At 37.3% G+C, this 72,089-nt stretch overlaps 4 protein-coding genes, 1 long non-coding RNA gene and 2 pseudogenes across 9 annotated transcripts; 4 read left to right on the top strand and 3 right to left on the bottom strand.

The window, feature by feature from the left end:
- Positions 1–1,190: 1,190 nt before the first annotated feature.
- Positions 1,191–15,714, top strand: LOC149004206 (polyadenylate-binding protein interacting protein). Its single transcript, XM_089168257.1, is given in 14 exon segments — positions 1,191–1,619; positions 1,872–1,993; positions 2,110–2,273; positions 4,474–4,645; positions 4,776–4,810; positions 5,114–5,136; positions 5,139–5,188; positions 5,428–5,458; positions 5,933–6,195; positions 7,388–7,642; positions 8,825–8,923; positions 9,099–9,149; positions 11,636–11,723; positions 14,625–15,714. Coding segments are annotated over 14 exon segments (1,707 nt in total). The 5' UTR covers positions 1,191–1,447; the 3' UTR covers positions 14,807–15,714.
- Positions 15,715–18,939: 3,225 nt separating this feature from the next.
- Positions 18,940–23,937, top strand: LOC149004207 (iron-sulfur cluster assembly SufBD family protein ABCI8, chloroplastic-like). Its single transcript, XM_089169432.1, has 2 exons — positions 18,940–20,458; positions 23,481–23,937. The coding sequence occupies exons 1-2, from the start codon at positions 19,028–19,030 to the stop codon at positions 23,697–23,699; spliced, it is 1,650 nt and encodes a 549-aa protein (XP_089025558.1). The 5' UTR covers positions 18,940–19,027; the 3' UTR covers positions 23,700–23,937.
- A 16,452-nt stretch (positions 23,938–40,389) lies between these two features.
- LOC149004208 (1-acyl-sn-glycerol-3-phosphate acyltransferase-like) lies at positions 40,390–45,026 on the top strand (annotated as a pseudogene). Its single transcript, XR_016175647.1, has 5 exons — positions 40,390–41,203; positions 43,486–43,635; positions 44,114–44,212; positions 44,298–44,390; positions 44,751–45,026. The product of XR_016175647.1 is annotated as a 1-acyl-sn-glycerol-3-phosphate acyltransferase-like (transcript).
- A 2,227-nt stretch (positions 45,027–47,253) lies between these two features.
- LOC149004209 (F-box protein At1g47056 pseudogene) lies at positions 47,254–48,719 on the bottom strand (annotated as a pseudogene).
- Positions 48,720–52,413: 3,694 nt separating this feature from the next.
- Positions 52,414–53,241, bottom strand: LOC149004210 (F-box protein At1g47056-like). Its single transcript, XM_089168585.1, has one exon. The coding sequence runs from the start codon at positions 53,239–53,241 to the stop codon at positions 52,414–52,416; it is 828 nt and encodes a 275-aa protein (XP_089024711.1).
- Positions 53,242–59,452: 6,211 nt separating this feature from the next.
- On the top strand, positions 59,453–65,193 carry LOC149004211 (uncharacterized). 4 transcript variants are annotated; one of them, XR_016175557.1, is made up of 4 exons: positions 59,453–60,245; positions 63,767–64,282; positions 64,370–64,441; positions 64,809–65,193. It is a non-coding gene; the product is annotated as an uncharacterized LOC149004211 (long non-coding RNA). The 4 variants fall into 4 exon arrangements; XR_016175556.1 differs by having other exon boundaries at positions 63,767–64,441; XR_016175554.1 differs by having other exon boundaries at positions 64,348–65,193.
- Positions 65,194–65,278: 85 nt separating this feature from the next.
- LOC149004212 (F-box protein At1g47056-like) lies at positions 65,279–67,397 on the bottom strand. The gene is made up of 2 exons (XM_089168460.1): positions 66,298–67,397; positions 65,279–66,196 (listed from the first exon to the last, which is right to left on the bottom strand). Exons 1-2 carry the CDS (start codon positions 67,049–67,051, stop codon positions 65,679–65,681), a joined length of 1,272 nt encoding a protein of 423 aa, XP_089024586.1. The 5' UTR covers positions 67,052–67,397; the 3' UTR covers positions 65,279–65,678.
- Between the last annotated feature and the right edge of the window lie 4,692 nt (positions 67,398–72,089).

The following is a 72,089-nucleotide window of genomic DNA, read 5'->3' on the forward strand; positions in this document are numbered from 1 at the left end:
AGATATGCCAAAGTGATGGTTGTTTACCGGAGGGGTAGATCGTGCATTTATAGTGTGGGTGTTACCTTTTATGTATTTGGAAGCTGATGCCCTGGATCATGCTTCCTTGTCGTTGGTCCCATTCAATCACGAGTTGATCTTCTATAACAAGAATGATTGCTATATCTGGGGCGTATGTTACGCTTTTGGTCATGGATGATTGGCATCTTTCCAGGTTAACTGGCATGTGGAGCCCCATCCGGGTCAGACCCGGTCGGGTAGAAATCTTCCGTATCACACTCCAACATTGATGATCTGATGGCCAGCGCTTTGCCTACACTCGCTTCCCCAAAGGGCATGGGCTCCGAAGTTGCTTGGATTATGTGACCCATTTGATCGCTAATAGAAAAACCGACACCACCTTGGATTCCATCAAGGGGAAGGGCCGCATCACAGTAAATAGTATAAGCCTGCTGAAGTGGGGTGAGGGCTTCAAAGGGTGGTTATGGCAAGTGTAAGACTGGGGAATCGAAGTACCTACGCCCATAACTCAGCCCATACTTTCTTAGCCCGTTCAATCACCTCTTCAAAATTCCAAGTGTGTCTTCCAAATGCACAATCGTTCCTAGGGGTATCCGAATCTGTCCGATTATTAATAGGATGCGAATATGGTATTACCCCTTTCTTACCGATTATTATCCGTCTGATAAAATTATCCGATTAAGTTACTTATTTAGATTTATTATTCTTATTTTTATAAATTTTACCTATGATATGTGACTATTTTTCTAGATTTTCTACTAAAAGAACTATCAAAGTTGTTAAATTCTTAAATGTCAAACCTAGCCTTTACAAATAAAAAGGTAAAGATGTAAACGGGTAGTCGAAAACTTGTTTTCAATCTATATTCATGCCCATTTAGAAGAATCTACTTAAGAAAATAACTATCCGATTATCATCCGAATCCGTCCGAAAACCAATAGGATATTATCCGAATCCGTCCGAATATAATAGGATGCGGATATGGATATACCACTATCCGATTTGAATCCGGTCCGTTTACACCCCTAATGCTAACATGTAAGGATAAAGTAGATCCGGAACGATGGGCCCAAAATGCTGACATCGATGAATATGGGCCGCCTAGGGGCGGCCATGGTCGTGAATGAACGTGAGACCTTTAGATGGAGTAGAAACCCATGTGAATGTCTCGGATGCATTCGCGTACGTATGGTAAGAGGAATCCCTATGCGTCATGATGTTATAGCCTTAATGGGCAGGCAATTAAGAATTTCTTCTTCATTCAAATCGACGCATTTGCAGGCTTGCAGCTTAGATCGCCATTAAAGTTCTCTCTTCGATCTCTTTTAACTGAAGAGTGTTGGATTTAGAGAGAGAAAAAAATTATACATTGATTGTAAAGAATCAGAAACACAGTCGCTGTTGGATCGGCAGGAAGAAGGCAGACATGGGTTGTAAAGCTGTAGATAATTCAGACGATAGGGCTGCGTCGCCTTCACTTAGTGATGATTTGCTATTTGCTACCATTTGCATTATAGGAGTTCCCGTCGAAGTTCAGGTCAAGGATGGTTCAATCTATTCAGGCATCTTCCATACGGCCTGTGTCGAAAAGGAATATGGTGCGTTCACCGATCTCAAGTTTCGATTTTCGCTAGTATTTGAATGTTTAGCTTGTTTTCTTGTTTCGTAATTGTTTTTTCCTTTATATAAATCCAAATCTATGTTCATCAATCTGTTGATCGTGATTTCTGTAGTATAATCTGTATGGCATTCTATTTATCCTCTTCTTTAGGTCACTTTTATATTGAAGTTAATCCTTGTCGGATAGCCATATGTCTTGGAGTTTCTAAAGTTGATTCTGCATTGTTCAGGCGTTGTTTTGAAAAGAGCAAAGATGACAAAGAAGGGGAAAAATGACTCAAACTTAGAAATAGGTGCTATTGTTGATACACTTGTTATACTCTCTGGTGATCTGGTTCAAGTAGTTGCTAAGGTATGCTTATTTATCGTTTCTAAGCATAAATAAACGGAGTTGGCCTATATTCCATTTTATATATCACGGACTTTGTGTTGAACACCTTGCCTATATTTTAATGAATTCATACATAGGGAGTTATACTTCAGACAGATGGAGCTGTTGGCAGTGCAGCTGAGGATGACATTGGAGCTGTCACAGGATGTACTAGTCCTGTTGGGTGTGTGGAAAGCGAAAGCTGCAACATGGTTGATTTGAAAAGGTTGGCAGTGGATTCTACTCAAAAAAGTGAAATTAGGTTTTTCTATTGGTTCTCACATGTTTCTTTATTTTATGTGTAATGATGCAATGCATGTAAGTAACACCAGCTGTAGTGTTTTATCATGTCAAGCATCTGTAATGTTTCTTTGATGGAAATGGTAGATCTGTGAGGCAAGTATGCATAAAAAACAGCGTGAAAATGCCAGGCAGAAAATAGAAGAAGCAAATGTTTATAGAGTCATCGAGAGATTACAAGTTCAATTCGGAAAATTCACATTATTTTGAAAAGTCCGAAAGTTCAAGGTTAGATTTACACTAATGTAACCCTTAGATTTGTCCTAGATTTTAGGTACATCATCCCACCAAGTGACCTTAAATCCCATTTTGACCCCATTATGACCTCCCTATTTGAAGATGTAGATTTTTCTTGAATTTTCGTACTCCTTAGAACCTCCAAAATGGGAGCCCTTATATCTTCTAGTTTAGTCATCCAAACACAACTAAACTTGGGGGGATCATATTCCTATACCATTGCCTACCTTCCCTCCAAGTTTTGCCCCATTCCCATAACTTTTCATCCCGTGTCTCAAGAAGTTGCCCCATCCTACCAGATATTCCATCATTTTAAAGTTTTCCAAAGCTAACACTCTTTATACTTGATGTTCCTTCATACTAATTGATCCAACCATAGTTTAAATCCAATTGAGGTCATACCCATAAACCACCCCATATCTCATGACCAAATTTTAAGAAACCATTTCTTGGTCCCATATGAGTTGGTTCTCTTAAAAAAAATCTTGGAAGAATTGGTCCTCATTTACTTGAGGCTACATCGAAATGCAAGATTAACCAGTCAATTAACCAACCTTGCATCTTAATGGTGATGCAGGAAGAATTAACTCACTGGATTCTTTTGCAGAACCTTGTCCATATGTTGGTCCAAGACAAGCACCATTTCCAAGTCCAAGTTTGTTCCTCCAGCCAAGTTGTGGGCTTCTAGATGCTTTCATGTTATGGCCTCAAAAGTTCCAACAGTCTTCTTCTTCTTTTTTGCTCCAAGCATAGTTTTTAGGGCATTTCCTAGGTGGCCCCTTGGCATCCAGGCTCTTTGGTCACCCCTGAGTGCGTTGGTTGCCTAGGCATGTGTCTTGGATGCCTTGGTCACCTAATCAGTGTCACTTTGTGTTTTAGCCCTCTCCAGTGCCTTGGTTTACTTGGGCACCATTTTAATTATGGCTCTGGCACAGCATTAAGTTACTCCCATAATTGGTTTCAGTGTTCTGTTTGTAGTTCCTATGTATTGTGGAGAATTTTCTAGGTCATGGAGGTAGTTTGCCCATCTAGGACTTGTCATTTGTGTATGCAGAATTTGAAAAGGTTTTATAAGTTAAGAGTCTCTTTTATGCTAATTTGCTTTGATCAAGATTTCCATCTTTATATAATAATGCAAGTTCTGGCTGCTGTCAAAGTCGATCATAGATTAAAAGAACATCTCCTGTTTTTGAGAATTTTGCTTTTGGATCTCAGCAAACACAATCAATAATGGATCTCTTTTGGTACTTATCTAGACTTTTAAGGTGGTCTAATGGATTTCCAATAGCATCTTTTATTTTCTGTTTCTGTTCTTCCTCTTTAAATTTAACTTCATATATCATGATCATCTTCAAGTTTCCATCACATTACCTCAAACTCAAGCTGTGGCAAGGTCTTCATTCTTATCAAATCACCTCAAACTCTTCTATCCTCTTCTAGTCCTACACAACCTGATTTTAATCTGGTTGCCTTACAAAAACAGTCCTAAAAAATTCCGTCCTAGATTCTACATTGAATGATGTAGCAGGAATAGAAATCATCAATTAGCCACTTAAGTAATCATGATTCTGGAAATTTTCTTTGCTCCCATAGATCATGAAAATGTGGAAGGATCCTACTCATTAACTTTGAACTTTTTGGCATTTCAAAGGTCCACCTTTCATTGGGAAGTACGAAGTCTTACCATTTTAATCAATAGTTAAAATTTACTTTTTATTCACTTCATTTTGCTTAGAAACCACTAGTAGTTTCTCTTTTTGCAGGTATTTACTGTGAGGATTGTTATGTGCTTGCAAAGAAGCAAAATAGTTTCTATTTTTCTGTGATTCCATTTGTATATACTGAATACCCAGTTAGCTTAACATTTGGTTGATTAAAACTTTAACTGTTGATAAAGAAGTAAAAAGTTTCCTGGTTTAATGCAGGTTTTCACATGAGAATGAGAATGAGTATGCTAATGATTTCATAAGTGTGAGTTCTGGGGATGATTTGTCTGGAAAAGCTGAAGAGATGCTTGATGTGAACAAAGAGGCATTACTGTTAGAAAGGATATTGAATATTCATAATGGAAAAGTTGATGGCATGCATCAAGAGAAGGTGACTATTTTATGACTTTATAAGAGATTGTTGTACGAAAGCAAATTGTACATCTGTTGTCATTTTTTAATATTTTCTTTGTCAAGGAACACTCTTTTCAGTATTTTCTGGTTCTTTTACTTGATTACAGATTGAAGAAGCTTCAACTGTTTCAGATTATGTGGGGTAAGTACTTGCAGACGTGTGAACCATCACAAGCCACAGTTATACAAATGTCCTGTTTTACTTAATGAGATTTTGGTGAAGCACTTTAAATTATGGGTCTGGAATGCTGTGCTGGTTGCATTGCTTCTTCTAGTGGGCAGACATTGGATGGACTGAGTTTCACCATCCATGTCTCCTTATAGGTGCAGTACTTGCAATTCAGAGACAAATGTTGAAGCTGTTATGAAAGTTGTACCATTTCTTTATTTCTGTCTTCTTTTGTCTGTTAATTGTCTTGAACTCAGATTTCATTGCTTGCTACAGGCAGATTGGGAAGGAAGAGTCACACACAAAAAAGAACATTATTACCGACAGCATGAGGTTCATGAAGAAGATGCTGTATGTTAAAGCAACTATATCTTTTCTCTATTTATGCATGGTCAAGTATAATTGAAAGCCATCTACTTTGACGTTTCTTCTAAGCAGTCCCCCCCCCCCCCTCCTCTTTGTACATTTTTTCCTCTGGGTTTTTAATATTAGTGTATTCGCCCAAAAAAAAGTATAATTGAATTTAAGAATTTGTGCAGTAATGCATGCTTCAATGTGAACTTTAATTACTTCTTAAATGTCTCCTGCAGATTAATGAAGTTCAGAGGTCAAGTTCAAACAGTGAGTCTTACATCCTTTTTAACTTAATGGGTTCCAAATTTTCATATGTTTTTTGAAGATTGCTTATCCCTACCTTCCTCTTTGATGTTCCTCCTGTATTCCTTCATATTAGAGGAACAGCCTTGAGTAATCCAATCTGGCACAAACTATATGGATGGTTGTCAATGGCTTATTGTAAAATCTGCCCATTACACATTTTGGTCTCACACTATTACCAGTCCAGCTTCAAGATCTTGAATGTTAATTGCCGCTTGGCTTGCAATTTTCTTTTCTTGACCAATGCAATATACATGATTTTGTTGTGTTGGTGGGTTGGGGTGGGGGTGTTGGTGGGGAGGGGAGGGGAGGACAGATGCATTAAATGCTGGCCTTGTACCAAATCGGCAATTTACTCTGACTGAGTTATCTAGACTTATTTTTCTGTTGGAAGATTTTTCTGTTTGACCCATTCTGTTTATTTTCATTCTCATGCAGTGGATGCTTTCCTTACCAAACTAAAATCCATTGATGGAAAGAACATGGGGATGCCACTTAATAATTTCCCAAATGGAGACCCTTCATTTGTCAAACCGGACACTCAGGACTGTCAGAGGCCTGCTTCAACAGACTTCTTTTTAGACGTTCCAACTTCTTCCACTTCAGGTGTAGATGTTCCCCCACAATCTTGTTCCACGTCTTTTACTTCATCAACCAACGCGGTGCATCCAAGAAGCTCGGCTTTTAATATGAATTCAAAGGTGAGGTAGATCATTCTAGGTGTTTCTTTTTTAATGAACTTTTTGGGATTTGAAAAGAAAAATGTAGTCGAGGATAACCACCTCTTCTAAAGGATACATCACCAAGTAAGAGTGATAAAACTGAAAATTGTAAGTTACAGTGTTATGCTTTTCCCAGCTATAGATGTGTTCTGGTCACTGCTTTCTCAGACAGTTTTCCTGCCTCTTGATTCATTGCTTGGCATCCAGGAGAATGAGTGACTCAGTTGAGAATTGTAATTTTGGTTTCTGAATCGTTGTCTCATCCAACCACTAATGTTTGCTGAAGCTGAAACTCCTCCAGCAAGCACTTGATTTTAGCCTATTGATAAAGCTGTCGCCAGATCTACCCTAAGAGACCACAACTCCGCCCTAGTGAAATTACTTTTATAATGGAACTGAATTTACTCTTAACTACTGACTGATTCCAAGTCTTAATCTCGTCTATGCCCCCTATGCTCAATGGACCTCACCCAACGAAAACCCATCCAAGTTTGACTTTACTATTGAATAATGTCAAAGTCCAACCTGCCAGAAAGAGAGTTACCTCTTCCTTCACTACTCTTGAGTGGAGGAACTTCGGTTCTTGAGCAAAGTTTCTGGTATGCCACCAAAGATTGTTTGCTTTTGGCCAATTCAAGCCTGTAGGTGTGAGCTTATCAATGACAATTCATAGATCTGAAAAAGTTCTGAAACAACCTGACTTCTCTTTCCTCTCATAGATGCCAAAAAGATGCAAATTATTCATGGAACCTCCCCCTACCAAAAGGAGCTAGATGCCAATAACTGTTATAGTTCCTTGACATCCTTTGGGACTTGAACAAATATTTGAAAAACCCTCAAGAATGGAGCCAAACTTTGATGCACAAAGAGAGCAGATCAATTTGACTTTCTTGTTTTTTTGCACAGAGTGGTTCCATTGCCACAGCTGATACACCATCTAAATAGGGAATTATGAGATTGTTCATTACTGGTGACTTTTGCTTGTAGAGGTGACTATTACTATAAGTTCAGAGTACAGACTTTGGACAGATAATACTATTCTAGAATGATTAATAGTAACTCTACTATTTTCTGAAGTACGTAACCTATTGCAATCATTCAGTTCTTTTGATTTTCGGTGATTATTAAATTTTTTTGGGGTTAAAACCGTGTCTTTCAATAATTTATGCAGGAATTTAGGCTCAATCCAGGAGCAAAAACCTTCTCTCCATCATTTGCAATACCTAGAGCAACAACTCCTCCAGTGCCTACAGTTGCAAGCATGGCTTACATTCCAAACAACTCGCCTTTGGTCCCGGTTGCTGGTGTGCAGCCGGAAATCGGAGTCAGCCCATTTGCACCCCGTTCATCTGTGCCAGTGAAGTTCGTCCAATACAGTAATTCAGTAGTTGGAAATGGGGGCAGTGGTTCTCAATATACCTTACCTGTATGTATTCTGTATGGTAACTTTTTTTATATTGTATCTGTTATTATTTTGTTGTGGTAGTTGCATTTTAGAAATTATTTTCCATGGTATGTCTAAATAAAGTCTGAAATAAGTTTGCTTTTGAACTTGAATTCCATACTCCTATTTATTATTCTTATCCATTTTTCTGAGTCTTAGCTTTTAAACATCCAGTTTTCATGAATCCAATGTTTGTTTTGCCTGGAGTCTTATTTCATCATACCATACTTGTGAAGTAGATGGTTCAACAACAAATGCAGAGCAGGGGGTGAGTAGATTAAAGGGGGATGAAGAAGGGAGAAGAGAGAGACGGGAGAGAAATTGCAAGGGAAAAATCATGAGCAAGACTGTACACTGTATACCTGCACTTAGTAAGCGATTTCTGTAACATGATGGTGTTCTTCACTACACATTTCCTGGCACACAGTCGACAAGTTGCTCTATACATTTGACAGGCCTAGTGAAGAACGCCATCATGTTACGGAAATCGCTTACTAAGTGCAGGTGTACAGTGTGCAGTCTTGCCCATGATATTCTCCTTACAATTTATCTCCCGTCTCTCTCTTCTCCCTTCTTCATCCCCCTTTAATCTACTCATTTCCTGGCACACAGTCGACAAGTTGCTCTTTACATTTGACAGGCCAGCCCTCTGCTCCACTTTACCACTGTTCTAGGTTTGCAAAAGGACTGCATCTTGAGCCAGATGTTGCTTGTTTATGGCAGATTTAAATTGAGTATAGCTGGCCTCATTGAAGGTCCAGCCTTATCAAGTCAGCTCCATTCATTGACTGCACAATGGTGAATTCAGCTGGTTGAGATAGATAATACATGCACCTAAAGATGGGTACTTTTGGCCTTTTGGGTATAACTTATATCAGAAAGAATTTCTGAAGCATATTTAGTTATCCTGTTTATAATTTGCAAATATTTCAAGTTTTCTAGATCCCTTTGATGAGTAGTTCGATTTCAGATAGTCTGATTAGTAACTTAGTATAGTGTACATGGATCCCCATATTATAGGACATTCTGACTCCATTCAGCAGATGGTGGTTGAATATTTTCCATGTTAACTGTTGAATTACTCCTAAAAGCTCAGCTATTATTTTACTCAGTAATCTATGTAATTTTTTTCCCCTTATCTTTGTAATTCTTTTCTTTCGATAGATTGTTGGACATGTGGGAAGCAGGCAGCAGCCAGTTAGATATGCCAGTCAATATCCCATCCAAGCAGGACCTGCATATGTGCATCCAAATTCTCAACCTGTAAGTGGCTGGGAGGTCACATTTACTTTGGTACCTGGTTTGTCTTCCATGTGGTTGTTTTATCTTCAGTTGTATAAAAAAGAAGGATTTGGTGGCTTCTTATATATGTGAATGCATGATCTGTTCTGTAACTTGCTGTTGTTTTTGTTTTTCATTTGCCAAATTTTTTTCTCAGGTTATGGTTGGACGACTGGGACAGCTGCTCTATGTGCATCCAGTTTCACATGTAAGACCTGATATATACCTTGTTCTTATTCAAATAATAGAATTCCTTGATGTACTCATGGTTGTCATTAGAATGAGGCAGAGAAGTAATTTGTTCCTTGAACTAAACCAAATAATAAGGTGGACAGGACTTTTTTGCTCCACACTACTACCACCTATGCTAGGCGGTTCTCAAGTATTTACAAATTCAAAGGCAACAACCAAGTATATTACTCTATATTTTGTAAAATTTAAATGTTGGATTTATACCTTCAACTCTTGAGTGTTGCAAAGAATCGCTACAAATACAGCAATGCACTGGTTTCAATGCATTCCACTACTGCACAACAATAATGTTGCACGATTTTTTGGGAGTGATCTAGCAAAAAGTCAAAAAAGAATGTCAAGTTTTGGCAAACTTTAGCCTTGAAACTAATAAATCTCATGCAACTCTTGTATTATTTTGTATTGTTTTGGTCAAAGTGATGCAAAAACCACATGTTTCATTGAAATTCACCAAAACAATAAATATCAATTGCAAGTTGCTTTTTGTTGATATATCTCGCGGTTGTGTTCTGATAAGTGCTAAAAAACTAAGATAATTTGCAAAATTTTGGCAAAATCTTGAAAATTTATGCTTTAATGAACATATATAAGAAAAAAGGGTGAACTTGGTGTGGAAGGCTTCCACACAAGCAGACTAGCAGAGTGGGGGGGGGGGGGGCAATATCCTTGCTCATCCTTACCCAACAATTTTTGCTGAGAGGCTGTTTCGAACTTCAGGTACCATAACCTCAGGCTCCAACTGTGGTCGTTACTTGACAAATGAAGTTTAAATAATTAGTTTTGAGAGGTTTGCAGAAGCTGGAAACTTAGGTATTGTGCTAGTAAATCTAACATATGACAGTGTTGTGGGACTTTGGTGAGTGCCAGTGCAACATTGTTAATCTAATGACATTTGTCGATGCTTCAAGAGTGGAATCTCCAGTAAGCAGCCTTCCTGAAATGGATGAGTATGTATGCTGCACAAAAATTGGTCTATGCCACTAGCATTTTGATGATGGTCCTCAGTATAAATCTCTTCCAAGTTCCAACTTCAAGTTGACACTCTCCATTGAACATGTGATAGGAAAAAAATGGGTATCATACACATGCATTTGATTCTTCATTTCGTTCTACTAATTTGAGTCTGAAGAGCTCCTATATGTGACCATGTAAGGATTTAAGTATCGTTATTGAGTATCATATAAGAGGAGTGATTTTAAGAGATATATGGTGTTGTATTGTATTGGAGAGAGACATTATATACGCTAAGCTAATTTATTGATGATTTTATTACTCATAAGATATAATTTTGAAGCCAAAAATATCTTATTATGCAGAATATAAACCATGCACGGTACATAAGTATCTGCTTTTACTGGACCTGAAGTTTGTGACCCTCATAGTGGACTCACTTGTGGCTGGCCTCCATTAGATCCTCTGAATTTAAGCTAGCACCATCCATTTCTAACTGGAGTCTTCTTTCCTTGTGCTCTTTATTGAGCTAACTTTCTTCTTTCTTTGGGATTCCTCGAATGTACTTTGGTTATCCATGTTGTTGAAAGATGCCCCTCCACTGCTAAAGATTGATATCCAGCCAGATGTTGACTAGTGATGTTACACATAAATATATACATAATTGGTTGGGACCATTGATGTCTTTATCTTGAAATCCATTACTTGGCCTTTCTAAAATTAGCTAATTCCAGGATGAGTGTTTTGTATTTGTTTATCAAGGTAGACTCATATGGAGAGCTTCTTGTTTTAAGGCAAATTTTGATGGAGGAATAATGAAGAATTTTCTGGAGGCACTTTTTATTTGAAATCGTTGAAGACAATACAAGTCTCCCAATGGGTTTTCAATTTTAAGGAACTCACAATGGAGTGGATGTAGGCCTTTAGTTTTGACTGTTCTTCTGTTTTCAGTCCAGCACCCTATTATCTGACGGAACTAAGAAGATTATGAAGAGAGAGTATCATTCATTATTTGCCTTGACATGGTCAATAGGGTTGCAACTTTAGGGTGACTTAGGAATAGATGACTTCATCTCTTAGCCATGTAGCAGATTAAATGATAGACCACTGCTGGAACTAATTGCCAAAGTAGCTGGTTAGACTTCCAAGTCCAATGGTCTCTGTATCCATAATGGTCAATTTTCATCCAGGCAGCCAGTGTCTGCCATGGTTGGCCTTTGGTACCTGCATATTTGACGCTTCTTTAGATCTGTAACTTGGAGGCAGAATGGAAAATACTTGATCATTGTTTCCTGTGAGCCTTGTCTTGGATGCAAATTTACCTTCCTAAACCAGAGTTTGTTAATCAGTGATAAGTATACTTCAGTTCATCATGATGTGGGGTGTCAACGTGTTCAATTTTTCTCCTTTTAAAGCTTTCTTCTTTCTTTCTGTTCTTTAATAGGCTAAGAACATGATTTCCATACTGAAGTATCTTTTTTATTTTGGAAGGATGCGGTTCAAAGTGCTGCTGCAGTTGCTCAAGTACCCACACGCTCTCTGTTAACTTCACACCAGGCTCCTTATCCAAAGCATCAAGGTATGAACTAAATTGTAAGGTACAATGTGAAACCTGTGCCAAATTCAGGCTTAGATGTTTTTCTTTTTCCTTGGAGAAAGACAATCAAATAAATATTAAACCATGATCTTTGCAGATCTGTTCATCTGCATTGGATATAGAATGAATTTCCTGGTGCAGGGAGGTAGAATTCCAGAGAGTTATCATACCATTAGGATAAGTTGACTAGCATGATTTGATATCAAGGGCATAATCTTGTTACCTGCTCAAGGACAATGCAGCCAAGCAGATTGATAAACCAAGTCAAGGTTTCGGTTTTAACTGGAGCTTTTGAGCTTGGTTGAAATTGGAATGACCAGTGAAATGGCCAAAATGGAGTAAAACACACAACCAGACTGGCCAAGATGGCTCTGCACTGTATTTTGTTTTGGTGAAACATCTGAAACATTGAAGATCCCACAATCTTGCATGCCATATCATTTGGCTCAATGTTGAAACCGAAATCAAGTCACCAAATTTGGGCAGAATGTCGTCTCGAATCATGCCATGAAAGCAAAAATACTTACAGCATACATCATAGAACAGGCCTAGTGAATCAACTTCAATCCTCCATTTTCCAAGTAATGTACTTCTAGAGTCTCATGATGTTGTTAAATTAAACAGTTGCTGGAGTAGCTGATATTCAACATCTGTAGATAGAATTGTTTTAGGTCCATCTTCTTCGGGAAGTCACCCTTTTGAAGAGTGATGTGACCCAAAAATCTCCCCTTAGCCAAAACCCTAAGTTCAACCAAAATCCTTACAAAGGGGGAAGCTTTCGAAGGTTGGCCAAACCATGGGGTGGGGCAATTTTGTCATATTCCCCCCTAGATCAATTAATCCTCTAATTTCAGCATGTGTCTTTAGTTAATTAGGTTTAAATTTCAGCATGTGAGTCTTTAGTTTTTCTAATTCCAGCATATGTCAATTAGAGTCTTTAGTTGAATAGAATTCAGCATGTGTTTATTGGAGTCTTCAGTTAATTAGGATTTTAGTTTCAGCATGTGTCAATTGGAGTCCTTATTTAATGGCTGAGATTCATCTTGTCAGGAGATCCTAGTAAAGTCTGGGACTCTGGATGAATAAAATTGATCGAGGATTGCAGCCAAGAAGATGCAGCAGGGTTCTATTTAGATAGGACCTTGTGGTTTTCTAGCTGTCTCCTAATACCCTGCGATCAAACAAGCAACCCAGCAACACTACAGCAGCTTCCCTCTTCAAATTAGGTATGCACAGCGCCTTCCACTCCCCTAGCTCCATCACAACCCCTTCCCCTCCCTCTCCCCTGCAGTTTAGTAACCCCAGCCCTCCCCCAACCCTGTGCAAGCCTCCCTTCCCCTCCTATTCTGCACAACCCTAAATCCCACCCCTTGCTGCTGCACCATTCGGAGCACCCTCCCCCACCCCTGTGCCCCTAGTATCTCCTTAAACCCCTCCCCAATTCCCTGCAACCTCTCCCAACCCCTCCCCCTACCCTACAGTACCCTCCCCCTTCTACCCCTTTCGGTCCTCTCTCTCTGACCCTACTGACTTGCAACAAGTCTGAAAACAGAAAGAAAAAGAAAAAGGAAGAAAAGAGGAGAAGAAAAAGAAAAGAAAGAAAAGAAAGGAAAGAAAGAACGAAGAAAGAAAGAGACAGAAAAGAAAATCCAAGAAAGATTGCCCAAGATCCATTCTCGAATCCAATTATATTTTGAAACCCCAAAATTTTCTCTTTCCCATTAAATTCAACCCATCTAGGTCTGGTTAATTGAGATTTCCCATATAATCTTAGATTGATTCTTTTCGTTCCATATCTTAGATACCCATAAATAACCCATAATATTTTTTAAGAGTTTTTTACATGTGGGTCCCCTTAGTGGACCACAAACTAATGTTGGGTCTTCTTAATGCAATATATTACATGTGGGTCCTAACCAGACTAACACCATTAGTTGTTGTTAAGTATATTCAAATTTTAAACGTTGAGAGACCAAAATGCTTTTCAAGTTATTTAATACATTGTGTTATATATATATATATAACGCTTTAATAACCAATTATCTCTTTTTAAAACTATATATTAACACAATGTATTAAATAATCTGAGGAACACTTTTGCCCCTTCACGTTTGAAATTTGAATATACTTAATGGCAACTAACGGTGTTAATTTGCTTGGGATCCACATGTAATATATTATATTAAGGAGACCCAACATTAGTTTATGGTCTACTAAAGGGATCCACACGTAAAAAACTCTATTTTTAATTTATTTGTTAGAAGATTCTAGGCAACCCTTAATTTATAGAGAAATCATCCTAGAAATCCTGACCCTAGAATAGGCTTCACCTCAGAGAGTCTTGATTAAAAAAAAAAAAAGAAAAGAGAAAAAGTATAAGAACAAATAAATAGAAGAAAGTAAAGATTGCTTTGTTGTGTAATAGCTGCAACTAACTCCCCATTATTCAGTTTGTTAAACTGTAAAATGGTGTCTGACAGTATAAACAAAGTCCAAAGTATCTGAGGCATGAACCCTGGTTACTCCTTTGGTTATCAAGGTCCTCTGGCTGTATTTGTCATATGAAGTCCATTGTCACTTTGTCAGCTGCAATTCCTTCTTAGGCTTATACATTTTTTATCTATTATGTTGCATGTTTCCAACACATACATTCTGGACACCTGTTAAACAGTTCAGACAATCCTGATCCCAATGGTCTGCCAAACGAGGAGCACCCCCCAAACCCCAACCCCAACCCCAACCCCAACCCCAACCCCCCCCCCCCCCCCAAAAAAAAAAAAAAAAAAAAAAAAGGGACAGAAAATACAGATTCAGATTTTTCAATCAAATATCTCTCTGTTATTCTGTCCTACCTATTTTAACTGATATTTTTTACTTTTTCAGTGATAGGAAATGGAACGGCTCCGGCAGTGCACCTCTGTTTAGCTCCTCCAACTTTTGTGGCGGGTGGACAGCATCCCTTAGGCATTCCTACCCCCATTCAGCTGGCACAGTCTGCTTTCCCTACCATTCAACCTATCCCAGTTCCTGGTGCCAATGGTCTCTTTGGCAGTAAGTTCCAATGAGTCTGTATCTCTACATAGTGTTCTCAAATTCCTCCCCCCCCCCCTTCTCCTCCTCTGCCCCTCCTCTCTCTGTCTTGCTGAAGTTATGGTTTATTCTCCTTTATAAGAGAAGTACTAGGTGCAAGCATTAGTTTTTGATTATTCCAAGTGTAGATATATTCTCTGTTGGGCGAAATTTCTGCTGACGAGATATTAATGCTTGATAGTAAAAGAATGGTCTTAAAAGCCATGCCTTCTCAGATTGCAATGCATTAAAAGACTATAGCTCAGTTTATTTTGGTGCGGAGGTATTGACAATACTTGTATTAGAATTAGCTCAGTGGAAAGAGCTGTATAGTTCTTATTAGTTATCTGAACCCTGAAGCACCATGGACTGAGATGAATCTTTGGATCATATGAGCTATTTGCATAAGAGACTGATACATGACATATGCCATCTTTGTAAAATTAGTGAGAAAACTGTCAGCTGAGTGGTTCTATCTTATGCCCAAGGCCAGGGTTTGATTGTCTAGGTGTGTACGACACTATTTTCCTCAAGAACATCTTCGATATTGACACTAGAACAAACGCAATGACTTTGTTCAATCAGGTGCGTTTCTGCTGAGCTGAAACCTTGGACGTTTGTCGAAGTTTCAGGTTCAAGATTTCAGTAGCAATTTGGTTGAGGCGAACTCATGACTAAATCTGCTTGGAAGTTTCAAGTAGATGACACTTGAGTATTTTCCTTCTGATGCCCAGTTTCCTTTCCATTCTGGCCCTTGTTTGATTACCAGAAAATAAAAGGGAAGAGTTATTTGTGAAGTGGAAGACAAAGCATGGTTTTAGACTTTAGTGAACGTACCTGATTCTGAAGGGTAATCTACAACACAATAATCTTCGGATGGTTTTCCTTTGGGAAAATTACATGATTAGCCATTTTTAGGTTTTCTTTTATAAAAATAACCTCTCAATGTTTCACTTAACATAATTGGCTGAAACGGTAAGTTCGCGTTTACCGAACTCGCCAAGATAGGTTCCTTTGACATTTTGAACCCCTAAGATTTTTCGCATTAAAAAGAAAAAACTATTTTGTGTCCAAGGAAAAAACCACGAATCTCTCATCCCTTTGGACTTTTTACCCTATATTGGTTGATTATTTTAGGGGTAAAAATATTCAAATGGATGAAAATCACTATTTTGGCTAGTTTTGTAAATCCAAACTCAGTTTTAGATAGTTTTGTTAGGTGAAACTTTGAATGATTACTTTTGTAAATGAAAACTTAAAACTAGATAATCAAGTAATTTTCCCTTTTCCTTTTGATTTTTCTTTGAAAATGGATTTTTTTGTGTCAAATGTGTTCCATAATCTCTCATCCATGCTACACAAGAGATACGATACAACAAGAGAAACTGAAACATATCATTTGGCATATAGTATTGGCTTCCTGGGAATGGCAGAGCATGACCGTAGTATGACGAGTTTGGAGAAAATATTTCAACTCACATAGGTGTTCAATCTCAAAGCAAAATTTTCTTTTTTTCCTGAATTAACTATAATAGTATTTAACAATACTTTGAAAAAAAAAAGAAAAAGAAAAAAATAAGAAACTTAACTTGCTTTCAATTGGACACATGTCAAGAATCCTACTATGTAGATTGTAAGTGTTTCCTCTCCATATAAGTAGAGGATTCGCACTTGTTGAATGGCACATCTGATGAGTTAGTAATAAGGATGTGAATTTATTATTCATTTGTTGCATTTTGGTATTTATATGGATTTGAGCTCTTGGTTCAATACCTAAGAGTAAATATGTCAATTTATACCATGTAATGCTTACTGAAACTGAATCTTATATATATTTTTTTCTTTTTTGGGTGATACTTATATCGTATCATAACATGTCAAAGAAGTATGGTATTTATTGGCATGACATAGTAATATCGTTAGGTATATGATATGTTAATATATGGACAAACATGTGCAATTAAACTATGTCATATTAAGGGCCTTTCTGGTGATAATTCTTATTCTCTATTTTGTCTAGTTAAAGAAATGAGTATAAGAATTCATATTTTTGTTAAAAAATAAAAAAATAGTATAGTAACTTTTGTCCAAAATAAATAATGGAAATAGAAAATTAATAAAAAAACGATAATAAAATTTAAGAATGTAATTTGACCCAATCTGTCCTCTATGTAAAATGGAAAGTGAATCCGATGATTACCTCTTTTTTAAATGTTTATACTCTTCTACAATTCGGCAACAGATATTGGATTTTCATGGCTATCATAGAATAGTAACCTTTGGGTGGACAGATGAAATTCAATGGTTATGTGATCATTTCACTGGTGACGATGTGTTAGCCAATATACGCAGGTTTAGAAAAATCACAACTATTTATTATCTCTGGGCTGAACAAAATAGAAGATAATATTAACAGAAGAATCGATCATGGGTTGTTGTTTTTCAAATAATTACCAATGTGATTTGATCTCGATTCTCTAATATCAGAACATCTGTGGTTGATTCACCTCATCACCAAAGTATCTTGGTTCCTGGAATATTCAAGTTAATTTCACACTCAGTTGGGAGATCGTTCACTTTTGGCTACCCCACAATCTGGAGTTGTTCTTATTAATTGTGACGGATCCCTGCAAAGAGATTTTGGTGGTTTTGGTACAATAGGGAGAGACTCTAATGGTGATGTTGTATTTTCTGCTGCTGGTGGAATGAAGATCATATATATTCTTTAGGGGCTGAGATGATTGCCATTAAGACTGGTTTGCTTTTTACTTCTCAAAGGGGATTACCCAATGTCATCATTTAGTTAGATTCGTTGGTGGCTGTTAACTCTATTTTGGGAACCAACCAGACTCATTGGTCCACCCTTGACATCCTTGAAGACATTTTTGATTTGAAAGGTTCTTTACGTGTGCTGATTTACTTGCAGGGCTTCTTAATGTTGAGTAAATAATTGGCATACTTCCTGACCGCCTTGCTCTCTTCGTTCATGAAGAGAGACAAGGGCAACATTTCTATAGAATGTAGCACCCTTTATATTCAATATAAGTCTCCCTTTTCTCAAAAAATAAAAAAAAAAAAAATTTAAGAATGTATCACTAGGGTTTGGGATTAAAAAAAAGAGAAATAATAGGTTTTGACTAAAAAATGAAAAAGAAAATTGTATCACTATTATATCCTCAATTTCCATTTGGACCCAAAATGATAGAATAATGAATTTTGGACTCAAAATCCATAATAGATAAAACATTTTGGGAGCTACTCTGTATATTATTTTGGACCCAAAATCCACAATAGATAAAAAATTTATTATATTTTGGGAGCTACTCTATATATTATTTTAAATAAAAATAAAATTTAAAATAGATACCAAACAAACTAAAATAAGAATAAGAATTGAATTGAAAAGACTCTAAATATCAAATCATTTTATATCAAATAAATATGATATAATAAAATGGGCACCATATCATATTGATACCCTTAGTACGGTGTAAATATGTCAACTAGACATCTCTTCCTCTTTCTAATAGGAATCAGGGCATGGAGTTAATGTTTTTGGGTTATTTTACCAAATAAAAAAAAATTTGGGTAAAGAGTATAGAATTGAATCGATTTGAGTAGAATTGACCATACATTTGTTTGAGAGAGAAGAAGAGATCAAGCATCAAAGACAAAATTAGTGCTAGGATTAGGGTCAGAATCATGGCCAAAATCAAAGTCAGAATCGGGGCAAAAATTCAGGGACAAGTCGAGATAGGCCTAGTGGGCCAAACAGTAATCCCAGGCTCACCTTAGCTCTAGTTAGGACCAGAATATTTTGGCCCTAACCCGTCCTTAGGGCCAAAATCTTGAGCCCAACCCCTATTCGGGCTTAGGACTTAGGACTTAGGGCCGTCAGGGCCAAACTTGCATCCTTTGTCCTTAAAATGCTTTTTGGTTTGAAAAAGAAACCGGCATAAATAGACCGGGTTCATGGGAACCATACAAGCAAATGGCACGTGCGAATGTGACGATTCGATTCCTAGGCCGCTTGGCGACTTTTTGAACTTTTTTGTGTTTCATTTTTATATGCTTGGTGCAAAAGCGTTTATTCTTTTTTTGAGAACTTCAAGATGATTTTTCGTTGTATTGAAAAAAAATTAGGCATAAGTATTAAAAATAATTTTTTCTTGTAAATAAATTCCACAAATTTCCCTTCGTCTGGAGACGATTCAGCGATGGCTTCCATTCTGGTTAACGGTATTTCGCGCTTATCTCCAGAGTCACCTCTCCAAACAACGATACCTCTGAAATCGTCTTTTCATAAGCTGCAAAAATTTGAAACACTAACTCGAAAATTCATCAGTTCTTCAAGGCGTTGGAAGGTCCGAGCAGATCTCGAACCCATATCTATCACTTCTGATCGAGCTTCGTCAACGGGTAAGACCGTAACTGATGATCCAATACAAAAGTTTCTTAAAAGGGATTACAAATGGGGGTTTGTATCGGATATCGAATCGTTTTCGATTCCGAAAGGGCTTACGGAGGAAACAATTCGATTGATTTCTTCGAGGAAGGGTGAACCAGATTGGATGCTTCAGTATAGGTTGGATGCATATCAGAAATTCCTTAAAATGAAGGAACCCAAGTGGTCAGACAACCAATACTCTTCTGTTAATTTCCAGGATCTTTGTTATTACTCGGAACCGAAGAACAAACCTACGTTGAACAGCCTTGAAGAAGCTGACCCAGAGCTTCTTAGGTATTTCGAGAAGTTGGGAATCCCTTTGAATGAACAGAATCGACTAGCTAATGTTGCTGTTGATGCCGTCTTAGACAGCGTCTCCATCGCTACTACCCACCGGAAGACGTTAGAAGAGGCTGGTGTGATTTTCTGTTCCATATCAGAAGCAATTCGGGAGCACCCAGATTTGATCAGGAAATTTTTAAGCAAGGTGGTTCCTCCAGACGATAATTACTACGCGGCATTGAATTCTGCGGTATTCAGTGATGGATCATTCTGTTACATTCCCAAGAATACCAAGTGCCCGATGCCTGTGTCTACTTATTTTCGGATTAATGCATTGGAGACTGGGCAGTTCGAGAGAACATTGATAGTTGCTGATGAAGGAAGCTTTGTTGAGTACTTGGAGGGTTGTACTGCTCCATCTTACGACACGAATCAGCTTCATGCTGCTGTGGTGGAGCTTTATTGCATGGAGGGTGCAGAGATTAAGTATTCTACTGTGCAGAACTGGTATGCTGGGAATGAGGAGGGGCGTGGTGGGATTTATAACTTTGTCACTAAAAGGGGTGTCTGTGCTGGAGCTCGCTCAAAGATCTCATGGACACAAGTGGAGACAGGATCCGCCATTACTTGGAAGTACCCAAGTGTTGTTTTAGAAGGTGATGATACAGTGGGAGAGTTCTATTCGGTAGCATTGACAAACAACCACCAGCAGGCTGATACAGGAACAAAGATGATACACAAGGGGAAGAACACGAGAAGCAGGATAGTCTCAAAGGGTATTTCTGCTGGTCAATCAAGAAATTGTTATAGAGGGCTTGTTCAGGTGCAGTCAAGGGCAGAAAATGCTCGGAACTCCTCACAATGTGATTCAATGCTTATTGGTGATAACGCAGCTGCGAACACCTATCCCTACATCCAGGTACGTCTCAGTCGCTCTTTGTTTATTAATCTGGATATTTACGTTCAGTGGTTCACCAATTTTTATGTTAATGAATCCTCCTTACCCTTCATGTTCAATACACCTTCATGTTCAATACTCCTTTTTCTAATAATAATAATAATAATAATAATAATAATAATAATATTCCAGCTTGGATTAAGTGCTGAAGGAGTCGGGATGATTTTCTTCCAAGTATTGTATTATTGTGGATGGAGGAATTTGGGACCTTGTATGTGCGCCTTCCTAATATTGATTGACATGACTATAGAATGTGGAATGAAAGTCATCCAGTTGAAAAGATAAAAACATTGAAGCTTCTTATTATGGTTGTTTAGAAACCAAAATATCTTTCTTTTGAGAGAAATAAAAAGGGTGTTTTGGAATGACCGTACTGCAGGAATGCTCTACTTGCATAGGTTGTGCCTAAAGTCGCATGCTCATGTTATGGGCTTTGCTTAACTTATTGGTTGGTTTAGTACCTCTGCTTGGAAGGGAATGAGATTGTAACATTAGGTTACAATGTAAATTTGAGGTATATGGTCATACAATATCATCACTTGGGATTGTTTTATACTTTAGTATCACATCATAGCTTGTTGGGGAGTGCTTAAAGAAGGATAAAACATAGCCAATACATCAAAGATGCTTCAACCTTGAAAACCCTCTAGCGTAGGTTTGTCGAACCATAGGACTTTGGCAATCCAATAGCCTCTAAACTCATTGTTGACCCACATAGGTACTGTTGCGGGCTGATCTCTACCACAGCGTCGCTGGTAGACTTGAAACTGTCGTCTAAGACTGACGTCGTCATCAGTCTGGAATTGTAAGTTACATATCTTGGAGTGTACCCACTCATACTGGATTTGTTGCACAAAACTGAGACCCCCTTTAGGGAGGAAGGTGACAGACTGAGGGAGCTCCACAAATGCTTTAATCTCCACAAACAAGAGCATAGGGAAAATGGTCTTTTCGCAGGACTTATACTATCAGAAATTAATGGAACTCTAGTAACACTACCGTAAACTCAGCCAAGGAGTCCAAAAGTGAACTGAAGTGGACGGCAATGCATCAGATGGGTAAAGAATTTCCCTTCCTTTTCTTCAACAGCAAGTCTGGATTCCATGGCCTCGTTATCAGTGGCCTCTTGTTGAGATTCCGTGGCCCCTCCCCCAACATCTTAAATTTGTCCTCATTTTTTTTTTTTGGGGTGATTACTTGTCCTCCTTATTACTGAACAGTAAAATGAGATTGCTGCTCTCCAGAGTTTTTATGCCACAGTCTGAGATAATCTCCACAGATTTGGAAGCAAAGTTTGACTGTATTCACCAGAGGGTCTTCGACCAACGAAAGTTTTGTCCCACAGTTATAGTTCCTTACCAAGCAATGGATTATAGGCTTACCTTCTTCCATGAATGGATCCTCCAAGTGAGGGGGAATACCTTCCATAGCCTTAGCCACTGAACCCAAGAGAGAAGATCAAGCTTGTACAGCTCCCTGAGAAAAGGCAGTGCCTGTCAATTTTCTTTGCAAACCCAAAACTAAACCGTAGTATATGGTTTCTCTGTCGACCTGGCCACCTCTAATAGTCTCTGTACAGGAGTAAAATCCCACTGCTGACACACCATCATGTAGATTACCATCATTGGACAGAACTCCTCCCCTAGCCTTCAAGGGAGGAGGCTGAGAGGTCCAGCATAGTTTCCGTTGAAAAGCCTTCTGAGAAGAAGTTCCTACACTATCAAAATCAGTTTTCTGGGTTCTTAGGTTCTCATGAGGCTCAGAAAACCAATTCCTAAATTGGTGAGCATTGTTATAGACAAAAGTTTTTTGGTGTTATGATCTAAAGTCGAGAGGAAAACAGCCCAGATCATACACTAAGGTCCCTAAGCAATCACTTGATGGAGTTGGCACATGCATCAAAGCTTCAGCCCTAGAGTGAACACTCTTGAGATCTTGATACTGTACCAGCAACTTTCCCACCACCTCCTCACTCAAATTCTATTCTGGAGCCAGATGAAGAGCCACTGCGGTGATTAGTGAACCAGAGTAGAGCCAGTTGGAGAGACATTACTAGCCTTTATTTTTCCACATCAGTGGTCATGCCACTGCCAGAAGCAAAGGTAGCTAGCCAAGTTGACTAAGAATCAGTTGTTTGGTTTCACTTTGAACCATTAAATATTCTTGTTCACAAGGTACACTTTAGTGTTAATTTTATTGTTCTTTTTTTACGGAAAAGTAACATTAATATTTTTCATTAGTGAAATCGAATGGTATGTCCTGTTAAAATTTTGAACTAATATCTGTCTTTTCCAGTATTCATTGTTTTTTCGCTTGGTTCTTCTCCATCAAGATTGACTCCACTCCCGGCCAGTTTAACTTCTTCTGTGTACATTCATCATTATCTCTATTCCCTGCTTATGTTGTTGAGAAGTTCGGCCATGTTAAACCAGGGTCATCCCTTATGGCTGAAGGCCAGTTATTTTGATGTGAAGTTATGAACCACCTTGGTCCTCTTCTTGTGGAATTTTTTAATAACCAGGGAAGATAGCTCCTCAAGTTTCCACCTTAAAAGCTTCACTTGTTCATGCTTTTGGATCTTCACAAGCTCAATGCTGACCAACTACTCCTTCCACACTAAATGAAGATGGTTATATGACCAGTTATTGGATTCATTGAAGAGGGACATTCTGTTCAACCATTGGACTGATATTTAGGGACTAGCTTGTTCTAGACTGGTATTTATATATTTTTATAATGTCCTATAATGGTTGGGATAACCTAACCTGTCAAATCTTGTTGCTGGGGTGCTTTGTTCATTTGATGGAATCTAAGGCAGCTTATAAGATGTGGTTTTCCATTTTCTGGTTTTTCTTTATTTTCCCCCAGTTATATCGTCAGAGTTCTGAATGGACCAAGGCAAACTGAATTGTAGAAGTATGAACTTTTGTTGTAACCCTCTGTGCTTGTGCATGGTTGTTGATTAATCTCATGGTTTAAACAGGTGAAGAACCCCAAAGCTCGTGTTGAACATGAAGCTAGCACCTCCAAAATTGGTGAAGATCAGCTATTCTACTTTCAGCAAAGGGGCATTGACCATGAAAGAGCCATGAGAGCCATGATTTCTGGGTTCTGTAGGGATGTCTTTGACATGCTTCCTGATGAGTTTGGTGCTGAAGTGAACCAGCTCATGAGCTTGAAGCTTGAGGGATCAGTTGGTTAAAGATTGACTATGGTGGACGGCCAAACAGTGTTAATGTACTCAATAAATTTTCACTTTGAAGGAAAAGAAATCGCTTTGTAGGTGTTCATTAAATATGTAAAGAATAGAATGAAGGTGATTGTAGGTATGGTGTTTATAAGTTGAGCTCTTTAAGATTGGTGTAACATCCCGCTGTAAACTGGCGTTAACCAATTACTGTAAACTATTTGCATTACATGACATCGGAAAACTTGGCAACTGTTTGATCTTCTTCGTATTGTTTTTTTTATTGGGTACAAGAAGGTTTGCTATTTTTGCCAGGTTGTTGCCGTAAACCCGGTAAGAGAAGTGGTAAGAGGCTGGATCTTCCACCCATCGAGGTAGAGGTATGTGTTCTCTTTACACCTCTTGACCACACAACAGAGGTGAGGTGCCAACAAAATATGTTAAGAGGAAAAAGTTCAATGGATTTCATGTAGGCTTCCCTCATGTTATATGGTGAAGAAGTGTAAAGGGAGCACAAATCTGATCTTTACCTTGATGGGTAGAGAATCTTAACTCTTCTTAATTATGTGGAATTGATTTACAGGTGCAGCTCTAGCTCCATTTGTTTGTGAAAGGGGGCTTAAATCATGGGGAGATTGATGCAACAGACATTGGTATGGATCCAACCCATTTCTTAGTTGGGGTACTCCAGCTAAGTGAAGGAGAATGGGTGAAGGAGAGTTCAAACATAACCTTGATTCAGTTTAACATGCAAAATCAAAAAATGAATGGGAATGAACTAAGGACGGTCGGGTTTCTCTGCTCATGGGTTGGTGTTGCTCAACTTATGGGAGAGAACTCTTCCTAGGTTCCGTACAAAAACAGACAAGAACAATCGGCCATTTATTGGCAAGATTTTTGTGCATGCTACCTGTTCTAGTCTATTATTCAACCGTTAAATAGTTTAAATTTAAATTTGAATCTGACACCGTTAAATAGTTTAAATTTAAATTTGAATCTGGCACTTTTTTTTAGTGACAAACGGAATTATTAACTGAGAAGCAGATTACTTGTTGAGCAGCCTTCTATCTTCTTCCTCTTTGAGAGGGTTATGACTTCGTCATGTTTTCTTCTTTTCTCTTTTACAGAGAAATATAGGCATTATATGGTCAAGTGGTCCAAAATCTTCCTACTTCTCACAAGAATCCTAAGATAATATTGCTTCATAGTAACTTAGATTTTACTGCTGAAATATCCTCTAATGAAATATCTTTACATTTTTTTTCTTTCCTTGAATTATGATTAGACAAGATCCATTGAGTGATCTGTAAAAGTATTCAGAAAAATCTATCAGAGAAGAAACTTAACAAGATTTTTTAGCGAATTTTTACGATAAACAGAAAATCTAGAAGAAAAAAAAAAAGAAATCTCATTTTTTACAGAAATATGCACAGGGGCTTGCCAGGAAAGAAATTCAAATAAAAAAGAGAAATTAAAACACAATACAGGTCATAAGGGAGAAAAAAACAACACTTGCAGCCTCCATTTACTCGTTAGTTTCCTTGAAAAACTCAAATAAAATGGCATCAAACCATTAGGTTCTCATGATTTCACTCATTCAGGAAGCTATTTTATATACTTCTCCCAGTAAAAATGTAAGAAAGAAAAGCTGAACTTTAAAAGTCTTTTATATCAAATTTTTTTTCTCTCTCTTTCTATTCATAGTGTGGTGGAAATTGATAAAGAAAAGAAGAAATTTTTCTGCAAAAATAAGAATAAAATCGGATTCTCTGCGCAACACAAAAAGAACATCTACTTAGCAAAAACAAACACAGTGGCTGAGAAAATGGAAAAAATCAAACAGAAGTTAGCTTAAAGATTTGCGAACCACCTACCCAGAAGAAAAAAAACTCATTCTCACCATCCCTTTTGCATGGTGGTGGTATCTTACTATCAGAGCCAGAGAAAATCTGTAGAGGAAAAGAATAGAAAATTGAGTTAGAGGAAGAGAGATAAAGAGTTAAATTAGGTTGGGAATTTGTGATAGTTGGATTTAAATTGACCATCTGTTCATATTTAAGATGGTAAAAATTCAACAAATAAAGGTAAAATTGGTATTTTAGATTTTTAATCTTAATCTTTAATAATCAGAGACATTTGTAATTGACTTTTTTAGGGGTCTATACCTAGTTTGACCTTAAAAAACTATTTTAGTATTGTTCAACCCTCACCTAAAGACAATGGTCTTGTATTGCAGCTAGTAAAGAATCATCTATCATGTTTGTCAATTTCCTCCACCATCTCATTGTGATATTTTCATTTCTTTTCATATAGTGTTTGCTAATATGAAAATAATCTTAAAAATTATTTAAGTTTGAAAACCACTTTTATCACTGCAGCTAGCAAATTTTGGTTTCATTTAAGTTCTTTAATGATTGGAACTCATCCTAACTTTGCTTCCTAAGCATGATAATAACATTTATATGTGCATATTGAAAGAATGCGATGAAAATCACAAGAAGGAGAAACATACATATTCATGCTAGATAAGTGACCAAGTTTAGGAATTTGGATCCTTTCCACTTAAGCCTCTTATTCGTTCCGGTCTTCCAACCATTAGATGGATGATGCATAGATAGAGAAGATGGCAACTGTTGGATGCAAAGGTTAAAACGGAATCAATCGGTTTAGAAGTAGAGTCACATCCTTTGAAAATGGATTTGATTATTATGAGAAAAAGAAAAAGGGATTCATTCCGTTTAATAATTTCTAAAGAAATTGATTTTGTTTTAGCCTCTGCATCCAATGGTTGCCTTCCTCTCCATCCAAGTGTTGCCTATCAGACAACCAAACGGATCTAACAAAGAAGAGATTTAGATGGAGATGATCTAAATCCAGAGGCCCAAGTGATATTACTGCCTCTACATAGGAAGATGCCACCACTATACTAGACTAGACACACATTCACATTAAATAGGCACGAGTTAATTGCTCTAAATGTTTTAATGCATTACATTTGAAAATGACTTATTGTCATTGTTTTTTCCCCTCTTCTACCCATGTATTGTTAATCCCCCATCTTTTGGGCCTTTGACTCTTTGATCAAATCTGACTCCGTTTTTTCCTCTTTTCGGATGGTAAATATTTCTCAGAACATAGAGTGTGAATCAAACCCATGTTTGAATTGAAATTGAGATATTAATGCAAGTTCTTCCCTTCTGAATCAGATAGATTCATATCTGAAAGAGGTTGACAATAAGTTCTTTCGAAATTGACTATTTGCCCCTCTGTTAGGGGTGTTTCAGAAATGTCTACGATCGAGTAAATAGCTCTACAAACGAATGGATTGGATCGAATTGGGAAATGGAAAGATTTGTACAAGTTATACGTTTCGCCACCACTTTGTGGAAAATCGTTAGGTATGAATATGTTAGATACCTGTGACTCGATTAGTGAAATAGTATCTCTCTCTCCAAAAAAACATGTTTTTTTTTACCGTCGCACAAAGAAAATATTTTGTTGTGAATGAACATTATATTGAGGAATTGTCCATACGTAAGATCATAATTATTGATACGGGCCTTTTCCACATAAAAAGAATCTTTACCACTCAACCAACCTTGCATTGGGAAAAAAAAAAATCTTTATTTTTAATATTAAATTTTTTGTAGCAAGTGGGAACTATCTATTAGGAGTTACAGCGGAGAAAAAAAATCCCCAAAGGTGCACATTAATGCCTTTTTATTTACTTTTTTTGATGGTGATTGCTTTTTTTAATTTTTAATTTTTTTTTTCTTATGTTGTAATTGCATGCCACCATATCTAGTGACTAGTTTGTAATGCTATGATTGCATAGTTGAATTATCTGTTTTATTATATTCATAATGTACTATACATTTTAATCCATTTATATTAAATTTATTTTTTTTAAAAATTTTATGCATCTTGAGTTTCTTCGATTCATTGGGTTTTTTTGTTGTTCTTGTTTTTAGGTTAATTGTTTCATTGGTATTAACCAATAATAATTTAGAATGCATTTTCAAGTCCAACCATGTCGTATAACAAACAAAATTTTTTATACATTAACTTTTTGTTGATAAAAAAGATTACTAAATATTAATTAGTATTAGTAGTTTCAAAAACTAATAAAATAAATATTAGGTATAAAAAAATTAGTGACTAGCTTTTTCTGGACTTGGGTTTATATTTTTTTATAATGTCCAATAACGGTTGGAATAACCTAACCTGTCAAATCTTGTTGCTGGAGTGCTCTGTTCATTTGATTGAATCTAAGGCAGCTTATAAGATGGATTTTTATTTGAGGCAGTTGCTGCCGACGGCTCAGATCTTTCCATATTAATAAATTCTGATCAAATGGTTGAAAATCAATAGACAGGATTTATTTGTAAATGCTTATTTTTTATTTTTACATTTTACAGGTTTAGAGATTATTAATATACAAAATGAATCCCTCGTATACCCACTCCCAAATCTCATATATCCTTCCTTCGTTCTTTTCACTGATGCGGTATCGCCATTGACAGTATAAAGAAAAGCTTCTCACTATTTCCAGCTCTAGCAATTTTGTGTTCTTCAAATTTCGATCAATCCACCATTGCTACTGCTCTGTTTCAGTTCCCTATGATCGCCTGTGGCATTTGTCAAAGGAATGAAGTCTCGATGGTGGGCATCTCCACAACCGCAAATTTATGCTCAGCTTCTAAATTTCAAAAGAAGAGCTTTCAGATCAGGTTTTTTTTTTTTTTTTTCATTTTTTCAATTGAGATTTTATAGTAAAGTTAAGGACCTAAAGACCAGATCGACCGTAGTCTCCGAAGGAGATGGGAACTTCGAATTGGGTTTATCCGCTATAAGTCTCAGAACTACCGATTCAATTGGCGGATCAGGTGATCAAATTCGCCGACGAGCCCACCATACCGGAATGAAGCTCCGACTTATACGAGCGCCCAACTTGCCGGATCATCGATGACACAGAGCAGGTACTCGACAAGGCCATCGCTCTTGTCTTCAAGTGTCGTGCCCATGGCCTCATGAAGCTTGTCTACACCATCAACCCCGCCGCTGCTTTCAAGAAGATGGGTTCTCAACTTGAAAACTCCATCGGTGACGTCTCCTGGCTCCTCTGTGTTTCCACCTCAGACGACGACCGCAATGATGAGTACCTTGGTTACTGCTCACTCTTCCTCCCATCGCAGCCAACAAACCCATTCTCTGAATCATCTGGAACAGATCGCTACCCTCTACGATGGATCCATTGACTACAGATCCGATGCCGCTTCTTTTGTAACTCTCGCCCGCGACAACGACCGTTACGGAAAGCTCATCATCGAAGAAGAAGGTACCGGCGAAATCTGCAGGTGGAAGTGGTGGTGGAACTATGAACTATGAAGAGGCGGGGCGCACAAAGGGGTTTGGGAAGTTGGGAATTGGGTCGGTTTCGAGGGATTAATTTTGTAAATTTCAAGACTTTTAAACTTTTAGATAAAATAATAATTATTTATATTTACATACTACTCCTGCTTTCTCTTTTACAACCGTTTGATGTAAATTTGATTACGTGGCTCAATCTGAGCCGTCGGCAGCTGCTGCCGCAAATAAAAATCTTTATAAGATGTGATTCTCCATTTTCTGGTTTTTCTTTATTTTGCCCAGTTATATCGTTGGAGTTCTGAATGGACCAAGGCAAACTGAATTGTAGAAGTATGAACTTTTGTTGTAACCCTCTGTGCTTGTGTATAGTTGTTGATTGATCTCATGGTTTAAACAGGTGAAGAACCCAACAGCTCGTGTTGAACATGAAGCTAGCACCTCCAAAAATGGTGATCAAGATCAGCTATTCTACTTTCAGCAAAGGGGCATTGACCATGAAAGAGCCATGAGAGCCATGATTTCTGGGTTCTGTAGGGATGTCTTTGACATGCTTCCTGACGAGTTTGGTGCTGAAGTGAACCAGCTCATGAGCTTGAAGCTTGAGGGATCAGTTGGTTAAAGATTTGACTATGGCGGATGGCCAGACAGTGTTAATGTACTCGATAGATTTTCACTTTGAAGGAAAAGAAATCACTATGTAGGTGTTCATTAAATATGTAAAGAATAGAATGAAGGTGATTGTAGGTATGGTGTTTAGAAGTTGAGCTCTTTAAGATTGGTGTAACATACCCCTGTAAACTGGCAGTAACCAGTTACTGTAAACCATTTGCGTCGGATGACATGGGAAAGCTTGGCAACTGTTTGATCTTCTTCGTATTGTTGTTTTATTGTGTGCAGGAAGGTTTGCTACTTTCCCATGGATGGTTGTTGCCTTAAACCTTGTAAGAGGAGTGGCAAGGCCTCTTAAATGAGATTTTATCTTCCACTTGTCGAGGTAGAGGTCTGTGCTTCCGTTACATCTCTTTACTATATAATAGAGGTGGAGTCTACCTTTGAATGCCAATAAAATATATTAGAGGCGGAATCCAAATGGATTTCACATAGGTCTTATTCATATTGTATGAAGAAGTGTAACGGGAGCACAGATCTCTACCCTGATGGATAGAGAATCTTAACTCATCTTAAATTATGTAAAAATTGATTTACAGGTGCAGCTCTAGCTTCTTTGTGAAAGGTGGTTTAAATCATGGGGAGACTGGATCCTCTCCATTTCTAAGTTGGGGTACTCCAGCTAAGCTAACAAAAGGAGAGTGCCAACATAACCTTTATTCAGTTTCAATTGTCAACGACTCCTATCAAAAATAGGATTTACTTCAGATTCGAGCCATAGCACATGGTTTCATAAAATCCTTACGATTTTCCCTATCTAAATCGAGCAGGTTTTACATGAAGAAGATTTCGTTAACACGTAAAATCACAAAAACAGTTTTTTTTTGTAAAAAGAAAGCCTACAAACAGAAAACAGTGAATTCAGTAAAACAAAAAGCAACTGAAAACTTCCCTTGCTCCATTCTAGCAACCTCTCTATTTGATCTGTGGGTTCTTGATGATATTGAACCAAATGCTTGCTACCATGAATGGGGATGAACTAAGGACGGTTGGGTTTCTCTGCTCATGGGTTGGTGTTGCTCAATTCATGGGAGAGAGCTATTCCTAGGTTCCATAAAAAAACAGACAAGAACAATAGGCCATTTATTGGCAAGATTTTTGTGCATGCTACCTGTTCTAGTCTATTATTCAACGTTCACTGTTTTTAGTGACAAACGAAATTATTAACCCAGACCAATTATCCCACTGTTAAACAAAACCCTAAAATGATATGTGTATTTAGGAATTATTTCAACAGTACAAAAGCCGATTACTTGTTGAGCAGCCTCCTATATTCTTCCTCTTTAAGAGGGTTTTGACTTTGTCATATCCCAGGGCTTGGCATTATATGGTCAAGTGCCCCCAAAGTCTTGTTGTTTCTCGCAAGAAGTACCCTAGGAAAATATGCTTCATTGCAATCTTAGATTTTATTGATAAAAACAAACCAAAAGAAGACAAGACGAAAAGAAAAGGGGGACAGAAAAGGAAGAAAAAAAGCAAAAGAAAAGAAAAAAAAAAAAAAAAAACAAAAAACGGGAGGAGGGAACACAACACAAACCCAAACCCAAAACCAAAACAGACCAAAAAAAAAAAAAAACCAAACCCACCCACCAAACCACCAAAAAAAAACCCACCACAACAACGAAACCGAGAACCCACCCGAACCCAAACGCCCCCCCCCCAACCAGGCAAAGGAGGGGGCACGCAGGGGGGAGAAGCCGGGGCACGGAAGGCCCACGGAGGAACCCAGGGAAAAAGGCCCAGGAAAGGGCCACGGGGAACGGGGACCGAGGGAGCAAGAAAAAGCAACAAGAGGCCGAAAAGAAACAGAAGCGGGGAAAGACGGAAGGAAGCAGAAGAGAGGAGGGGGAGGAGGGGCGGCCCACCAACAGAAAGGACACAGAGGGAAAACCCCAGAACAGGGAAACGGGAGAAGGCAAGGCCGGGGGCCGCCCCCCCCGGGGGAGCCAGCGCAAAGGGAACGGGCGGGCGGGGGCCCCGGGGGGGAGGGGGGGCGGGGGGGGGGCCCCGCGCCGGGGGGGCGGGGGGGTAAATGGCGCGGGGCGGCCTAAATAATGCAATTCCCTAGAATGAAATACCATCATTTTTTTTTAGATTTCCAGTAAGCAAATTGGTATCTATAATTAGCAGGAAGCTTAAGGCTACAAGTTGAAGGCAAAATCAGTGGGCCTAGCCTTCGTAAGCTCGCATCTGAGAAGTAGAAATTTCCATTCGAGAAAGAGATGTACGAATGAAGGAGCGAAGCTAATGACTCGAAGGGACGGGAGAGGTTGTTCAAGAATCGAGATATGCACTGTGAAAGAAATCAAAGTGTTCGACGGCCGTTTTTTGTTTGGTTTTTTTTTTTTTTTTGGTAATACCACTATCTTTACAGAATATTAAAGTGATTGGCATTGCCTTTTTCCATCTTTGGTCTATTTGAGCAGAATAAGTTTACTAATGTTCCCGCTCTGTTTTATTGCTATTGTTTGATGTAGTCATTAAAGAATAAGGTCAAATTGTTCAAGTAAAAGGAGTTATTAGAGATCATGGTGAAGCTTTTCGAGGTGAATTCACAAAAAAAGTACAATAAAGTCAAATTGCGTGACCTCATTTTTTCTATCAAGAAAACAAAGAATAAGCAAATTACATATAAACCCCCTGAGTTTGCAATTAATTACATTTATTATTCTTGAAAGAAAAAAAAAAATCAATTACAAAAACAATACGTTTTACCATCTCAATTTTATTGTCTTCCCTTAGTCTTCCCTCACCACTTTAAAATCAAAATTGATGCCAACGAGCAAAGAATTTTCAGAAGAATCTATTAGAGAATATAACGGCTTGCCATGAAAGAAAATAAAGAAATCGAATAAAATAGAGAAATTAAAGCATAATCAAATTTTGGGCAAACACAGGTCAACAGAAGAGAGAATAAAACAACCCTTGCAGTTTCCATTTACTCGCTAGCTTCCTTGAAAAACTCAAATAAAATTGCATCAGACACCATTAGGTTCTCATGATTTCTCTCATTCTGGAAGCTGTTTTGCATACTTTTCCCAGTCGAAGTATGAAGAAAGAAACACTGAACTTTCAAAGCCTATTATATCAATTTTGTTTCTCTCTTTCTATTCATAATGTGCAAAAATAGATAAAGAAGAGAAAAGAATTTCCTGCAAAAATAAGAACTAAATCAGATTCCCACATAAAAGGACACCTAGTTTGCAAAAATAAAGACGATGGCTGAGAAAATCAAGCGGAGCCAGGATTCAATATTGGGGGCCGAATAATGGAAGTCCAGATTGAGATGCATTAATGCTTTTTTTCACACATATTGTGTGGGTCCTTATAAGACCCATTAGAGGTCCCACTTATGAATTATTTTATTATATTAAGGATTAGACCCACACATATTTGACAAAAATAGGTAAATTAATGATAATAATATTTTATTTCAACCTGATATAGATAAATTAAAGCATCAGTATAAAAATAAATACACATGACTTCAATCCTAAAAAGTCAGATGCAAACCAATTTTTTTTAAAATAAGAGATGCAAACCAATGGTAGTTAGACCTTACTAATTATAGTCATTTTATTTATAATATAAAATCAAATAACAAAAATTACAGAAGAAATAAAAAAAAAACAAAAAAAAAAATCAAATAAAGAATAACAAACAAATAAGAAAAAAAAAAAAAAAAGAGACAATAAATAAATTGAGAAACAGAAAGAGTACCTAATTGTAGAGAAGATTTTTCTCCAAATTTTTCTTAATCCACGCTTATAAAAAAGGAATAATAAATAGGAAGAAATAATTCTACCCAAAAAAATAGAAAAAAATAAACGGAAGAAAATAAATAAGAATAAAAGAGGAGAGGTGAGAGAATAAATAGAGATTGAAGAGTTAGTTTCTAATTATAATTACATTTTGAATATCTAATAAAAAATTTTTTTAAAAAAATTTCCTTTAACCCACGTTTATAGAAAGAGAAGAGAAAAAATAGGAAAAAAAGATGTGAGAGAAAAGAGAGGGGAGAATAAATAAGGATTGATGAGTTAGTTTTTCATTAGGAATGACATTCACACCCATTATTTTACCTTTAAAATTTGTTTTCAATATTAAGGGAGCTAAAGAGTGATATTTCAAATGTGAGAAGAAAAAAAAGTGAAAAATCAAAGAAATTAACATGAAAAATAAAAATATTAAAGGAATTAATATAAAATTTGAAAAAATCTGGTGGACCATGGTCCCCTGGCCATTGAGAAAATGGAAAAAATCAAACAGACACTGGTTAAATATTTGCAAACCACCAAACTAAGTTGGTAATTTGTGATGGTTGGATTTGAATTGACCATATGTTCATATCTAAGATGATAAAAATCAACAAACAAAATAATTGAATGCAAACCTAGGGGTTTATACATAGTTTGTTCTTTAAAGAACATCTTAGTATTGTTCAAAGCCTCACCTAAAGACAATGATCTTGCATTGCTGCTAGTAAAGAAACATCTGTCATGTTTGTCAATTTCCTCCACCATCTTATTTCGATATTTTCATTTCTTTTCATATAGTTTTTGCTAATAAAATAATCTTAAAAGTTATTTAAGTTTGAAAGCCATTTTTATCACTGCATCTGGCAAAGTTTGGGTTTCATTTAGTTCTTTAATGGTTGGAACTCATCCTAACTTTGCTTCCTAAGCATGATAATAACATTTATATGAGCATATTGAAAGAATGAGATGAAAATCAAGGAGAAGGAGAAATATACATATTCTTGCTAGCTGCTTCAATTTTTTTTTTTTTTTTTTTAAATAATAATTCATGCTAGTTATGTGAATAGGTTTAAGAATTTGGATCCATATAGGTTTGAGTCCCCTGAACCATTTGGATTAAGTGAGAAAAATCGGTTTAGTCTCACTTAAGCTGGTGTTTAAAGCACATGTTCATAATGAAGAGTGGAGATTTAATCTAAGCATTAAAATTAAAATCTAACCGTTGGGTGCTGGCACTGCTCCCAAGCAAAATCCTTTCTACTATTTGTTAATGGACAGAGACAAAGAACAACGACCAAGTGCTCAACAGCCAGTGCTTTCCGTGAACAGAACTCTCTTGAGACCAGAATTCCTATTAAGAAATTTTCGTCCAGAAAGAAATCCAGCGGCTCACACCTTCGTCCTTGAATGTTCATTGACCGACTTCGCAGTCTTATCTGTAACTTCGCGTCTTCTTCTCTGAGCTTCTTGTTTGAATTTCAAATTTCTTGCTATATTTTATAGGATTGTTGCTAAGGTTGGGTCTACAAAGCCCATCTGCTTGTAAGATCTTGAAGGATCGATTCACAGTGGAGTTGATTTGAATGTGAACTAGAAGGGTTTCTAATGATTTCTTGGTGTGAAGACTACGGTGAGCATTGGCCGGTGTACTTACACTATCATCCATCTAAGCTTGCGAAGTTGATATCGTTCAGTCACTTCGAATCGTTTTGGAGCAGAAGAACGAGAATTTCGACTCCAGAATCCTCTTTGGAAGTATAAAATTTCATTACTGCCACGATTTCTGGGTTCTGTAGGAATGTCTTTGACATGCTTTCTGACGAGTTTGGTGCTGAAGTGAACCAGCTCTTCAGCTTGAAGCTTGAGGGATCAGTTGGTTAAGGATTGACTGGCATTAACCAATTATTGTAAACTATTTCTGTTGAATGACATGGGAAAACTTGACAGTTCTTTTTTATCGTATTGTTGGTTTATTGTGTACGTGAAGGTTTGCTATTTCTGGTTAGATGATTGTTTCCTTAACTTAAATCACCTGCGCAGCTTTACCTTCTCTATGTTTGTGAAAGAGGTTTAGGGCATGTTTGGTTACATGAATCCAAAGATTTCAAATCTCTGAATTTATGAATGTTTGATTTAAACCCGTTTGGTTGTAAAAATCTCTAGATTCATGAAATCTAGAGATTCCTCTTTTTACACTAAAAATGTGAATATGTAGATATATGGGTATGAGGTGGGATTTCATCCCTATTATAAAAATGCTAAACATTTGCGCATTTACAAAAATCATAAATGAATCCACAGATTTCATTCCACATATTTGGTTAACCAAACTGTTAATTTTATAAATTATGACTCCATAAATTTGAAATCTACAGACTTGTGTAACCAAACAAGTCCTTAAATCATGGGGATATTGATGCAATAGACAGGTCTGGATCCTCCCCATTTCTAAGTAAGGTTACTTCAGGAGAGTGTAACACATAACCGTGATTCAATTTAACATGTGTAATAAAAAAATTGTTCTGAAGAAGCAACAGCTGAAAAACGTCCATTCTCCATTCGAGTAACCTTCCTACTTGACGTGCATGTTTTTGATGCTATTGAACCAAGTGCATGCTACTGTGAATGGGGATGAAGGAAGGCTAGGGTTCTCAACCCACTCTTAAATAAAAGTAACATCTCTCCTCTCACTCGTCTCTCCTATTCCTCTCAATGTTGTCGTCCAAAAAATCAATAGGCTGTTGCGATGGATAATGAAAACTTGGCTTCTCAGATTGGAAATGAAAGTGAGGATATTTGTTTTTTCCCCATAAAAATCCAAATGATAATCTGCACGTTTCATATTCGGAACTCCATTAGAGACGATCTGCACTACACTTTAAATGGTAAAATCCTCTTGGTACTTGCTTTTTTCTTTCATTCTTGAAGATCAGTTATAGGATTTCATTAATTTTTTTATGTTTCTTTCCATCTTTGATCTTTCTGACTAGGGAGCAGGATGAGCTACATTTAGACGAAATCCACGGTCTCTTGCTACCAGTGACATGGAATCATTAAAGAATTTCTTAGCATTGTTCAAGACTCACCTAAGGTCAATACTCTTGTATGGTTATTAAAGAAACATCTGTTACATTTGTCAACTTCCTCCATCATCTCATTGCAAGAATTTGATTTCTTTTCATATAATTTTTGATAACATGAAAATAATCTTCAAAATTAGTAAAGTTCGAAAACCACTTTTATCACTGCAACTGGCAAGTTTGGGTTTCATTTAAGTTCTTTAATGATTGAAACTCATCCTAACTTTGTTTTCCAATCATAATAATAGCATTTACATGTTCATGTCCAAAGAATGAGATGAAAATCAAGAGAGGGAGAAACATACATATCCATGCTAGTTATGTGATTAAGGTTGTAATCCTAAGTGTTGAGGCGTATGGGCTTAGGAATTTGGATCCTCTCCATTTAAGTCTGTCGTCCACTTGGCTTGCCTAACCATCGGATGAGTGATGCATATATGGGGAGGATGCAAACCATTGGATGGAAAGACTAAAATGGAATCAGTCCGTTTAGAAGTACAATCACACCCTTTGAAACAAATCGATTATTACCCCCAAAAAAAAGAAAAATGATTCATTCCATTTCAATTATTTATGAAGAGATTGATTCCGTTTAGCCTTTGCATCCAACGGTTGCCATCCTCTTGATCCAAACGTCGGCTATGAGATAGTCAGACCGACCAGATAGATGAGAGGCTTAAACAGAGAAGATTTACATCTCATCTATAGGTCCAAGAGATGTTACTACCTCTACATGGGAAGATGCCATCACTATACTAGAGGGACAACACATTAAATAGGTATGAGTTAATTGCTCTATGTTTTATTGCAAAATACATTTGAAACTGAGTTATTCTCATTGTTTTCTCTTCTATCTATGCATTATTAATCCTCAGATTTTTTTTTTTGGTTACCAACCCTGGTTAGGGGTTTGACCCGCGTCGCACACCTAGCTGTGGTGGGTGAGTCTCCCAGAGGGGATTTTTTGCATCCACAAGGATTTGATACCAGAACCTTGCTTAAGCAGACCAAGCTGCTTATCACTTGGACCAACCCCCGTTGGTTCAGATTTTTATTTTTAATATCAAACTTTTGTACCAAGTGGAAATTATTGATTACGAGTAACGGTGGAGGAAAATTCCCAAAGGTACATATTAATGCCCTTCTATTTCTTGTTTATTTATTTACTCCCCCCCCCCCTTTTTTTTCTTTTTTTCTTATGTTGTAATTGCATGCTACCATATCTAATGACCAGTTTGTAATGCTATGATTGCATATATAGTTCCATTACGGATCCACATCCTCTGTAATATCTTTCTCTACAATTCCCTCCTAGGATTGTGCCATGCATGTGGCATGAAGTAATCCAACAGTCACCTAATTCAAACTAGAGTTTAAATAAAATTCAAATATGATTTAAATTAGGTAACTGTTGAATTACCTAATGCCACATGGCACAATCCTATGAAAGAATTGTAGGGAAATGAATTACAAAAGATGTGAAGAAGATGTGAATCCTTCAAGTTACCCGTTCTATTATATTCATAATGTACCATACATTTTAATCCATTTATATTAAATAAATATATTCATTTTATGCATCTTGAGGTTTCTAGATTCATTGTTTTATCCCCCTTTGTTTTAGGTTAATTGTTTTCATTAATTTTAAAAATATTAATTTTTTGTTGATAGAAAAGATCAGTAAGTATTGATTAGTAGTTATTAGTTTCAGCATTTTGGAACTAATCAAATAAATATTAGGTATAGGAAAATTGGTTTCGCCAATAATGTATTTTTTTGTAAAAAAATGAAACTTCGAATGTGTTTATTAAATGGTTTAGCGGTACAGAACCGAGATTTCACGGCGAAATAACCCGTTGGTTGTAATAGCAGTCTCCCGAGGAGGGGGTCCGGTCAAAATACGACGCGAAGGATGAAACTTTCATTCCACAACCAAACACAAAGAAAAGGAAAAAAAGAACACTTTGGTGTCCTGGTGGTAGAACCGTAGAAATCTCTCGATAGCATACTACTCTCGCCCTTGCTCGAAAAGCCGGTTTTCCTCCCAAAAGGAATAACTTCTCTCCTCCCAATAAAAAGGAAAACCAATAATAGATGCATGAAAATATTGACACATATCTACGTTCTTGGATATGTATAATTTCTCGGTTTTCTTTGAAATAAAAATATCTTGCATTACTATCAAAAGTTGTTCACTCGCTGGGTTATAATGATCAATGCATTTAATAGAGAGCTCATGGATTTAAATCTCCTTAATGATGTATTCAAAGTATACCTAAGCTGGATGAAATGAACATCAAATAAGGGGAAACAATCCCCATTAATAGTGTAGTAAAATTTTCCTACACCTTCACAATTCCTAACTTTTTTTTTTTTATTTTTATAAATCTACATTTGAAGCACGATCGACATGTCAACCTGTGTCGCCGTGTTGGTGCCTGGGGACACAGCCGACATGGCGATATAGTTCGACATGTTGGACGACTTTTTGTCACCACTACCCTTTAAAACCCCCTTTCTTGCTGTGCAACTTCTTCAATTTCCGTCTCTCTCTGTTATTCCCTGCTTCCATTTTTGTTGTGCATCAACAGAATCCTTGCTTCTCTGAAGACTGTTTCTCCTCGATCAACGTTTCTCGAATCACAACGGTTACTCTGGAGATGGATTCGTGTTTCTCCTCAGATTCTCTTGCTAATCACGCCGATCCACCTACGGCTAAGGTCATCTCTGAAACACTGCTGCTGCAATCTTCCGTAGCCACAATAGCACGATGAAGGTGGTCTTGCACAAACATCGTACCAGACCGGTTTTCTATAACCCAGTTCGCATGGTCCCCCTCCATATCCCTCATAAGTCATAACACGGTCCACAACATACCCCTCCAGGGACCGGTGGGCGGTAGGGTTCTAGTTCGAGTGGAGGTGGTTTTGGCTTGGGTGCTGGAGGTGGGGGTGGAGGTGGTTTTGGCTTGGGTGCTGGAGGTGGGGGTGGAGGTGGTTCTAGCTTGGGTGCCGAAGGTGAGGGTGGAGGTGGCTCTGGCTTGGATGTTGGAGGTGGGGGTGGAGGTGGTTCTAGCTTGGCTTCCAGAGTTGGGGGTGGAGGCACCCATAATAGTATCGAAAGTCCTCGAAAAAGTCAATCGTCGGCAATATATTGCCAATAAAAAGAATAAGTCGTGTCGTTCCCCAGCACCACGGCTATATATTGCCAACACACTGCACTATGATTTGAAGTATGCCCTCCTCCCCAAAATTTTGAATCCCTTTCTAAACGTTACTTTCTTCTGGAATATGATTTGACGTGGAATATCCTCTCATATAGCAGCATGGGGAAATGCGTGCTCAAACACGTGTTGTAGAATTTACCAATAAAACACGTACCGTTGAATCTATATGAAAAAACAAAAAGACATGAAATTACAAAAGAGCGTTTGTTATTTGCTCTCCTTGGAACCGTCTTGTTCGGTTTCTTATATTTCTAGATGGGTCAATTCTGTGGCTGACAATCTAGCTAGGAAGGCCCAGTCCGTGGTAAGTAGGACTGTCTGGTTTAATTCCAATCCTTGGCTTCTTGAAACTTGCAATCAGGATGTCTTAGTTTCTTCTTGCCCTTCTTTTAATTAAATATTATTTTACCAAAGAAAAATGAAAATCCAAAAGACCCATGTATCATGGCACCATAGGTAAAGCAAAATAAAGCGGGCAGCATCGATGTTAATGGATCAAGAGAAGGGTAAAACAGGAAAAATATGCTTTCTATCACTGGCTACTAGACAAAGACATAGAACAAGTGAACAACCATGGCGTTCCGTGACAGAACTCTCTGAGACCAGAGTTCCTATTAAGAAATTCTCGTCCAGAAAGAAATCAAGCGGCTCACACCTTCGTCCTACATCTTCATTGACCGACTTTGCAACCGCATTTGTACCTTCGCCTCTTCTTCTCTGAGCTTATTCTTGTTTGGATTTCAAATTTCTTAGCTATATTTTCAAGGATTGTTTGTGAGGTTGGGTCTACATACCCATTTTCTTGTAAGATCTTGAAGGATTGATTCACATTGGACTTGACTTGAATGTGAACTGGAAGGGTTTCCAGTGATTTCTTAGTGTTGAAGACTATGGTGAGCATTGGTGTACAGCTTTAGATTAAACTTACATTATCATCCATGTAAGCTTGCGAAGTTGATACTGTTCGGTCACTTCCAATCGTTTTGGAGTAGAAGAACGAGGATTTCGACTTCAGAATCCTCTTCGGAAGAAAAAAATTTCATCACTGGAGCTTTGTTATTCCTGCTCCAAACTATCTAGAGTTAGTTTACTGAATGGAGAGTTCTGGAAGTAGTTCAGTTCTACGGAGTCGAAGGTTCGAGAGTTCATTCAATGCAGTCTCCCTTTCTCGAGAATCGTCGAAAGTTAGGTGGAGAGAAGCAGAGCCACCGAAACCAAAGACCGATACCGATGTCTTTGTGGATGATAACTGTTGGATTGCCTATTTTGGGATCCTGTATGAAGATCATTGCCTGTTTTCTGACGATGATGTTCACGACCTTGGTGTGGGCATTGATCATGCTTGTGCTGCTACCTTGGCCTTATGCGAGGATTAGGCAGGGAAATGTTTATGGTCATGTGACTGGAAGGTTATTGGTAAGTTGCCTCTTTGCCGAAATCTCCCATTTCAATCCATGGAATTTCGAAATTTTGCAGCCCTTGTTTCCTTTCCCCTGCTTTTTACGTGCCTCTGTGATCTGACTCAGACTTTATTCGCAAGTGTTGTTTCAGTAAAAGTTATTGTTTCTCTTATTTCAGTTGATGTTTCTGCTTGGAATTAGGCTCTTGTTGGGTAGCTGAAATTGTGAGATTCTGATCTTTAAGTCAAATTATGTTTTTCCTTTCCTTTTTGTTACTGTTTTGACAGAACGGTGGGAATACAATATCTCCTTATAAATGTGAATTTCTTAGAATGTTAAAGCTTCAAGTTTTAAGGCCATCACCCAGAATGCACTATCTACTCTATACAGGACGAAATCATGCACTATCCAAGGAGGACATGGGTTCCCTTTCATCCCTCAAAATTCATCCAGTATTGCTTCCTACTGTGACCAGGTTAGAAAGTGGTCAATATAAAATTGCAACCGCCAGATTTCCTGAAACCACTGAAGTATATCCTGAGCCTATGGCTGCGGCCCTGCAATGGAAAATCTGTCTACCCATGGATGGGATGCAGGCTTACAACGTTTGATAGAAAATAAAGGTTAGTGTATGCGAATCTCTGCATTGCTGGCAATTGTGCCTTCATCAAAGAACTGCTGATTCCTAAGTAGTATTTGTGGATGTATAGTTAACATTTTTCATACCAATGAAGATTTAATCCATATCATATTTGGGGTTTAGTAGCAAAGAATATCTGTAGGCTACATGGGATTCCCATGTCTAAAGTACCCATCTTGTACATGAAACTTAACCTGCTCGAGACTTAACACCCAATTGAATATTGAAGGATAGTTGTATCTTGACATGTGGGAAGATGGTGCAGCTTATTCTGACTCAGAATCAGCAAGTGATCTGAGTACATTACGACAGTTCTTACCTGCTAATAATGCAGAGTCAGGGGGATACGAATGGTTGGGGATAAAACACACATGTAAGGTTGTATATGTCTGTTCTTCCCAAATCCTTCAGTAGGTAGGAGTCCCATGCACTGTGACACTCTTTTAGTGAATGTAGAATAAATCTTAATATCAAACAAAACCATTCTTAGAAACTTTGAGGAACTCTGCCAACCAATTCTATGTTTAACACTAAAAACACCAAATATATTTAGGGGGTGATGGGGTTTGGATTAGATAAAAAATTGAAATCAAATCATTGGAAAATTTTGGATTTACATAGGTTAATGGGGTGAGAAGCAAGAAGTGATAGCATCCATGCATGTGGGTAAGTAAATTATCATCTGAAGGTCAGAATGCTTGCATATGGTCCAGTACAATCAGTAACACTGCAAGAGAACTGACAAAAATCTAGAGTATCACATTGTTGAAGTACTCGATAGTCCCTATAGATCTATTTGATGATCTTAGCTCCGTGTGTCTAGACTGGGTTCACTGGTATATCCCCTTGTGTCCTCAATAATCCGATGAATATTTGATTACGGTGGTTGCCTGTCATTGTGAGCACGGCTTCTCTGGTTATTGAAGCAATTATGCTTGTGTGAAAGCGGAGCCTTGGGGAAGGGTACTGTTTTAGCAGTACGCCCCTTTGACCTTAGCCCCTAAAGGTTTGGGTTCTAGTGGCGGACTCTTCTTAGGGCCCAGATGTATTTGGGTAATCCATGAAGTTTCAGAGGAAGAAGAAAGCGAGAAGGGGGGGGGGGGGAGAAGATGCATAAGGATCACTAGGATCAGCATAGTGCCACTTCAGAGGTATAAGGTTATAAGATAGGGAAAGAAATCATGCTCATGGTGAGGATAATAATAGTGTCAGGGAATTTATTCTTGCTTATGGTGTACATCAAGAAAATTCATGAATAGATTGAGGGATAGAGGGCACCAATCATACATTGCACCATTAGTGCAAGGAGCAGTCCACAGAATAGCCAAAAGGGGGCTTTAACCAAAGGACTCTGGCAGGCTTATATATAGTAAAGGTAGAGTGCTGAAGATCATGGTCACAGGCCTACATATTCCTTTAATACTCAATTTAAAAAATATGACATATTTCAGTTAAGGACTCTGCAGGGGATCCATTCTGCATTTCCCAGATGTTTGAGCAAAAGATCTTGCATTGGCTTATCAGCTCCAGCCACACCAATGCCTATACTTCTCTTCAAAGTTATTGTCTCACCATAATTTGTATCCTGATTAGCATCTGGGAAATTGTTCTTTCTGCATTTATCAGTCAATGATTATTAACTGAAATGGTAATTGCAGCTGTGGATTTTGGGAAATCCTATAAAGATTGAAGGTGCTGAATTCTCCAAAACAAGGGCTATTTATATCAGTAACCATGCATCTCCTCTAGATGTTTTTCTTATAATGTGGTTGACTCCAACTGGCACCATTGGCATTGCCAAGAAAGAGGTATGTATGCATTTACTGTAGCAATGTCAGGCTTCCTGAAAATTAAATTTCAGATACTATGTAGAGAAATATGTTGGCTTTGAGAATCACTATGGTTAGCAGTTTAATGGGGCCACAGTTTCTTTACACCAATATGCATCAAGTTGAGTTTTCTATTGATGGCTGCTCATCGATGAGCAGTACTACAGTCCGTATACCATATAGTCAAGTTTTTTTGTTTTTTTGTTTTTTTGTTTTTTTGTTTTTTTGGTTTTTTGTTTTTGTTTTTTTTTGTTTTTTTTTAATTCTATGAGACAAATGGGTTTGGACTCTCTTCTAAGAAGCAGCCCATATGATCAAACGACTCAGGTAGTAAGGGCACTTTCTACCCCCAAGTATCTGGTTCAGCTAATATTGGGTACTAGTAGATGTTCATTATGTGGAAAAGTTCAAACTGCCTTTTAATGAGGAAAGTGAAGAGAAATTTTCTCTTTTGCAGATTATATGGTACCCTTTATTTGGACAGTTATATGTGCTAGCGAACCATCTCCATATAGATCGTTCAAATCCAACTTCTGCCATTGAGTCAATGAAACAGGTACTGCTTTCTCTCTCTCTCTCTCTCTCTCTCTCTTTAAAAATCTCTTCAACTCCTATTTTATACTGATTTATGCTAACCTTAGGCTGCTCGTGCAATTGTTGAGAACAATCTGTCATTGATCATTTTTCCCAAAGGAACCCGATCCAAGTGTGGGAGATTGCTTCCATTTAAGAAGGTAATTAGTTCAACATGTCCACCTTGGTCCCCCATGTCAATTATATTTTTCTTCTATTATCCTGTGTATTGCTAATCATTCAGATAATATGAATATTCAGATAATATTTCTTGAAGTTGAAGGACCCAGGTGATGATAATGAAATGGATCTAAATTGGTCTTAACTGGATATCTTAGCCAGGAAGTCATGGTCTTAACCGTAGTAACCATGGCATTGGTTAGTAGAACTATGCGCCCTGTTGAAGTTAAATTACTTGAAGGATCCCTAGTTCTCAGATTCAGATTCACCACTGTCTGGTCTTTATACTTTCCCTTCACTCTGTTCTCAGTTTATTTGAACTTTTCTTTTATTACATGTAGGGCTTTGTTCACATGGCATTGCAATCTCGGCTCCCTATTGTTCCAATGGTTCTGACAGGGACACACCAAGCATGGAGAAAAAATTGTTTACATATTAGGCCAGCACCTCTAACTGTTAAGTTTCTTCCTCCCATAAGAACTGAAGATTGGACAGCCGACAAGATTGATGACTACATCAAAATGGTACATGACATCTATGTCAAACACCTTCCTGAGGCCCAGAGACCTCTGGTATCTGAAGAGGAAGACAGAGATTGAAATCAAACTGGCAATTGAGGTACCTTGAGTCAGTTTTACTTTCCACTGAAGACCCTTATTAAAATGTTGCAACAAGTGCAGTTCAAAACTGATCTCATAACTTAATAGGAAAGATGAAAAAGGGCTAATTGATAGAACAAGAATTCTTGGTATCAGTTTTATGATTTTCTGTGTGGGATCTGCCACCTTGGACCCCTTATTCCATTATTTTGTAAATAAAAAAAGGTTGACTTTATTTTAATTTGGTTTATTTATTATGCAGACTCCAAGGAGTGTAACTCATGAGTCATGACCTCTTAACCATTAGGTGTTTGACCATTGCCAACTGAGCTACTGTGTATAGATTTAGGATGTCTTTGTGTAACTCATGAGTCATCCTCTTAAATCTTAGTTGCAAAGTCTTGGCCTTACCAACTGAGCTTCCCTGTATATATTTAGGAAATCTTGCATTGCCCTTTATGTTTCTCTTGTCTTTTTTGTATTATTAGTGTAAAAAAAAATGTATTAACTGATCTATATACATTTTTTTATATAAACCATGGTCTTATGTTTTTTTTGGCAGTTTTGGTCTGCTTTTCACTGTTGGAAATCTCAATTATTTCATTTTTTTTTTACTTTTAAATTGAGAAGATAATTTTCCCCCCCTTTTTCCCACCTATATGGATTATTTAATTTAAAATTTTGCTTCATTGAAATACTCAAGATATTGATATTAAAATTCTAAAAAAATCTCATTGCAGTCATAAGGATAGATACTTTTTTGGGGGATAGGATTACATTGTTCATTTGAGAGGAATATCTTTTCCAAAAAGGTTATCTGTTGCTGTGTACATTCATTATTTATGCTTAATGGATTGGTTCCATTGGTTGAATAGGTGAAGAAACACAGTCCCCATTGAACGTAAAGCTATCACCTCTAAAATTACCATTTACACAAAGTCATGATAACTGGGTATATGGGGCTTTGCCTTCAAATAGCTTCATTATGAGCTTGTTGCCAAAGTGAACCAGCTAAGGAACTTGGAGCGTGATGGATCATTCATTGATGCGTTTACTGCTGAAGTGTTTCTGTATTTGAAAGATTGAAATTGGGAGAATCACTGATGCTGCTCTTTAGTGTCAATTTGATATGTAAAGCACGGAACAAAAGTAATCCCAGGTATGGCTATTTGTACTTGAGCTGTTTAAGAATGGTAGTACATAATGCTGTTTTCTGGCTTTCACCAGACAATGTAAAATTAGTTGTGCACTCTGGCTGTTACTGGAGAACTGTGTGATATTTTTCCTGTACTGTTAAGGAGAGGATAGCATTTAAACCTTGATTCAATTTTATAAAACCTGTAATGATATTGATAGAATGGCCGTATTTTGGTTCAAATTTCTGTAGTGTTAATAGTCAAACTTTTCTGTTTAATCAAATATTTTGTTAAAGTGATACAGCCTTAGCTTACCATGTTTCAGATTTTAGAGCCACTTGAATAGAATAATGTAAACACCTAAGCTGCACTTTTCAATTTGAGTTGGCCTCAGTTTTGACTCATGCCTATCCTATGAATACCTAATCATGCCAAGAGATGTCCATGGGTTATTCCATTCAAGAAAAAAGGTGTTTTTTTTTTTGGTAAAAAGATATTCAATTAAAGAAAGGCAAGAAAAACCCGAGACATCTGATTACAAACTTTAAGCTTTAAGAAACCAAGGAATGAAATTAGACCATGAAAAATGTGTTTCTAGAGCTATAGTTGTATTTTTCTTTTTGGGTAGGTGAAATGCTACTTTACTAAAATTTTCAGTGGGCTCCAGGTGGGCCCACCCCTAGTGTTTCAAAACCAAGAGCTGATCCCGGACTTCTTTTTTTTTTAAAGCACATCCACATAGCCTTTTTTTTCTTTTTCAAGACCCATATTATGATGTGAGGGAGCATAGGTGCAATGTGACGTTCTCATATCAATTTTCATTTATGGTAACCAAAACTCTAACAACAATGCTTGCTTCAAAAAGTGGACGATGTCAACATTAAAGGTTCAATTTCATGTTTAAAAGTAAGTTTTCCTCTTAAAAACGTAGTAGAATATATTACATCTAGACATAGCATCAACCGATTGATCTAAAACATCATTCATTTAGGGTTTCCAATACAAATAAAACTTTATTGAATTAGGGACAATAGAACAAATTCAATATTACAGAGAAGGGGTGAAAATTTCCATCATATCATCACCAAATCAGTATAATAGGACTGACTGAAATCACCCGAATAAACCCTAACCTAATTTACCCCAAAAAAAAAAACTCTAACCTGATTGAACTAGAACTTGTTTACTCTATCCTTTCTTTCTAAAAATTTGCCACTGTTACATCCCAACATGCACATTGATCGCCCAGTTTGTGTTTTTTGGGCTAGAACTGATCACCCAGTTGACAGTGAATGAATAAATTCCCCCGATCTGCCTTCAATCGATCTATACCATTCTGGGTTACGTTCTTGCAATCGCTTATGTTCAGGTTTACCAGGCTAGGTAAGCCACCAGAAAGCATCTTCAACCCTCGATCAGAAACAGGGCAACACGAGATTTCCAAATCCCTCAATACTATGCATTTAGCAGCAATGCACGAAATCTCAGCATCACCAAACGTTTCACTTCGAATCACTACTAAGCGCTCCAGATTCTGGCAATTGGCAGAGAGGAGATCCATGCTCAGACAAGTAACATTGACATGAAACAAGATTAACTCCTGAAGGTTATGGCAACTTCTGGTAATGGCAGTTAGGCCCTCGTCACCTATCTTGTTTTTCCAACCAGAGATGTAGAATTTCCTCAGCAGCTTGCACCGATCAGCGACGGACACAAGCCCTGCGTTCGTGATAAATCGGCTGTTGAAAAGGTGAAGGATCTCCAAATCCAAGCAATTAGAGATAGAGAACAGGGTGGCATCGCTTACTCTGGCTGATTCCAGATAAATCTCAACTAAACCAGTGACGCTCTTTACTATGGGTACGAAGAGATGATCCGAATTAAAGCAGCTGGTGATTGTCAAGGTTCTGAGATTCTTGGAGGCAGCAATTAACTGTTTGAAGGTGTAGCAGTCGCAGGATGTGATGCAGATGGTCTTGAGAGAATTTGAAGCGAGACCCGGTTGGAGAGGGAAATCAGCAAGACCTTGGACGGAGAGCTTTTCAAGGGAGCAGTGATGGAGGACAGCATTCAAGCCCAAGTAACCAAAGTTGCATTTAAAACAATGAAACTCTTTTAAACCCTTGCAATGCACAGCGAAATCCGCCATGCCTGCATCAGTCAAGTCACTGCAGGTATGAAGGTTGAGGAAAGTAAGGTTCCGGCAATGTAAAGCGATGAGAACAAGAGCTGAATCGTTTATCAGTACAGGTCCACTTTGCGAAGCCGATTTGAGGAAAATCTTGGTGATGGAATGGTAGCGAATGAATAGAGAGGGAAGGACAGTGATGAGATCGGGTTTGAATTTGGAATTAGCATCCAAAGACAAAGACAGACAATTTCTTCTCTGACCCTCAACACTGAGCCAATCTCGGCAAACGAGAGAGCAACTTTTAAGGTCGACGGAACCTAAGAACCTAAATATGTTTGCTAGGCAATCGTGGGGAAGATCGGTCAACTGTAGATCATGGTTGTTCTTCATTGCGTTCTTTTTCTTCTCCTGTTTTTGGTTCTTTATTGCGTTCTTGGTCAATTAGGTACAAGGGATTGGAGTTGGGGTTTAAGAGGGGTTTTGGATCAATCAAGGTTTAAACTTTAAAGTGGAGAAAAAGGGTGGAGGTGGAGATCACAAACCAGGATAAATCAATGCCAAGCTCCATAAACCGTGTGTATATATGAAAAAAATTAACCAAAGGCGAGAGGAAGGAGAACGGGAAGAAGAGGGATCTAGGAGATTCCACATCCTCTATAAAAAAAATCAAAGGTGTTTCTTAAAATTTGTTCCTAATTGTACATCTAATTATGATCGGTAGATACTCATGCTGCAAAAACGTGCTCGACCGGATTGGTCTAGGTACATCTCCGAAGATCGAGTAAGTGGAAGTGTATAATTTGAGGAGAAGAAAATAGCTTGTAGAGTTTTCAATGCTAGAGAGTAACCTAAGAGTGTGTATTTGTTAATAAGGAAGGTATGAGTATTTATAGATATTAGAAGATGTTATCTTAACTGTGCACTAATGAAGTTCGAATAGAACTCTGTAATTGTTGCTAACTAAAAAGATAATTTTATTTGCCAAGAGAGTATTACTTGAATTGTAGTTGTGGAGTCCAATGTGGATTCTAAAAGCAATTCAAACTATCTGACCTGATCGAAATCCTAATCCTTATCTTTAAGGAGCTTGGATACTATTCAAATTGTACATATTACTTAGTGCCTTTGTTTCATATGTTTATTCGTGGTCCGATCAAGATTTGATTGGTCCTGGGATTACTTTTGTTCATTATCATCTTGTGTTATTATCATACTAAGGTATTTTTAGTTGATCTATGCAATCTTGAATAGAAATATTCTATAGTGACAATTAGATACGTAAAGCACGAAACAAAAGTAATCCCAGGTATGGTTATCTGTACTTGAGCTGTTTAAGAATGGTAGTGCATAATACTGTTTTCTGGCTTTCACCAGACGATGTAAAATTAGTTGAGCAGCATCGTTTAAGAATGGTAGTCATAATATGTTTTCGCTTTCACCGACGATGTAAAATTAGTTGAGCAATCGGCTGTTATTGGAGACCTTTCGCTCACCGCGTGTAAAATTAGTTGAGCATTGGCTGTTATTGGAGAACCGTGCGATATTTTTCTTGTACTGTTAAGGAGAGGATAGCATTTAAACCTTGATTCAATTTTATAAACCCTGTAATGGTATTGATAGAATGGCCGTATTTTGGTTCAAATTTCTGTAGTGTAATAATCAAACTTCTGTTAATCAAATATTTTGTTAAAGTGATACAGCCTTAGCTTACCATGTTTCAGATTTTAGAGCCTAATTAATAGAATCATGTAAACACCTAAGCTGCCCTTTTCAATCTGAGTTTGGCCTCAGATTTGACACATGTCTATCCTATGAATACCTAATCATGCCTTCAAATGATTCAATTGAAATTAACATTCAAGAGATGTTCATAGGGTATTTCATTCAGAAAAAAAAGGTTTTTTCTGAGAGCTATATTTGTATTTTTCTTTTTGGGTAGGGGATTTTTATTTGCCACAACAACAGCTCAAAATTAGGCCATATAACCAAAGTTGTGTCCAACAGTGGTGAGAAAATGTGGGAGAACGTGAGGGGATATGTCTGTAAATTATAAATTTAATTTTTACTTTCAAAAGTTTAAAAATATTTAAATTTACAAGTAAAGTCCCTGAGTCTACCGATTTAATTCCCTCATTACCAAACTTTGGTGCTCCTCCGCTTCACTTCCACCTCCACCTCCACCTCCCATCATTCTTTGTTGGAAAGATAAAGCTTGAGGCTGATCTCACCATTGATATGATAAAACAAACTCCTTTTCTCAAGTGTGTAAAGCTGAGCAATCTCCTCACCTTCCCAATGTTAGAACCAGAAATCCTTACCTTACACATAAAATTTCTGCTACTACTGGACCTTCCCTTCGTTAAAAACAAAAACTTTCAAAGCTCTATAAGGAAGATCAGCAACATCGTTGATGTTAAAAACAAGCAGCTTGTTCCAAACAGGGTTTAAATCATTTGGCTTCACTTGGGTTCTTTGTCTTGGTTCTCAACCTCTACGAACACCGACGTTGAGCCTCTCCATCCTTGGGCATTAAGTTATGGGCTGAAACAACCTCAACCACAAGCTTCTCTTTACTACTCATCTTCCCCTCCCCGCCGTATCAGTTAATGAAAATCTGGAAGACACTTTTGAGTTAAGAATCAGAGAAGCAGAGACGAGAGGAAGAGAAAGAAAGAGAGAGAGAGATTTTAATTTGCGGCAGAATAAGAAAATCCCTGAGGAGATTTCGTTGTTTGGAAATGTGGCATCACTCGGTTTCACAATGATGGGAGGTGGAGGTGAAGCGGAGGAGCACTGATGTTTGGTAATCAGATCAGTAGACTCAGGGACTTTACTTGTAAATTTAAATACTTTTAAACCTTTGAAAGTAAAATAAAATTTATAATTTACAGACATATCCCCTCACGTTCTCCCACATTTTCCCACAACCATTGGATACAACTTTGCTTATGTGGCCTAATTTTGACCGTCGGCAGCTGCTGCCGCAAAAAATAATCCGTTTCGTGTTAGCCCAAACCTCTTTAGATCAATGAGATTGTTGTGGGGCCCACCTGTAAAACTACTAAAAAAATTTATACTAAAATTTTCCGAAATTTCGGTCAAGAATTTGATCTTGACTTTTGAATATCAATGTCCGAGACCGAGATTTCGATCTAGCGGTCAGGAATGTTTCGCTTGACAATATTGCGCATTTAATGTGTAGGGAAATAAAACAAGGTCCAAAATTTGTAGGACCCATATTATGATGTGAGAGCATAGGTGCAACGGGATCTATCACATTGTTAATTCTCATATCAATTTGCATATATGGTAACCAAGGCTTCAGCTACTTGGACTCAATCTCGAACTCTAAAAACAATGCTTGCTTCATAAAGTGGGCTAGTCATGGGAGTTTGATTTGGAGCGATGTCAACATTAAAGGTTTAATTTCATGTTTAAAGTTGGTTCTCCTCTTAAAAATGTAATAAACCATTTTATATCTAGACACAGCATCATTGATCTAAAATATCATTTAAAAATTTTCAGTACAAACAAAACCTTGTTGAATTAGAGACCACAGAACAAATTCAATATTACAGGGAAAGGGGAAAAATTTCATCGTATCATCATCAAATCAGTATAATAGAACTGACTGAAATCACCCGAATAGAACCTAATTTACCCCCAAAAAAAGAAAATTTCCTAACCTGATTGAACTGGAACTTCTTTACTTTTATACTTTTTTTCTAAAATTTTCCACTGTTCCATAGCCAACAGTGCACCATGCACACTGATCGCCCAGTTTTTTTTTTGGGGCTAAAACTGATCGCCCAGATGACAGTGAATGAATAAATTCCTCCGATCTGCCTTTAATCGATCTATACCATTCTGGGTTACGTTCTTGCAATGGCTTATGTTCAGGTTTACCAGGCTAGGTAAGCCACCAGAAAGCACCTTCAACCCCCGATCAGAAACAGGGCAACACAACATACCCAAGTACCTCAATGCTATGCATTTAGCAGCAATGCACAAAATCTCAGCATCACCAAACGTTTTACTTCTAACCACTACTAAGCGCTTCAGATTCTGGCAGTTGGCAGCGAGGAGATCCATGCTCAGACAAGTAACATTGACATGAAACAAGCTTAACTCCTGAAGTTTACGGCAACTTCTGGCAATGGCAGTTAGGCACAAGCCCTGCGTTCGTGATAAAGTGGTTGTTGGAAAGGTGAAGGATCTCCAAATCCAAGGAATTGGAGATAGAGAACAGGGTGGCATCCCTTACTCCGGTTGATTCCAGATGGATCTCAACCAAACCAATGACGCTCTTTACTATGGGTACGAAGAGATGATCCGAATTACGGCAGTTGTTGATTTTCAAGGTTCTGAGATTCTTGGAGGCAGCAATTAACTGTTTGAAGGTGTAGCAGTCGCAGGATGTGATGCAGATGGTCTTGAGAGAATTTGAAGCGAGACCCGGTTCGAGAGGGAAACCAACAAGATCTTCGACGGAGAGCTCTTCAAGGGAGCAGTGATGGAGGACAGCATTCAAGCCCTTGTAATCATAGTTGTATTGAGCGAAATCGGCCATGCCTGCAACAATCAAGTCACTGCTGGTACGAAGTTTGAGGCAAGTAAGGTACCGGCAATTTAAAGCTATGAGAACAAGAGCTGAATCGTCTATGGGTAGTACAGCTCCATCTTGCCTAGGCGATTTGAGGGAAATCGTGGTGATGGAATCGAAGCGAATGAATAGAGATGGAAGAACAGTGATGAGATCGACGAGTTTGAATTTGGAGTTAGCATCGATAGACAAGGACAGACAATCTCTGCTCTGACCCTCAACACGGAACCAATCTCGGCAAACTAGAGAGCAACTTTTAAGGTCGACGGAATCGAGGAATCCAAAAATGTTTGCTAGGCAATTGTCGGGAAGATCGGGCAACAACTGTAGATAATGGTTGTTCTTCATTGCTTTCTTTTTCATTCTCCTGTTTTTGGTTCTTCACTGCGTTCTTGATCAATTAGGTACAAGAGATTGGAGTTGGGGTTTAAGAGGTTTTGGATCAATAAAGGTTTTAACTTTAAAAGTAGAGAAAAGGGTGGAGATGGAGATCACCGACAAGGATAAATCAATGCCAGGCTCCATATATATATGGAAAAGATTAACGAAGCAGAGAGGAAGGAGAACGGGAAGAAGAGGGATCTACAAGATTTGCAACGGATTGGGATCCCATCCTCTATAAAGATTCAAAGGTGTTTCATAGAATTTTTTCCTAATTACACATCTAATTATGATCTTTAGATTGATTATTAGATGCCACCTATAATAGGATCTCTTCCATACCGTGGTTGGATCCAGAAAGACTCACGAAGGTTCCTCTAAAGATGTTATAATGCTCATGACGGCTTTACTATTATAAAATCACATCCTCAGAGTGATTCCTCCCTTACAATTCCTCTCCCTGCAATTCCCTACAATTCCCTCATAGGATTGTATCACGTGGCATTTAAGTAATCCAACGGTTACCCAACAACCTAGAGTTTAAATAAAATTCAAATTTTTTGGTGGGTTTAAATAAAATTCAAATTTAGTTTAAATTGAGTAACCGTTGAATTACTTAAATGCTACATAACACAATCCTATGAGGGAATTGTAGGGAATTGCAGGGAAAGGAATTACAGAGGATGTGAATCCCCCAGGAGTTGGGTGATAGGATTTTTTTATTATTATTATTTTTTTACCTGTGGGTCCCACAGGATTTGTAGTGGTAAAGCTGTCATGGAGCATAGCCAATCAATAGTTGGACTCTTTAAGGTTTCTCAGTTTGTCCCACTAATCTTAGTTCGTTATCGAGAGAGTTTAGGATGGGTTTGATAACTCACCAAGTATTTCTGTTTTAAGAAACACAAAAAACTGTTCCGATTGTTTTTGGAAGTAAAAACATTTATTTATAATTTCTTTCGTAATTAAAAATTTGTAATATAATTTATGAAATTTGCTTTTATTAATATAATTTATGAAATTTATGTGAAAGTGTTTCTTGAAACAAAAATTTTAATTTATGTAAACAAAAATTTAATAAATTTTAATTTATGTTGCAAAACTAATGCGAAACTAAACGGTTTTTGGTTAATTTTCTGCTTTTCAAAACGAGAAACATTATAAAATATTTTTTGGTGAATTATGAAAGAGTTCCTTAGTTTTCTAGAGCAATACACAATCCTATGAAATTTTGAATTGTGGATTTGATTTGATTCATTGTTGGTTTAATATTGTTTATTCATTTAAGGAATAGGGTTTAAGGTTGTGGATTGAATTGTTCCGACTGTCGTATTCTAAGACTTAATGTCTACATGATCTTAAAAATTCATAAGAAATTTACTATTAACCTGCTTGCTTTTGTGTCTTGCAAACCGAAAAATAAAAAGTAAAAAATTGAGCATTGGGCCGTTTGGAAGTAATAATGCAAATCTCTATTATTGGCTTTCATGGGTAGTTTAATACATTAGAAGTAATAATGGATTTCTAAGCTACCATCAAGGGGTTCCTCAGTCAATAATGATGCTCTTGGTGAAGAAGTCACTGGTTAAATGTTCAAAACATAGTTTGATTCATCTAGGGAAAAAGAAAAAAGAAATAAAGATTTTCCATCTAAGTTAGTTATATGTGCAAAAAGTGCTTTGAACGGCTGAAATTTAATGAAATCTAAGTGCAGTCCATCCAACGATAGACATTACAACACTAGCCTAACATAAAAAAAAAGGTGATGATCTCTCCATTGTGAGAAATTTAATGAAATCTAAGTTCACACGTTCTACATATATTGTTTGTCCTCTCTCTTTCTCTTTCTCTTTTTTTTCCCCTTCCCCTCTCTTTAATTACTTATTTATTTGCAATCATAATTTATTGTAGGGGAGAGATCATCACTTTTTTTGGGGGGGGGGGTGTTTGTTAAGAAAACCATATCTAATGCACCAGAATAGCAGTAGAAAACAAGAACAATAAACGATGCACAGGGATTTACTTGATTCGGTCACAAAGACCTACATCAAAGGATGAGTTACTTTTATGAACTCATCTAAGTCATACACTAATCAAATAATAGAAATAAGGTTACAATCCTAAGCTTCACAAGATATGAACTTTATACATGGACCAAGAGAGAAACAACAAGCATAGAACAACTACACTTGTAACTAAGAACTGAATCAACTCCTCTCTTCATGCGCAGACCAAGAACACTAAAAGCAACAGTAGTGCCCTCAACACGTATCACCAGCCTAAGCTACTAAACCTCCATAAGAGAACAATCCAATAAGAAGAAGCACTTTGCTAGGGCAGAACCAAAACCAGAACCAGTGTAGCAGAGCACACTCACGCTCAGAAGAGAAAACGATGAACCAGAAGAATGAGAGAATGAAATGTTTCCCTAAAACCCCAAATGATAAAGAATATATATAAAGGACTAAAAGGACTAAAATGATCCTCCTAACATATCAATAAGACATCCCTGTCCTAGAAGAATAGAAAAGACACATATACCCCTATACATATATTCAACAGTGTTGTTGAAGGAATACCACCATGGTCAATATACGTGCTTCTATTCTCAGCTGAATTTTCTTCTTCCGTTTTCTTGTTTTTTAGTTTCCCTTAGAAAGGATAGAGTTCACCCTGTATTTACTTTCATGAACATAAGAAAATTGTTGGTGGTGGTGGCGGGGGATGGAACCATATTGATCATACAATAAGGTTAAATGCATAGTAAATGGAGTTGAAGAAAATGAGGTTTTCTCCCACTCTAGATATGTGTTGTATAAAATTGTTTATACCGTTTGTATATATAATAATCGATTATATATTTAGAGCATATTATATATAGATCCTTTTAGATTTACAATCAATTATATTTAGTACCCTTAAAAATAAAATCAATTATAAATTCACTTGTACTCTTAAATATTGGGTCATAATAATATCATGATTTTTATAAATAATATTAATTGTGGATGTTTATTACTCCTAAATAGATAATACTTCCAATTGAAGATATCAATCACTTCACATACAATCTTGGTGATTCATATTTCCATCTTAATTGAAAATTACAATTATCTCAACACACAATATTGGCAATAAATATTTTCATTCTATGTACCTTCTATCTTGAGTGGCAATCTATCATTCTATCCTTCCATATCAATAATATCTTATTGTGTGTAAAAATCATATATTGTATTTCTTTTAAACTCTGATATTTTCATATCAGAAAATATTATACTTCTACTATAAATATTTAATGCACTCAACTCAATAAACAGTTTGATTGATCTTATTCTAGTTTTCTTCTTTGTCTTTAATATATTTTATTTATTTTATAACATGTTATCAGCGCAATTCCGTTCGAAGTAATTATGTTTTGAGCACAACTCTGTTGAAGTAATTGTGTACGACCCCGCTCAAATTAATTATGTTTTGAGGTAAATTTTCATATCATCTCCTAATTCATATTAATTTTTATGTTCAAATATTCTTCATTATTTCAAATATTATAAGATATACATATTATTTAATATTTACATGAAATTTAATTTTATATTTTATTCATCTTTTATATTAGCTTATATCACATCAAATCCTACGAAATTGAAATTTGAGTTCTTCAATATAATGGGCAAGAATTATTTGTCATGGGTTCTTAATGTTGAGAGATCCACATTGATGCTAGAGGTCTTGAAAATACAATTATGAAATAAAAAGAAGAACTCCAATCAAGATAAGGTGAATGCCATGATTTTTCATCACCATCATCTCCATGAAGGATTGAAAGTAAAATATCTGATTGTAAAAGATCCACTTGAATTGTGGATTAATTTAAAAAAAAATGTATGATCATACCTTTAGCATCAAACCATGGCTTTTGCTTTTTATCTTTGATTGGATACTTCTTTTTCTTTCATAATTACATTTTCAAAACTTTTAACATCAATGGGGATCTCAGCATCAGAAGCCAATGATAAGTAATTCTTGCCAGTTATATCGAGGATCGTAAATTTTAATTTCGTAAGATTTGACATGATGTAAACTAATATAAAAGAGAAATAAAAGATAAAATTAAATTTTATGTAAACGTTAAGTAATATGTGTATTTTATAATATTTGAAGTAATGAGGAATATTTGAATACAAAAACTAATATGAATTAGAAAATCATATGAAAATTTACCTCAAAATATAATTACTTGGAGCAGTAGTATATAATTACTTCGACAGAGTTGTGCTCAAAACACAATTACTTCGAACGGAATCATGCTAATAACATGTTATAAAATAAAGATAATATATTAGTGAAAAAAAGAAAACTAGAATAAAATCAATCAAACTGTTCATTAAGTTGAATGCATTAAGTATTTATAGTAGAAATAATATATTTTTTGATATGTAAATATCAAAGTTTACAAATAAATACAATATATGATTCTTGCACACAATAAGATGAAATAACTATAATATTCAATTAAGATAGGAATGTAAATCATTAAAATTGCATGGTGAGGTGATTGAGATCTTCAGTTAGAAATATTATCTAGTTAGAGGCATGGAACTTAATTTCGGTGAAATTCGCCAGTTTCCCCCCCTGGCGAAAAGAAACTAAGGGGTGACGATATCTACATAATATCACCGAGATATCGTCAATATCTCGGTGATTTCTCTCGATATATCGCGATATATCGGAAAATATTATTTTTTGGGATAATTACTATTGGCCCCCTGTACTTTGATTTTACGACTTTTAATTCTAATCCAACCTTCAACTTTGTCTTGCCGGTTACCATTAAGTCGTTAGCGATTTCTCAAAAACCCTATACTATCTCTTACTATACAAGCAAAAACAAAAAAAACAAAAAAAAAAAAAAAACAAAAAAAAAAATGATGAAAAAACTAAAAAAAAGAGGAAGAAAATGAATTCAACCAAATTGGAACTTATACCTAAAATTTTTCAAAATAAATGAAATTCTATGGATAATCTTACTAATTCACATAAAGAAGGAAGGGAACCAAATGGTGGATTCAAAGAAGTAGAAGGTGGGAAAAAACGTTAGAAGCCCAACTTCATAAATGAAGTAGGTAACGACACAAAAGGGGGAGACGGACTAATTTAATGAAGGGCAAATTAGACACTACATATTAGAATATTCGACACCGTAGGGGGGGCCTAAATATAAAAAAAACTCTTCGGATTAAAAAATGATTCAAGACTCAAAAATTAATGTGTTAAATGTAATTAGGAGGAGAATCTACATAGAATAATTTATAGATAGGAATACATTTTATAGCAAAATCTTCAAGATTAATGAGCAATCTTACCAACTATATTCTAGTGATTTAATCCTCAAAAGCCAACATGCCAAATGTGGTTAGGGAAGAATATATATATGAAATAATTTATGTAAACAATTTAAATTATGAAGGGATTTTGTAATAGAATCGTCGTTAATCATTCCAACTATGTCCGAATGATTTAGGCCTTAGAAGGTAACACGTAAAATGTGGCTAGGTAGGAGATTTAAATGGGAATATTTATAGAAAATAATTTAAATTCACCATATATTTGCATCAAATTAGGATAGGCATCAAATTTGGGTTCAAAATGACCAAAAATACCCCTGAAACTCATGGGCAAAAATTATTGAAAATCAACATGCCAAATGTGATTAGGGAAGAGTGTATACATGAAATAATTGATGGAAACAATTTAAATTATTAATGAATCTTGTAATAGAATATTCAAAGTGAATAGATAATCATTCCAATTATGTCTGTAACATATTAAGTGTGGTTAGGTAGGATAATTTAAATAGAATAATTTTTAGGAAATAATTCAAATTTATCATATATTTGCATTAGATTAGGATAGGCATCAAATTTACTAAAATTATCGAATAAAATACCCAAAAATCAGGAGGCGAAATTTTCTATATGAGGGTTTCACCAATTCGCCCGATTCGCCACCCATGGTTAGAGGTAATGAATATCCATAATGAATATTATTTATAACAATTTTTTTTTATGTAATTTATACAAATACAAGAAATACTAATTTTACCCTGTATTTTTACAATCCCCATTTGACCCTTTTTCTATTATTTTATTCTCTCTCTCCTCAGCTTCTCTGCGTAGAGAATCATGTTCTGCAAATTTCTAATCCGTTGGCATAGCGCAGACGGAAAACCATATCTTTCGTGGGCCGTTCGCCATTTTCTTGTCTCCACAGCCAACACCTCCCTTGCCCCCTTATAATCGGCGCCACCAGCCACAGCGAACTTTTCTCCATCTCTCCGGCGTAAAAGTTGTAATGGCATTTCGGCTTTTTCTTCTTTCTCTGTTGCTTTTCTTTCTCGTTTCATTCCCGAACTTCTCTGACGCATCTCTTCGATGTTTGAATGAAAAGAAAAGGTTCCCTTTCTTTCCTCAATTTTCCTTTGTGAGTTTGGAAAATCACATTTGGGTTTTTCCCCCGTTTTTGTTATCTTCTGAGGTGGATCTGTTTTTCAATTGAAAACAAGTGCTCTTTTTTCTGAGTTTGATCTCACACGGGTTACCCAACTCTCTTGGCATCTCAGGACTTCTTTGCCTATTTCTTAAACCCTTACTTCGTCTTCGTTTAATTCGGATTTTTCTTTGTTACTGAGCTTGTTAACGTTAGGGGCTCTGCAGGGGTTTTCTATATGAAGGATTTCTGTTAGAAGAGGAGAAACTCATTGATCTGACAATTTCCTCTTCTTTTTCCCTACAATGTCCACCTTGAATTTTGGTTAGCAAATATCATTTCATTCACAGCACCTTGACGTGAATTTTCTTGTTCGAATTTTTGGGGATTAGGCGAGAGATAAGCTGGAGGATTCTATGGTCGTGGATAATGATTCAGGCAACAGTATCAAGTGTGAAGTTCGGACTAGCTCTGGTACATTCCTCAGTAAGGCACAGGTCAGTGGTTTCACCCACTTATCTTCGAGGCTTCAGCTTTGATCTTTCCTGATTCTGGTATTGAAATGTGCATAGCAGAGGATTTCCCCCCTTAGTTTTGTAGAGCAACACCCAATTCCATGAGAGTTTGAATTGTGGGTTTGATTTGGTTCATTGTTGGTCTATTTCAGTTAATTTAAGGTTTAAGGTTTAGGGACCAGATCCCTCCGAATCAAATGATTTCCACTATCGTATTCTGAGTATTAGAGTTAGGGTTTGGGTTTGGGTTGAAAACATCTCATCTGAATTCTAGATGAGAGAGAACTAATATAGATAGTTCTCTATTTATATCAATAATCAGAGTACATGGAAATGAGATAAATAGTCAAGGCTATATCAATCAATATGTCTATGTCAAACACCCTCCTGCAAAGTCCATCGTTAGGATGAGAGCTTGAGTTTGGAATGCAGCTGCTGGAATCGAGAGACAAAAATATTAGCAATCTGATCATGTGTAGAAATATAGCAAACACAAAGACCCCCCCCCCCCCATTGGCAACCTTGTTAGGAACAAAATGAAAATCCACCTCAATGTACTTAGTACGAGCATAAAACATGGGGTTTGTTAAGAGATATATAGCACCAATATTATCACACCAAATAGTAAGTGGAGATGGAGCAAGACCCAGCTCAATGAGAAGTGATTGCACCCATGTCAACTCAGTAGTAACCAGCACAAGTGCACGATACTCACTCTCAGTACTAGAACGAACTACGGTAGTTTGCTTGGGAGATTGCGAAGAAATGAGGTTGTCACCTAGGAATATAAAAAACCTTCCTATAGACTTACAATCATCTGGGCACCTAGCCCAATCAACATCTATGTAGGCCATAAGATCAATAGTGGATGAGGGAATGTTATGCAAGCCATATGGTATCGTCCCTTTGAGATACCGTAAGAGTCTCTTGAGAACCTCCCATAGCAGTAGCACTATGACCAAGCCGAAGGTGCCAAAGAGCAGGAGAAACAGAGACAGCAGTCAAAGCCATGGGAGAGGATGATAAAGATGGAAACTTGTAAATGCCATTGTCAAGGGGTTTGGTCAGCAGGATATGACCTGAGGAGAGATCCTTCACATGAAAATAGGAGGCATGAAACTCAAGATAAACAGCATTATTTACAGTAAACTTACTCGCAGAGAAAAGATTATGAGAGGCTGTGGACACATGTAAGATTATTGAGAGCAAATGAAGAATGAGAACAATGAAGTGTAGAATTTCCAAACTTGAACCATCACCTATTTTCAGTCTCAGATACATTGTATTCAGAAGCACTGCTCAGGGATTTCAGATCACAGGTTATGTGGTGGGAGGCCCCTGGATCTGGAATCCAAGGTGAAGAAGAACCAGCCACCGAAGAACCTGCAAAGTGAGCTTGTGGTGATGATGCAGCAAGTAACAGAACCAAGCAGAATGTCGGTTGCAGAGCTGACAAATAGAAGGACGAGAAAAATTCTGATTACCTCCCATGAATCCACCCCCAACAGCATTCTGAGACCGATTTTAGAAAATTTTGAAGACCTGTGAGCAGTAGAATGCTGGGGTTGATTGCCAAAAAAAGCTTGAGCACCACCACTGTATCCTCTAAAACCAGAATCCTGACGAGTATTAGAACCAGAGTCTTGATGATTCTTGGAACCAGAAGCCGAAGCAAAAGCTGATTGAGCAGTAATCTTGAAGTGTAGTAGCCATACGAATTTCCTCACACAGCAGGAGACCGTGAAGATCAGACATGAATACCGGATTCTCTCGAGTAGTCACAAAAGTTACAAATGCACCATATTATAGAACCAAGTCCTCCCATGACATAAATAACAAGATCAGATTCCAAGACAGGCTGATTCACAAGACTAAGAGCATCTGAGAGTTTCTTCACACGCAAAAGATAATCAGAGATGGAATCAGAACCCTTCTTGATCAAATGCTACTGCATTTGAAGTTGCATCACCTGAGCCTGTGAAGCAAAGGCTTAAGTAGACTCAAGAGTCTTCCAAACTTTAGAGGATGTGGGATAACCAACAACTTGGGAACGAACCTCTTGAGTGAGAGACGACAGAATCCAAGTCAACAAGAGCTGATCCTGCCGCTGACAAACAAAATACGCTGGATTTGGTGTTGCATTGGTTGCTGGAGTTGAACCAGAAGCCTCAAGAAATGGTGAAGAACAGGGAAAAGTACCATCAAGATACTTCAGAAGAACAAAACTCTTGAGAAGTGGCATAAATTGAGACCGCCAGACAAGGTAATTCGATGCAGAGAACTTAATTGACAAGAAGTGATGAACATTGGAGAAATTAAGCTGAGGAGGAGCTTCAGAAGAAGGAGAATCTGAAGTGACAGAGTCAAACGCCATTAAAGGATACAACAGCACAGATCCAAGATCACAAGAAGCCAGAGACGAAGAATTCTACCAGTCACAGCAAGAAACAAACCACAATCAGCAGGGAAGAGATCACAGGAATCGAATCCTAAACAGTAGAGCCAAGAACAGTTAAGAACTCAAATCGCCAAGAAATCAAGACACAAGAACAGCCAAGAACTCAAATTGCTCAAAGAAATTTGTAGAGAATGAAAGCAAAAAGGTGAAAGGAACGAACCTGCACCTGATACCATATTAGAGCTAAGGTTTGGCTTGAAAACATCTTATCTGAATTGTAGATGAGAGAATCAGAGTGCATGGAAGTACATAAGATAAAGAGTCATGGGTATATCAGTCATTCTATCAAACAGTGAGACTTAATGTATCAATAAACTTAACAATTCATAAGGAATTGATTATTTGAGTGTTTGTTTGTTGTTGTTGTCTCATGCAAAAAGGAAAAAGACTTAGCTGAATTTTCATGTGCCACTTAGAAGTAATAATGCAAATATTCTATTTTAGTGCTCTTCCGGGCAGTTTGATATATTAGAAGTAATAATGGACCTCTAAGCTTGCTGATATCATATGATACATGCCATGGTTTTGAAATATAGAAGGTGATTGACTGAACAGGCAATTTGGACTGTGATTCAACTGTTTCTGATCGCCGTTTTGATTTTTCAAAATTTTTTTTCAGATCTGTCCGATATTAGATGAAGCTTATCAAAAGAAAATGAGTTAATGTTTTTATTTCTAACTTATGGAAGATGTCATGTGATCTAAGTTTATACGTCACTCTTAGCACTAACAAACATATATAAACTCTATAATTTGAGATAAATCATGGTATTAATCAACTATCAAATTGTCTTCTTTTGGGACCTCCTTGTCCATTGTATTTTGTGAATGAAAAATATTCTTTGAGTGTGATTGATGCTTTTATTCATTTGTTTTTTTTTTCCTCTCTAATTCCCCTTTTCTGGGATGCTTCTATGTGTTCATATTTTCTGCTAGTCTTAATCTGATAATTGCCAAGCAAGTGATTGGTTGTTATAATTCAAAATGATTTTATTTTCAAGGGTTCAACTTTTAATATAGATCTTTAATACATGTGTATTTGCAGCTGTGATTTCTCTTTGCCAATGCGGAAGAACACTTACTCTTCATGCATGTATAAATTTATATACAGGTGGCTTTGAGAATCACTATGGTTTGCAGTTTAATGGGGCCACAATTTTCTTTACTCCAATGTGCATCAAATTGAATTTTCAATTGATGGCTGCTCATGGACGAGCTGTACAGTCCTTATGCCATTTGGGCAAGCTATTATTTATTTATTCTACAAGACAAACAGATTTGGACTCTTGTCTAAGAAGCAGCCCGTGTGAACAATTAACTTAGGTCAATGACTGATTTAAATTGGTGGTAAAGGAACTTTCAGTCCCAAGTATCTGGTTCAGATAGTATTGGGTGCTTGTAGATGTTCACTATGTGGGGAAGTTCAAACGAGGAAAGTCAAGAGAAAGTTTCTCTTTTGCAGATCATATGGTACCCTTTATTCAGACAGTTACATTTGTTAGCGAAGCATCTCCATATGGATCGTTCAAATCCAACTTCTGCCATCGAGTCAATGAAACAGGTACTACTTTTTTCTCTTTAAAATTTCTTCAACTGCTATTTTATACTGATTTCTGCTAAACTTAGGCTGCCCTGTGGAACTGTTGAGAACAATCCGTCATTGATCAGTTTTCCCAAAGGAACATGATTCAAAAGTGGAAGATTGCTTCCATTTAAGAAGGTAATCAGTTCAACATGTCCTCCTTCGTCCCCCATCTCAATTATATTTATCTTCTTTATCCTGTGTATTGCTGATCATTCAGAATGGTATGAAAATTCGGAAAATACTTCCTAAAGTTGAAGGACCCAGGTAATGATAATGAAATGGATCTAAATTGGTCCAACTGGATATCCTCGCCAGGAAGTCGAGGTCTTAACCATCATATCCATGGCATTCGTTAGTAGAACCTAAAAAAATGCTGTATGCACCCTCCGAGGTTAAATTACTTGTGAAGGTTTTCTAGTTTAATTTAGTTTCTGATATCTATTCTTTCCCTTCACTTCACTTCGTTCTCAGTTTATTTAAACTTTTCTTTTATCACATGTAGGGCTTTGTTCACATGATGGCATTGCAATCTCGGCTCCCTATTGTTCTAATGGTTCTGACAGGGCACCTAGCATGGAGAAATAACAGTTTACATGTTAGACAGGCACCTCTAACAGTTAAGTTTCTTCATCCAATAAAAACTGAAGATTGGATGGCTGACAAGATTGATGCCTCCATTAAAATGGTACAGGACATCTATGTCAAACACCTTCTTGAGGCCCAGAGAGCTCTGGCATCTGAAGAGGAAGACAGAAGAGAAAGAAATCAAACTGGCAATTGAGGTACCTTGAGTCTGTTTTAACTTTTCCACTAAAGATTCTTGTTGAAAAGTTGCAATGCTTGCAGTCGAAAACTGATCTCATAACTTAATAAAAAAGATGAGAAAGGGCTAATGGATAGAGCAAGAATTCTTGGTATCACTTTTATGTTTTTCTGTGTGGGATCTACCCTCTATGACCTTTTATTCCTTAATTTCGTAAATAAAAAAAGGTTGATTTTATTTTAATTTAGTATATTTATTATGCAAGCTCCAAAGAGTGTCATCCAAATTTTTAATTCAAACATAGCAACCGATTCTATTCATTAAGGGTTTTTTGGTACAAATAAAATTTAGTTGAATTAAAGACAGACAATTCCATTCCATCATATTAGGGCCTATTTGATTACTTGAGTCAGGAGATTTCGAATTTATGGAGTCATGGTTCAAATGTTCAATACTTTAGGGTTGAAATTTCTAGATTTCATTACATACCCATAAATCTAAAGATCCACGATTTTAGTGTAAACAGGTAAATCAGGAATTCACAAAATCAAACAAGTAAAAATCTTTTATTTATAAATCCAGAGATTTTAAACTTCTGGATAGGTCTTTTTAAGTACCCATATTTTGTGGCTTAATTGCGAAATAAGGCTTGACAAGATACCAAAGTCCGCACTGATCAGTCACGTCGACAGCGAATGAATCCCCTCGATCTGCCTTGAGTCGATCTACGATGGCAATGCTGCCATCCTGAGTTACATTGGGGCAGCGGCCAATCCTGAGGTTGATGAGGGTAGGAGTAGGAGGACAGCAACCAGAAAACACCTTCAAGCAATGATCAGTGACAGAGTCGCAACACCAGATACAGAAAATCCTCAATGCCATGAATTTAGCAGCAATGCACGAAACCTCAGTGTCTCCAAACGTTGTACTTCGAGCCACTGCTAGGCGCTCCAGATTTTTGCAATTGGCAGCGAGCAGACTCAGGCTCACACAAGTAACATCGACACCATGCATGACTAACTCCTCGAGGTTATGGCAACTTCTGGCAATGGCAATTAGACCCTCGTCACCTATCTTCTTCATAAATCCAAAGATGTGGAGCTCCCTCAGCAGCGGAACAGGGCCCCCTGCAGCCAGCATTCGTGAGTGATAAAATGATGCAGGGATCTCCAAATCCAAATCCAAGCAATTAGAGATAGAGAGAGAAGAGGGTGGCAGTGTCGCTTACCTCGATTAGCTAGCTCTACTGTGGGTGCGAAGAGCTTATTCCAATCGCCAGAGTCGCTGGAGATCCTCAAGGTTCTGAGATTCTTGGAGGCAGCAATTAACTGTCCGAAAATGAAGGAATCGTCTTTGCACAAATGGATGCAGATGTTCTTGAGAGAGTTTGCAGCAGCAACAGCCGGTCCGAGAGGGGTATTCGTACTAGGGCCATCAAGACGTATGACGAAGAGCACTTCGAGGGAGCAGTGATCGAGGACAGCGTTCAAGCCCATGGTACCAAAGTCGCAACTAGAACAAAGAAGCAATTTTAAACCCTTGCAATGGACTGCGAAATCGGCCATGCCTGCAGCAGTAAACTTACAATTATAAAGTTTGATGCCAGTGAGGGACCGACAGTGTACAGCGATGAGGACAAGAGCTGAATCGTCGATTCCATGTGCCCAAGTAGAATCGAAATAGGAACCCCAAGCAGAATCTGAAAAAGAATTGGAATAGGTTTTGGAATCGGATTTAAGGGAAATCGTGGTGATGGAATCGAAGCGAATGAACAGACGGGGAATGACAGTGACGAGATCGGGTTTGTCGGCATTTAAGGACAGGCAATCTCGGCTTTCACCCTCAAGGCGGAGCCAGCGGCGGCAGACGAGCGAGCAACTTTTACGGTCGACGGAATCGAGGAACCCAAATATTTTTGCTTGGCACTCGTCCGGAAGATCGGACAACTGTAGATCACAGCGCAACAACTGATTGTTCTTCATTCCGTTCCTTTTTCTCCTTCGATCTCTTCAATGTGGCTGGTGCTTGGTCAGTTGGGTAAAAGGGATTGGAATTAGGGTTTAAACTGGAGAAAAGGGTGGAGCCGGAAATCACAGACAAGTATAAATCAATGCCTAGAACCCAAATAGATCAAGCCGAGAGAAAAGAGAACGGGAAGTAGAGAAATCAGTTGCAGCTAGGTTTTCAGAACTGAAACGAAAGCGCTGAAATTTCATTGAATGTCGAGTGATTTTAATCGTGGAAAGGGGGTTTGAATCGTGCAATCTACCTTTGTCGACTTTGAACCGGATGAGAGTTTTGAATCGGGGGTGGTTTGGTGTTCCGGGGAAAAAAATATGGAGGGATGGAGCTCGAGTTGAAGATTATATATATATATATATATATTTTAGACTTGCTGGCTTTGTATAAGAAGCTATTACATTTGTGTTAGAAGCACATTCAGTTTTGAATTGGACGGGTGGTTTGGTTTGTGCTCTTTTCATAATTCATACCTCTCGATCACATATTAGAAGGAGGGTCTACAAAAAGTCTTAGCTTTGCTTCACTTTGTTGGGATTTAGAAGTAGGTGTCGCGCTTATTGTGTGATGAATAAATATGACAAAAATCGAGAACATAGTAGAGGACCGTGGCAATTCAATTTGGATCACCTTCTCACCAAGGGAGAAAAATGTGCTCCCCTTACAGTTTTAAATGACATAGTAAGGGTGGGGTCCACTAAATATTAAAATAAATTCAGCTATAGAATATCTCAATGGCCATCAAAGGATTGTGGAGTCGCTTGGTAGATGTTGGCCATCATTCTTGGTCGTTTGGGTGCTCGTTTGAGGAGTGGATTATGGGCAATATTTGTGATTCATGGGGATGGAGGAGTAAAGGTTGGCTGAAGTAATTTGCATGTTCCTTGTATTTGTTTTGGTTTTGGCACAACCAAGAATATCATGATCTAGAGTTTTTGAGACCGGTTGATTGAGTTTTGGTTTTTTGAGCCCGGTGGCGGAGGCTTGGGAGCCTTGCCATTTGCAAATGCGGAAAAATATTTGGCGAATGAGTGCAGCCATGTGGGAGCGCCTTGGTGAGCTCCCCTTCAAGTGCAATGTGGATGCGATATTTGGGACGACAGGAGGTGACTAGGTTGGCGGGGCTATTCGAGGTGGCGAAGGGATTTTTTTGGGAGGTTTTGTGAAGAGGATTCAAGCTACTCAGTGGTGGAGGCTGAGTTGTTAGCGATTTTGGATGGAGTGCGTTTGGTAGGGAGCTTAGGTATTTGGCCATGTATGTGGAGTTTGACTCTGTTGAGGCGCTGGATCTACTTGGGCAAAATGCTCACGTTAAAAATGTGGTCGTAAGGGTGGTTGAATGTATTTGGGATGTGGTGGGGTTGTGTGGGCATTTCCGCTTCAGGCATGTTGTGTAAGAAACCAATAAAAGCATCTGATTGGATGTCGAAGATGGGACTTCTTGCCCAGCAATCATCGGTGTTCTTTCTGGATCCCCCTGAAGATTTGAGGGAGATCTTTTGTGTCGATCTTATGCTAGTGTCTACTTAATTCTTTCTTGGCTTTGGGACCTTGCTTATGTATCTATAAAAAAAAATTCAATTATCTCATGTGGGCTCCATCCCCTACTATATAGTTCAAAACCATCAAGGCAGAGCACATTGTTCTCCCCTGATGGAGAGCTGATCTAGAATCGTGGCAACTGCTCTATGGCCACTTTTCTTCTAAAGTTTAAAATATTATGAAAAAGACAACAAAGATTAGGGACAATGCAAAAATGGATATGCAAATGAAGGGCCCGAGGTGTGCTAAGCTAGAACCATTGTCGTCCACTGAGACTCAAAGCTTAAGAACTAATAAGAGATTGAGTGTAAGTGTGTAACATGTTTATGGTTGTCTCTTGCACATTCTTTTTCTTTCGCTGAGTTTTCATGGGGGCGCTTAGAAGTAATAATGCAAATATTCTTAGTGCTTTCGTAGGGCGATTTGATTAGAAATAATAATAAAACAATGGTACTTTCAATAAGAAGTGCCCAAACCCACATGGTCCTAGGTAATATATCTCATTGGATTTTTTTTTGGTTGGACACTATGATGTATTTCATTACTCAAAAAAAAGAAGGTTGAAACCACCTAGCCATACAAATAGCATGATTAGACACAAATATAGGTTGTGACACCCATCAAACACGTGAGAGTCGAAAGCAGGGAACACCGCAGCTAGCAAGGAAATCAACCCTACAATTGTCAGTCCTGCAGCAATGGCGGAGCTGTACAGAAGAAAAACCTGAACAAAGAGAGAACAAGGACAATATTCAGTGACGTAGCTTAATCCATTGAAACCTTTAAGCCATTCAGCTAGACGATAACTGGTAAACAATTTGAGCAGATGGTTATCTTCTGCAAGTTCAACACTTAGTCATGAAGATCCCATCTCCACATGTCTTTGTCTCCACAGCCGCTACTGAGAAAGAAAAATCATATTTGCATTTGGCTACTATAAAATTTCCTCGAGGTTCCCAAATCAAAGCCACACAACCCCTATTTGCCATCAATGCCTTCCACACACCATATTACTGAATTGCCACCTACTTGATTATATTAATGTGTGCAAGAGTATTTAACACAGGCTCAAACAACACGAGATGGAGTGTGGGACTTTTGTGGGAAGGCCACAGAAAGTATATCAGCATTGGACGATTAGCGAATGGAGACATTTTCTCCAAATTAACTTCCATCTTCCTCCAAATAAGGAAGCCATCCTATATATCTATACTCTTAGTCTCTCTTCTTTTTCTTTCCTTTTTTAGTATACCTCTCTCTCTTTCTTTTTTAATTTTTTTTAAATGTTGGGTTGAAACTCTCTCTCTCTCTCTTTTTCTTTTCTTCTTCTTCTTCTTTTTTTATTTATTTTTTATTTTTTTTGTATAATCCATATGTTCTCAACATGTGAGAAATTCTTCATCTAATCTTATGTAAGTCTCTTTGAAAGAATAGTTGTATAAATGACAGAGAGATACTTAGGTAGGTTTTCTTGACGACCTTCACTTAAGTCCCACCATTTCCAACTACTCTTTTAATATCATCAAATAGTGAGATATCATTTTATATGCTTATAAATACACATCACTGCAAGTCTGCAACTCAGTCTCCTTCAACGATATCTTGAGTTAGAAATGAGCCTCTTGAGGAGATCCTACACCTACTATCAAAGGTGGAAAGTGAAGACCCAAAAGAGAGAGCTCATCGGCAAGCTAGCACAGTTCTTGATCCAAAAAGTATCGGAACAAGCTGATTTGCAGCGGAGGCCATCCAGACTTGGAGTGAGAGTAACTAAAGTGAAGGTAAGGATTGGGAAGAGATTGAAAAGACTGAGGAACAAGTTGTACAGGAATTTGATGGCTCAGTTTAAAAAATTGAAGAAGTTATTTAGCAGTGGAGAGACCACCATCACACCATGGTCAATCTTCATGCTCCTATTCTCAGTTGAACTTCTTCCGTTTTCTTGTTTCTCGGTTTCTTTTAAATAGGGAGGAGTTCACCTTGTATTTACTTTCATGAACACAATAGAGTTGTTCCGGCCGGTGGGGGAAAATGGAACTATATTGACCATACAATAAGGTAAATGTGTAGTAAATGGAGTTAAAGAAGATGAGGTTTTATTATATTTTTCTTCTATTATCCTGTGTATTGCTGATCAGACAGCTAGTACACAAACTCGGATAACAATTCGGTAGTTTTATTTGAAAATTCAAAAAATTCATTTTTCTAAGGGTTGGGTCTTTTCGTAAACGAAACCTAAATGGCCAATAGGTGTCTCTTTTGTGAAGCTAATTTGTAGTTAACAAGCAAACTAGCCTTAAGGGAAGAGATGTGCTTTTTGGAAACAATATTTGGTGGTATCTATTACTCTCCCATAAATGTAGGAGTTATTGTTTATTTGGGAGTGAATATTGTTTTGAGAAGTTGTTTAAAAAATATATAAACAAATAAACTATGTTAATAACAAGTTGGTGAATGTAGCTTTCGAATCCCTTAGTCCATCGCTATGGAGTGAACACTGTATGCGAATGAATGAGGGGTTAATTGATCTTAGGGGTGAAAAAACATTCAAAACCCATACACTATTCAAGGCTTAAATACCTTAAAGAAAGAGTTGGTCACCGGCATCGCGTTTCAACTCTACCAATTTTATTTGTGTTTCACTTGATGGATGTGCATAATTGTGTCTTTTATTAAGGAGATCGATCATGTTGTTTGAATCAAGGTAATTTCTAGCGTTCAATATATCTTATGCGATTGCCATGATATCATTATATTTTCAACAATTTTAAGGTATTTAAAGAGATCGATTATGTTGTTTCAATATTTTTATTTATTTTAGCTCTCCCCTCTTCTGGGATGCTTTCCAGTATTTATACTTTGTGTTGACTAAAAAAAGAGATTTAATAGAACTGCCAGTCTTGATTTGATAATTGAAAAGCATGTGAATGGTTGTTATAATACAGAATGATTTTATTTTCACTGGTCCAACCTTTAGTTTAGATTTTTGATACATGTATATTTCCAATTGTGTGTCTCTCTTCACTAATGTTATAGAATACTTACTCTTCTTGCATGCATAGAGTGATATGCAAAGTTTTGATTTTAAAAAAAAAAAAGGTTATATTCCGGTGGGTAATAATATGTTTCCTTTTGCTTTCATACTTGTTCATCTACATTATTACAATTGCATCGAATCAAAATGTATATGTAATCAAAGGTCTTGATTGGTGGTCAATATGGGATCTATTGTATGGTTTGATTTCTATTGATAATGACCGGTAGTTATTGACACAAATTGTATGATATGGTAAGAAGAAGATGACGTCTTTAATGATTAAAGAGTCATTTATAGTGTTGTTGAATTCTATTCAGCCGATCGAATGTACGAACCTGCAAAAAACGTGCTCAACTGAGGTGGTTGAGTATCGTCTTCGATGAGCAAGTCAGTCCTCTCTTTTTACATAGAACATGCTCCAA

This window comes from Hakea prostrata, chromosome 9 (assembly GCF_041222555.1).
Source record: "Hakea prostrata isolate BN-2017 chromosome 9, UWA_Hpros_2, whole genome shotgun sequence".
Taxonomy (NCBI): Eukaryota; Viridiplantae; Streptophyta; class Magnoliopsida; order Proteales; family Proteaceae; genus Hakea; species Hakea prostrata.

Bases quoted from the DNA above. Each gene is read 5' to 3' on its own strand.
- LOC149004207 (XM_089169432.1), top strand. From the start codon at position 19,028: ATGGCTTCCATTCTGGTTAACGGTATTTCGCGCTTATCTCCAGAGTCA. The intron at 20,459-23,480 runs GTACGTCTCAGT...TGGTTTAAACAG, and splicing joins ACACCTATCCCTACATCCAG to GTGAAGAACCCCAAAGCTCG.
- LOC149004210 (XM_089168585.1), bottom strand. From the start codon at position 53,241: ATGAAAAAGAAAGCAATGAAGAACAACCATTATCTACAGTTGTTGCCC.
- LOC149004212 (XM_089168460.1), bottom strand. From the start codon at position 67,051: ATGAAGAACAATCAGTTGTTGCGCTGTGATCTACAGTTGTCCGATCTT. The intron at 66,197-66,297 runs GTAAGCGACACT...TGCTGGCTGCAG, and splicing joins AGTAGAGCTAGCTAATCGAG to GGGGCCCTGTTCCGCTGCTG.